This window comes from Panthera uncia, chromosome F1 (genome assembly GCF_023721935.1).
Source record: "Panthera uncia isolate 11264 chromosome F1, Puncia_PCG_1.0, whole genome shotgun sequence".
In the NCBI taxonomy this organism is placed as follows: domain Eukaryota; kingdom Metazoa; phylum Chordata; class Mammalia; order Carnivora; family Felidae; genus Panthera; species Panthera uncia.
Genome location: NC_064813.1, coordinates 42428530 through 42498543, shown reverse-complemented (window position 1 = coordinate 42498543; position 70014 = coordinate 42428530). Strand labels below are relative to the sequence as shown.

Sequence of the window (70014 nt, the reverse complement as noted above, 5' to 3'; positions counted from 1 at the left end):
TGATCGTTTTAAAGATGTCATTAGGCAGATGAAAAGCAAAGTGAAGCCTCCAAGTCTATAGTGAGGTAAAGATGTTATGTCTTTGAAAAAAAGTTTTTTTATTAGAGAGCAGCAGAATTTGTTTGGAAACGCTCATGTACAGGGATTGGATTGTTCACAGTAGTAGCGAAAAACGTAGGCCTTCATCTCTACGTTACCACATTTATAAAGTATTGTCATATGGTACTCAGCCCCAGGTGGAGACAGATTTGTGGATAGTCCAAGCTGAATTGATAACCAGCATCACAGTGGAATCTTTGGGAAGACTTGGCTCTTAAAGCCTAGGATTAGGTTATATGCCACGACCAGCACTACAACACTGCCCGTTAGGAACCTCATCTTTTAACCCTAGAAGTAGATCTGTAATGGAGTCCCAAACCAAATGGAATGAGGGAGTACGGTTTTGAGGGCTCCAAATGACACTGATAGGAACCAGCATCTTCCAGATGTAGAATGTTCACTTTAAATATGTTTCTGTACAGTGTGGAGAAGCTACAGTGTGAGACATGCCTGTTAGTTAGTAGTCAGGGAGGGACAACATTCAGGGAGCCGTCTTCACACCTGTCGTCTTGGGGACCCGTTCACTGGTTCGTCAGTGGCTGTCGGCTGAAAGGTGTGCTCCTGAGGTGCGCGACAGTTCTGGAGGCAATGTTCGGTAGCGATGGGGAGCGGACGGTGGACTTCTCTCCCACACGGAGTCGCTTCGTGGGCATGCTTCTTTGGAATCAGACCTCAGCAGCACTTTGGGATAGTTTTATTAGGTTCATGAATATTTTGTACATTAAATCTAAGTATTGATGGCTCGATTTAACTAGATATTTTAAATTTTGAAAGCACAAAAGTATTTTATCTTTTTGAATTAAAGGAGAAAAGCCATTGGTTGTTTTCATAGACAATATCTTTGATGACTAACTGTGTCAGCACAGGGGTGCCTGGGAATCAAGGGCACCATTAAAACTCAGTCAAAGCAGCTTCCTGGGAACCAGTGTTTGTGAGGCCTCTTGTCTATAAACCTACCCCGGAAGCCTCCGAGAGGTGTGGGCCTCAGGAGATGGATGATCTGCTTTCTCTTTGAGATCAACTGACGTGGAGAAGTGTGTGCATGTGCGTGCGTGTGCGTGTGTGTGCGTGTGTGTGTGTGTGTTTCCTTTTTCAAATGAAAGTTTACAACCTCAGCTCAAGTGTATGAGGCAGACCATTCTGTTAGTAAACTACCTCCTTCCTGGAAAACTCTCAGCTTCATGTTTTTTTGAGCATCCGGTGTTCTTAGCATCCAAAGGTGACATACCACTTAAGATCCATATTCACTGGGGAGACTTCTGTTGGGTATCTAGCTGGTATCCATCACAAGTCACTTTGCCAGGACGTTCGCTGGTGGGCAAAAGTAGCCTAAGTGAAGATAAGGGAGCAGGTTGAATGAGCTTTTGAGACATCTGTGGTTATCTTAGCTTTTCATCTGCTCTGGCCCGTATCTACTCATTTGTATGCTGGGAAATGTTTAACAACCAGGCTTTCTGAAGGGGAAAAAACAATCCTTCAATTGTAGCATTTGCTGATTCCCATGATTAAATTATTTCCCCTGTGGCTGATTTTAAGCTACTACCTTAGAGCTGAGAAGGGATGAACACAGTTGGCTCAAAGCCACACACACTGAGCCAGCAAAGCACCGCATTTATTCCATCCTAGGGTGGATTTTCACATAATTTCTAAAATGATTTTCTTCCTTGTTCATATGCTGATTTCTTAAAACACAAAATTAAAATCACATGGCTAGCTTCAGTAATCTTTTTTTTAATGGTTTGTCAATGCCTTTGTGAGGTTACATTCCTCATGGCGTATTTTGTGTTTTAACAAAGGTAGAAACTTCCATTGATTTTTAAAAATATGTACATGACGGAATAATCCAGAAACCCTCAAAAAAAGTCAATGTAAGCTATATAAGCAGAGATTTTTTTTTTTCTTCAGATTTTGATGGGGGAACTAAGCCCATGAGCCCATGTGTGTGTATATATACACACACATATATATACCTGTATACACACACATACATGTATGCATGTGTATATGTGTATATAATGAAAAAGGGTCCTGGATTTTTTTTTTTTTTTAAACTGGAAGAATTCTTTGATGATTTGCATACTGTATGAGAGATCAAAACAGGCATGACTGTTGAATCCAATCACCGGGCACAATTTCTAGTTTTCTCCATACTGTGCGACTCAGACGTGGAGGGGAAAGTAAATAAATAAAGAGGTGTGGGATTCTGTGGCTGTAACTGCAGGCTATTGGTAACATCACTCCAGTTCCATTCAAACCTGTTGTGTGAGTTTTAGCCTCATAACTTTGTTTCATCCTGGTCTCAGAACAGGTGATAGGATTCTGAATTTCTTTTTTTTTTTTTTTAATTTTTTTTTTAATGTTTTTATTTATTTTTGAGACAGAGAGAGGCAGAGCATGAGCAGGGGAGGGGCAGAGAGAGAGGGAGACACAGAATCTGAAGCAGGCTCCAGGCTCTGTGCTGTCAGCACAGAGCCCGACGCGGGGCTCGAACTCACGGACTGTGAGATCATGACCTGAGCCGAAGCCGGACGCTTAACCGACTGAGCCACCCAGGCGCCCCTAGGATTCTGAATTTCTAAAGGCAGTTTTGTATGTTTCTGGGGAATTTAAGCACTAGAAGCACTCATTGCCATTTCAGAAAAGCAGTCTGCAGCCTTTTCGAACACACCTTGATCAGTAAAAGTTTTAAACACCGTATTTCCTACTGCGAAATCATACGTGTATAAGTGGAGTCGTATGCCGCTGTAGGAAAGGCACATGTACGTTCTGAGATGTACACAAAAATAGGAATTAAGGATGGTCTGAACAGTAAATCTTGACTGGAAGTTGTACTGTTTTCTTCCCGCCCCAGTAGATGGTCTCACGCACCTTCTGGCAGCACGTGCTTTGCCTTAAAGACCACGGACTCGGGACACTGTTTCACTGCTTAATCTTGAAAATAAAACGTGGACACTTTTGTTGTGATATATGGAGAACTCCTTTACATATTTCATCTGATTTTCATGTAAAACCCCTAGAAGTTTGATTTGGAATTTTTCAGTAAAAGTTGTCTTCAGCTTCCTGAGATTTTATGTTAATTCTTTTTTGTAAATAACCCCATTACCAAATGTTTTCCAGAGCTTTGTGCATATTATTTTTGACAGCCTGTTGGCTCTTGTGTCTTCATACTAGATATGACTCTTTAATTTACTTTTATGTTACCAGCCTGCTTACAAACTTCTTCTGGCCTTATTAATACTGTATTTTACCAACAGATTTGGAATTATGTTAAGTTGCTTTATGCTAAAATAGATAATCACCCCCACTTTCTGGCTGCATTCATAGGCTTTGCTTTAAAATTTTTTTTTTAATGTTTTTATTTATTTTTTGAGAGAGACAGAGAGTGAGCTGGGGAGGGGCAGAGAGAGAGGGAGACACAGAATCTGAAGCAGGCTCCAGGCTCTGAGCTGTCAACACAGAGCCTGATGCGGAACTCGAACCCACGAACCGTGAGATCATGACCTGAGCCAAAGTCAGACGCTTAACCGACTGAGCCACCGAGGTGCCCCTGTAAGCTTTGATTTTTTTAATTTGTTGGAACATTTCAGCATCTCTTGAAGAAATACTTTCCTTAATGGGTCTGTGCTATTTATCACTTACTTGTATATATTTTAGTTGCCCATGCCAGAAATCTAGAATTGTGCTGAGGTGTGTAGACAAGGATGGAGACGGGTGCAGGTGTCTTTGTGCAGAAAGCTCCAAATGAATTCCCAAACCAATGGGAAAGTTAAAAAGACTACTCATGATGTATGTAGTCTGTTAGCTGAGGGCATGACAGAACATGTTCTTTCTAAAATGGAGCTGAGAAGTTAATTGTTTAAGCCATAGTAGGGAAGTGGAGGCCAACCATAATTACCTTTCTTTAGCAGGTAATCTGATCAGAGAATGGGTCCCATGGAAAATATTTCATTAATTATCTTCTTGCTTTGGGGTCAACAAATAGATGTTATTATTTTTAACGCTGCTAGCATTACCTGAAGCAGGGTGCCCTGTTATTCCTCTTAGGTCATCAGAATTCTGCTTACTGAAGTTTGAAGTTTTAATCTCAGAGTCTAGAATTCTTGTGGGTGGTAGTGTATTAAGCAAGAAAAAGGCGGTTTGATTTCATTTCTCGTACTTGGTAGAACCTGTTAGCACAAAAGTCATGTTTTGACCTGTAAACAGAACAGTCTGAAAGGTGAGTTGTTGATGCGGTTTAAATGTTCCATTTGAAGCTGCCAGTTTCTTCAGGCTTTTCTGGGGAAAAAAAAAAAAAAAAGTAAGTGCTAGATTGACAGCCTGACGGAAAATGGCAATTGCTAGGATGCCGCCATTCGCACTGAGCGCTTGTGAAAGATGGAAGTCCAGAGTGGTTTGTGTGAGAGGGGAGATGTTGGCTTTCAGGCTTTCTGCAGAAACCAAGAAATTCAAGCTGTCGTTAACATCATTTTAAATGAAACCTTTAACAAGAAAACTCATGAGGGATACGATTAAACATGGTAAGGCTCTTGAACTCTAGTTTTTTTAGTGTAATACGTATCAGAAAGTTTTATGAGGTTTAAAATTTTATTTTGAAATGTGTAATTGGGGGACTGGAGCATTTCTTTTCAAATTCATTCTGGTTTATCGGCTGAGTACCGTGTGTGTGTGTGTGTATGTGTGTGTGTGTGTGTAAACAAATCTGTCTTTCAGAGGGAACATATATTTTTCATCCTCTAGGATGGCTCCCAGGCTATTTTATACTAAAACTTAAAAAAAAAAAATTGGCTGCACTTTGCAGTTGCCACTTTTAAAAAATTAATGCCTTGCACATTTCAGTTTTTTTAAATTCTTAGACTCATAGGCCTTAAAGAGTAATTGCTTGCCAACATTTTTAGAAATAGGAGGCTGCATGTGACATGCGGTGAACAAAGCCACGTTAACCCACTCGCTTGTGCACGTATCACTGCTCAAATACAGATGCCCTTTCCTAACATTTCTACACTATCACTTTTGTTATGTTGGGGTCTGAGTTTCTCAGAGAGGGGGTTTATACTAAGAGTAGTATTTCTAAAATACAGATTTGACCGTGAATTGGTAAAACAGTGGACGAGTTGTGGCTTTGTCGTCTAATTTATCCTTTCAGACTGTACATAATAAGCATTAGCAGAAACCTCAGAGTATCCCGGGCTGAATGTTCTTCTCAGCTTGCTCTGTTTCCCATCTCCTGAGGGCCCATTCTGAGTCTTGTCCCTCCAAGGATTATGAGCCGCGCTAGGACAGGCCTGGGATCCGGACAGGGTGGGCATGCCCTGCGGCTAGGCCAGAGCCGTAGCCAACGGAATCGTCCAAATATGCCCAGAATAGAGTTCATACTGGTATTAAGTCACTTGGCACTTTTGGGGGCACCATTATTAGCACTGTTTTGTTATTAATAACTGGAAGCACAATGGTAATTTTGATTCATTTCATCTTAAGGGTATGGAGGGTCAGAGAAGTAATGTCGATTTCTCGTTTATGTTTTCTGGAATTAAGACTCTTTGGAGAAGAGGTAAATGGATTACCTGGTGAGCCATTCTTTAAGGCTCTGTAAGGTATGCTCTTTTGGCTAGGATGTTTTAAAATCATTTACAAGCTTTTAATACTCTGCTTTGTGGAAACGTATGACTTTTTAAATGATTTGCAATTGATGGAGTTCACTCAGCTTTGTAAACTATCCAATTACATGTTTCTTTCCTGTTTTATCGTTGTCGCTCATTGTCTGTTAGGCAGTGGGACGCAGTCCCTTCTAAGACATTTCATGGGTTTTGTTTTTGAGGGCAGTTTTACCAGGGCCTGCATTACAGTCAGTGCTTATGTAAGAAGTAGCAATATCTTATCAACTTCCCTGTTCACTGTTAGTGAAATTAACTAATATGCATATATGTAAAGATAGAAATTAACACAATTGAGTTTTGGTCACTCGTGGCCTATTTATTCGGTTTGGCCGTTTGATTTTCCTAATCACAGCCCTGTCGGTTTCTGCACTTTTGCCTTCTTGCAGTTTCACTGACCTCTGTGGGTAGGGAAGATTCAGTGTGAAACTCAGTCCAGTCATTTTGCCACTGATAGCTTTGGTTTGAGGTGAATACAATTTTTGACCTGAAACTAGTTTTTTAGAATTATACCCTTTTTTTGGCCAGATAATCAAGTTGGCTTTTTAAAAAAGTGTATAACCTTGCATTTTGAAGAACAAACTAAGAATTTTCTATGAGTCCTAACTGGATCTTCAGGTGTGGACGTCACTTGACAATGGAATGTTATTAGATAGTGAACATTCGATTTTCATCCACCCAGTGTATAATGCAGAGGAAAAACATGCCTGCTGTGGCGTTAACACCGGAGAGAAGTTTTTTTTTTGTTTTTTTTTGTTTTTTACATCAATGTCTTAATTCGGGCTGTGTGGTCATCAGAACTTGTTGGGGTGTTTCCCTCCAACCCAGATCCACTTGGCTGAGAAGACAGTTCTGTCACTGTTTGTTTCCCCCTTGTTTATTGAAATCTATCGCTCACGATACCTAATATCCACCGCTTCTGTATAAATGGACCGTTTCTATGTGATGCAGGTGCACACCTACCCAAAGGAATGAATGACGGTTAGAGCAGCACTAGTGACTTGTTATAATTTCAGTATGATTTACGTTAGGGAGATCTTCAAAGTATTAACATTGCTTTTTTCTTCTTTTTCCTACAACAGCAACGGAAATGATGGTAACTGCTAACATTTATTGAAATTATACTGGTTGTTGGGGCAGCTGGAGAGAAGCTGCCTTGTCTTCTAGCTCAGCAGTGGGACTTAGCCTGTTGGGAAACAAAGGGGTGTTGTTTTAAGGTTGATTAGAATGACGGGAGCCAGAGTCTCGGATTCTAATTCTTGTGGCAAAGAACCTTCCCACAGAGCGTAGGTAGGTGAGGAAGAGGATGCGCTAGCACTTTGAGGGCTTTACGATATGCTGCTTTGAAAAGAGAAAAGGACCGTTGATACTCAGTGCATCTCCAGACATAGCAAGGGGTTGCTCTGATAACCAATCAGGTGATCGCTTTTTCTCTCTCACTTCAAGTTTTATGCAAAAGTTTTGTTACATTCTGTAATGGTGATATGTGTCTTTTTAGAAAGATGATATGTTAAAAACAACTATTTTTATGCAGGAACTGACAGAGGAATTTGCTTTGTATAATGGCAAGCTAGCTTTAAGAAAGCACCGTAGCAAATTTACTGAAGTCTGAAACTACATAGATATGTTAATAGATATATGTGCAACTAGATACGGACGACAATTGTATTTTTTTAAATAAATATTTTTAACAAAATGATCCTCTGAATTGATTATTCCTGTCACACCCATTGAGATAGTCTCTGGATTCTGTTTTCATCCGTGCTAAATGTGGGTTAGAAAAAAGTTCGGTTTCCCAGTGGTTATTAAAACCTGGCCATCAACTATTTGATGTGTAGCTACATTAAAATATTTAAAGCCTGGGGCGCCTGGGTGGCTCAGTCGGTTGAGCGACCGACTTCAGCTCAGGTCATGGTCTCACAGTTTGTGAGTTCGAGCCCCACGTCGGGCTCTGTGCTGACAGCTCAGAGCCTGGAGCCTGCTTCTGATTCTGTGTCTCCCTCTCTCTCTGCCCCTCCCCTGCTCATGCTCTGTCTCTCTCGGTCTCAGAAATAAACATTAAACAAATTTAAAAAAAATAAAAATAAAAAAAATAAAATATTTAAAGCCTGAGTTGGGATATAGGTGCTGGAAACGGGAGATTGTAAAATGATTGTTGCCATAAAAAGGAATTGAAAACTGACGGGCTAGAAAAACTACTCCCCGTGTGAAAATTTCACTTCTGTTTTTTTTAACTTTAAGAAACTTAGATTCTTTCATTCTAGCCCTTGTGAGCACCATATTTTGCTTGTTTCTGCTCTAGGCATTGTTTCTTGACATAAGACACTGGAGACTTGAGTTCTTTAAGTTAATGAAATTGGGCCCTTTCCGAGCTGAGTTGATATAATACACATGGGGGAAAGTGGGGTTACTAGATGGCACAAATTACGTCACAGAGGGCTGTCTCTTGTCTCCAGGGGGACATAACGAGATGGAGTAAGAGTTCCGTGGGGGGCAATGAAGCTTCACTTCAGATGGCGGGTAAACCATGTTCAGCGTGTTTGGGTAGTAACCACTTAGGACGACAGCCGGATCCTCCTAAACCGCTGTCGTCAAAATAATATTACCTAAAACCGTTGTCCCGGGAGGTCGAATACGTTTGGGAAATGGGGTCACCACCTCTTGGAGATTCAAGATGCATATTAGAATATTAAAAGCTCTAAGAAATCCTTCAGTAAAAAAGCCTGTTCGATCCACCATTTTCTAACCTTTCTGGCTGTTGACACATTCTCTTGAGAGGCATAATGTCCATTTTGCAATCACTTTCTGTGTTTTATAGATGCATCTAGTGACAAACTAATGCCCGAACATTGAGTAATTTCCCAGGGCTTGCATTACCAGGTTGGAGATAATCATTAACAGTTGTAAGCTTTTGGGGCACCTGGGTGGCTCAGTCGGTTAAGCATCTGCCTTTGGCTCAGGACATGATCTCAGTTTGTGAGTTTGAGCCCCACGTCAGGCTCTCTGCTGTCAGGGTGGAGCCCATTTTGGATCCTCTGTCTCCCTCTCTCTCTGTCCCTCCCCTGCTCGTTCTCATTCTCTCTCTCTCTCTCTCATTCAAAAATAAATTAAAAAAAAAAAAAAAAAAGCTCTCACACTGATTTGTCACTATAAAGCACTGCACTTACTGGAATATGCCCTGTGGGTGCCTGGCTGGCTCAGTCAGAGGAGCATGACCCTTGATCTTGGGATTGTGAGTTTAAGCCCCACTTTGGGTTCAGAGATTAAATAAAACTTAAAAAAAAAGAGGAATATGCCCTGTCACTGGAGTTCATGAAGGTGACTTCCTTCGGGATAACTTCAAAAGGACAGTGTGTGATGAAAAATCAAACAGGAAAGATCATTTCTACCAGACGGAAAGCGTTGGTGTCGAGGAGGTTGTTGGAACGTCACAGTCGATGTTATGATTCCCATGTGCTTCTCAAAGCATCATTGACAGAAACCCAACTCTTGTCAAGGCCACCTTCCATGTTGCCCAGTCCAGTGGTCGATGTTCAGTCCTCATCAGAATTCATGGCAGCATTGGTTACTTCCTCCTCCTCGAGATACTTACTCTTCATGGTGCCTTCCAGGAAACCACAGTCTCTCCTGAACTTCCTCCTCCTTCCGTGGCTTCTCTCATTTGCTCTGCTGGACCATATATATATTTTTTAAACCACTACGTGTTGAAGAACCCCAGGGCTCAACCTTCTAGTCATATGTTCTCTCTCTAGGTGGTCGTCTTCAGTCCCACAGCTTTTAAGCTCTATAGGTATGTGACCATGAAATTTATATCTTTGGGCTTGACGTTGACGCTCTGTGCATTTATACTTACTAGCCTTCTTCACATGCGAGATACCATCATAAAATGAACATGTGCAAGACAATTGTGGAACACCTCCTTCATCCTCCAGTGTTCACTGGCCTCGTCATCTAGCCAGTAACTTGTCAATGCCCTGGGGTCATCCTAGATTCCTGTTTTTCTCACACCCATACATACCCACTCCAGCAGCAAATTCTATCCATTTGACTTTCGAAATAGAGCTTGAATCCAATCGCGTTCATTACTTCGGATGCTACCGACATCGTCGAAGCCACCAACGTCTCTTGCGTAGTTTAGGCAGTGGTGCCCTCGCCAGTGTCCCGGTTTCATTCCTGCCCCCCCGTTTCTTCTCACAACAAGCAGAGTATTACTTTTAGAAGCGTAAATGAGACCACGTGCCCTGCCTGCTCACAACTCCCAACGATTTCACATAAAAACAACAGAATCCGTGCTCCCGCCATGGCAAGTAGGATCTGGCCCCTCGCTGCCACTCCCGCCTGCTTCCTGCTCCTGTCACCACCTTGCTCACTGCATTTAAGCCTCACTGGCCAGCTTGCTGCCTCTCAGGCACGGCACACGAATGCTGGCCGATGCCTGTGCACTCACCCCTTCCCCTGCCTCCTACGAGCCTTCCCTGGGACTTGGAGTTACTGCTCCCGCCCGTCATCTAGTGCCAGCACAGACGGCACCTCCCTACGAAGGCTTCCAGGAGCATCTGTTGCCAATCCCTCTTCCCACTCCCCTGCTTTATGTTCCTCTGTGGCACTCAAGTATCCTTCATCTCCCGGCGTGGTCCTCTCCTGTCTTTCTGTCTTCAACTGCAGTGTAATCTGAGGCAGATGCTTCTATCTCATTCTCTGCACCTAATCAGTGCCTTGGACATAACAGGTGGCTCAATAAATCTTTTTTTTTTTTTTCCTAAAGATTTTATTCTTAATCTCTGCACCCAGCGTGGGGCTCAAACTTACAACCCGGAGATTAAGAGTCACATGTGCTTCCCGACTGAGCCAGCCGGGCAACCCCTAAATCTTTTGAAAACGAATAAATGAGTCAATCCTCTAAAAGACTGCTCGGTCAGTCTGTCTTCCTTTAGTGAATCTGGTGTACAGATGGATTAGATTCCTGCCTCCAAGCAGCAGACGGACATCTGGGAACAGGGTGATCCCATTGCACTCTGAAATGTCACACTCTTCAAAGGAGATCAGGTAAAAAGCCCCACTTGCTCTGGAACTGATTTTGAAGTGGGGTTTCAAAACCTCTGCCTTCCCTTATTCTGATTATACGAACGAGGGAAATAGTGATTCTCAGTCTAACAGTTTTGTTTCTTCTAAAATATCAGCCATGTGAACCTACAGTTTGAGAGAGACCTCTCTTTGGAAAATATTTGGTCATTTGTTTCTGAGCTGCATATAAAAGGCTCGATCGTCCACAATGGATAACACACTTGTTAAATTTAAAATATTTTATTTCAGGAAAGGTACACTTAGATTTGCTTCAATCTCATTTTCTATATTCTCAAATTAATCATGATCATCTTAGATAAAGCCATTGATCCTTCTTTGTAAATCTGTATAAAAAGGATGCGGGTTTTTTTGTTTGTTTGTTTTGAAAAACCACAAGAAAAATACAGCTACTTTCTTTTTGTCCAGGTCAGTCACTCCAGTTAGATTGCACATTGAAGTCCGGCAGCCATCAGCAATTTTTAAGTATTTACAGGCATTGTTAAAACTACACCCTTAGACCATCAGCCTTCAAAAAAATTTAGATCTGTTTGACTTAACAATAATTATGTACCAAACATACGAACAATTTCGAATCTGCTTATGAAGAGGTTTTAAAAATAAAAATTGCAAGCATTTATGAAGCAGTTTCTAGGTCAGGCATACAATAATTGCTTTAAACAAAGCCACTTCATTCTTTCAGAATTCCTTTGAGGTAGGGTAAGTTCTTTTAGAAATGTCACTTAGATTTAACAAGAACAAGCAAGGCTGGAAGACCATCAGTGAGGGACCCGCCCAGGGCCGCACAGCTAGAAAGCGAGGCCAGCGCCCGCTCTCTGGCCAGGGCCCCGTCACCACACAGGATATGCTGGCAGACGCGGCCGGCTGACATGACAAGGCCACCGATCTGGGGTACACTGCTCAGTGTGGGGCCTGCGGCTCAGGCTACGGAGAACCTCGATCCCCTTTTTACAGCCACGCATGCACGTTTGTACATAACGCAGAGAAGCTGCAGGTAAGCGCACGTACGGTCACCGTCACGGCCATTTTACTACTTACAGACGCCTCCGTGGTCTCACCCTTTCCAAGTGGCAGGCTCTGTGCCCTCTCGATCACTAGGGGATCTGCTCGGTCGGGAGAGCCCCCTCCTCCACACTGCTTCCGGCGTGCTGCTCCCCCCACATCGCTCGGCAGTCCCAGCTTTTTGTTAAGGAAACCCACCTGACGTGGTACAAAGAGCTGTTTTCCTTGACAAAAGATGTAAAGTTTAAATCAGGTATTTTTGAGAATTTCTCAGTGCTGTGCCTACACTTCGCGTAAGCGCGGTCAAGTAAAAGAAAACCAGAACCTTCATCCCATTCTCCCAGACGGCTCCTGAGCCCGTTAGCACTGATCGTTAGCAGTGGGGTACTTGCAGGTAGATGTTTAACAACTGGCTCTCCGGGGGGAAGAGAAAGGGGAGGATGTGCAGCCTCTGCCAGTTTCTATGGGGTGAATCCTCCCACGTGGCTGATCTCGAGCCACCAGACACGTTACCACTGACAGCGCATCTGGGAAGAGAAGGACAGAGCCACACCTCCGTATCCTATTTCCCCTGTACAGGTACAATACGCTTAGATACCTTCAAGGAAGGGATGAGTTTTGAGTGGTTCTTTCCCTTGTCTTTAACGGAATTGTTAACTTTCTATAAAATCTCATGTTTCATACTGGCCGAGTTTTAACAACTAGCTCTCAAAAGGAAATGCTAACAACCGGCTTTTATCAGCTAGTACGAGCCAGCCCAGCATACCACTGAATTAGTGTCCCAAAGATAGCAAGATTCGACTTTTCCTTTCGATGTTTTAGATTTTAAACGAACAACGGATATCAGCAACGGGAATTTGAGGGACTGTGGCTTACCAAAAAGTAAAAAGCACGTAAATCATTTGAGCATGCCGGGAACTAACTTGGGGTTTGTTTTGACTGATTTCAAATATATCTACAGCAAGCAGTGATCATCGAACTTTACAATTTCAACCTGTTCTTTCAAACTTCAACGAAAAGTGATATTCAAACCCAGGGGATGGTCCATGCAGGAGGTGGTTGGTGGCCAATGGAGTGAAGCATACGGCTGTCTTCTTCCTTCCCATCGGGGTATCCTGGACACCTCTTACCAAAGGTCCGAACCGGGGGAGAGGAAGGTAACTTGAATATCCATCCAGTAAACTGCTAATGATTTTCCCAGTCCGTTCAATTTCTTCTACCTAACCAAGTATTTGTGGAAAAGATCCGAGCCAAGGCGTGGAGAGATCACCTCCAGGGCGACCCCCAATTTCTTGAACACTTTGGTCTGTGCTGGTGCTCGAGAGGCCGGCCGTCTTCGCCTGCCCCCTTCCCCCAGTTTTACCTCTGGTAGCACTCTGGGCTTTCCATTCCCAGTGCTTTGTCCTGGGTAGGAACTACAACAGAAAAAACAGGTAGCATGCGTCAGCAGCTCTGATTAGCTGCGGCAATTATTCATTCCGAGAGCTTCCCCGGCCTTTTGCTTTTCCCATCCTACGGCTCCATAGGGAGAACAAGCAGAGAGTCAGACTTACTGGTTCTGGCAAACTGTTGGTGGAGGGAGTTCGTTGAGACTCGCGTCTGGGGCTCAGGGAATATAGGTTTCTTTTGGTCTCCCACCAACAGGGCACTCATTGGGTGTTACTCATTGGATATTCACCAAATAGTTCTCGAATGTGTGGCCTAAATGAAGGCTCCATGCTGAGCACTAGGCTAGACACCAGCTGGTACCGGCCACCTTGGAAGCGGGGCTACAGTTAGTGCTGACCGGGGTGTGGGGGGGGGGGCAGTGGCGGGATTGCTCTTCTGGGCTTTAAACTGAGTGGTCATCTGAGAGATCGGATTGCAGACACCCATTCCTTCAATTTTTTGGTGATCATGTTGCTTTTATGGAGAGGATGAGGGCTCCGCTTGGGCCCCTTCTCTTAAGAACTGGCTACGTGCACAGCTGATACACTGCCTGGGATTCTGAGATCTCTGGGCAGAAAGGCTGGGAGGCTCAGGGACATGAAAATAGCCTCGGGACACCCCCTGCCTTGGGTCTCCAGGAATGAGACTATTCTTAGGAGGTGTCTCTGCCCCAAAGGAGCTTTTCTTTGCCACTTGGCCCGAAGGACCTCTTTTTGAAAAAGAAATTGGGACTAGAGTCAAAATCCCAAACTGCAAAGAGATGGCCAATTAGGCCTCTGGGCCGTGTTCCAGCCAAGGAGGCAGACGCCGCCTTTCAGGGCCCCACACGGGCTGGAAAGGGAATCCTGGCCTGTGGTCCCACGGCATGGTGGGATGCAGGAAGCCAAGTTCACGATCCGTGCCCCTCTGCTGATGGAGAAACCATGAGTCAGCCTATCCCATTCCCTCCTGCCCTAAGAGTCCAGTGCGGACAATCGCATGGCAAAGCAGGAAGAGGGGAAAAGGAAGCTGCAGAAAAATAAACACTTCCTCGCATTTTACTTGGAACAGAACAGTATTGGTGGCGTGCTACGATCTACAGCATCTCCCACAGCCTCGCCTCACTTTGTTTTCCTCCTCTTGTGTAGCAACAGATTCTTTCCTTACCTGATGAGAGTCCAGAGTGCATCCTGTGGAAAAACAGGAGCAAGACATAGAAGGTAAAAGCCAAGCAACCAAAGATCACGCCACAGACCAGGAAGCTATAGCTGCCCTGGGCCTGGAAAATCTGCCAGAGGGGAAAACACAGAGACGCAGGCCGTCAGAGCCTCACAGGAAGGCGCACTGGAGGAAGCAGCTTTCCCCGACCCCCGGCGGGCTCCGCAGTCAGGTTGAGGCCCGTCACACCGACGGGCAGGGTGGTGAGTAGGAGGGACGTCTTGGCCTCGTTTCAAGGTTATGTGTCTGGAGGAGGCAGAAATCCTGCTCGTGACCCCTGCGGTCCCTTTTCGCTCTGTATCTGGAAGCTTCTGAAAATCTCTCCATCTTCCTTAAAACTCGGGTCAGACCGTTTCTATACCCACAGGGCCGAACCAGAACTCTGCAGAGGATGTGTACAGACCTATGTCTCTCTATCATGGAAAATTTAAAACACAGGCCAAAGGAGCTTACGGAGTTCCCCTGGGCCCGTCACCCGACTAGCAATTAGCACCCCCGTGCCCCTCCACTGTCCCCTGCACAAGATTACCCTGAAGCAAACCCCAGACCTCACGTCATTTCGATGCGGAGTGTTATTAGGAGGTGTAGCTCTCCTCCCGGCAGGGCACAAGATCAGGAAAGGAGGGTTGGGATTAGGGGCATCTGGGAGACCCAAAGACCTAGGTTTGAACATCCTGTCCCTTATTAGAAGTATGACTGACCGAGGGCAAGTTGCTCATTTATCTGAGTTTCAGTATCCTCCTTTGCAAAAGGGGGCGTAACAACAGCGCTAGAAGCTTCAAACGAAGGCAGATGCATTTTTTTCCTGGTGCACCCGGGAGGACGGGTACGTCTGAAGAGACGCGGGAGGGCTGGCCCTCGATGAGGGCAGGACTTGGGCAGGAAAGCTGGGCCCTGTGTAGGGTGGCCAGGGGCTAGGGGAGCTGGGGTGGGGACGGTAGGTTGAGAAGGGGTGGGAAAAGAGCTCCCGCCCGCCACTCAATCCCATCCCAGGCTCTGGGAGCTGAACGACATTCCCACAGGGCCCCGCTGGCCCCGCTCCCAGACATGACTTGTGTTTGCTTTGGACCGTACCGCACCTCCCTTCACATCTCCAGGTCTCACGTGCGGAAGCAGAAACAGGTAACAGAGGGGGGCCCTGCCTGCTGTGTGGGACCCCCAGGGGAGGGACAGCTTGGGTTCAGAAGGTGGCTGGCTACATCTTCCCACCTGCTTGGAGGGGGGGGGTCCCCAAACGCTGTCCCCTGCCCCTAGGGTCTCCCACATACCGAACCAACCAGCATCTGGAGAACCATCTCGCCAATTCCTGCCCCTGTCACCAGCACCGTGGTCGCACAGCCTAACCAAAAGAGAAGGATTTGGGTTAGTAAAAGCAAGTTAAGGAGACAAGTCAGCTGGTACAATCCCGGCTATTTCTGGGGAGACCCTGGAAAATGGCGTGACTGCCTAAGAGGACGAGTTCGAATTCCTAAGATTTCTCAGAACTCAGTCCTTAACTTTGCTTTGGGAATGCTTAGGTCCTGCTGTCATTATAGTTTCACTGTTCTAGAACCTTCAATCACTCAGGGTTGTCTTCAGGGTAAATTCCAAATTGCTTAGCCTGGCATTCAGGGTCCTTCCAAATCTGACTGCCCCCTACGTTTCCGGAAAGATTCCCTGATCTCCTCAGGCCAGCCCTCTCTTCCAGGCAGACCAGTGTCCTCACTGCCCTGGCATTGTACTGAGCGGCCACACCTCCGCTCACTCTGGCAACAGGGCACAGACCCCCTGAGCCCAAGCTTCAGAGTCAGACTCGGGTCCCAAGCCCGACTGTGTTACCTACCAGCCGTGTGACCTTAGGCAAGTTCTCCCCCTTCTCTAGGCCTTGGTTTCCTTTCTGTAAATGGGCATGGCAACACCTTCTCCGCAGGGTTGCTGTGTGGTGAATCTGATACACCACTTAGTAAGTGGTAAGTACTTAGCACAGTGCTGAACACAGTGAACTCCCGAACCCCTGCCAGTTCTCTGCTTAACCCCTTCAACGCTGCCTTCAGGATAAAATCCAAATGCTTTCATGTGGTTTGCAGGGCCTGGTCTCTGCTGAGAGCTCAGACTCCCATCACACCTGCTCACAATCCACCCTCCCGCCAGGAGGACGGTCTCGCTTCCTGCCCTGCACACTCGTGCTCACCGCCGGGTTCTGACGCTTGCGTTCCCTCCCTCCCTCCTGAGCGGTCCTCTTCCTCCTCCCCTTCGTGGGCCGAGCCCCTGTTCATCTTTGAAGTTTCTCCTTTAGACTTCCTCCGGGAAATCTCCCCCGTCCCTAACCCTGCGGTAGCTGCTCTTCGTGTCCCGCGGCCCTCCACCCTTCCCCCAGGTACCCCACTGTTTGCAGGGTAGCCTTCCCCTCTGCGCTGCGAGCCCACGAGAGAGGACTGTGCCCTGAATTGTATTCAGTGGCGTCCACTACTGCTTATTATTAGCCCAGTGACCAACATATGATAAATACTCAGTGTTGATTGATTGACTACTAAAACAGAGATTATCATTCCCTGCTTTAGGCTTCAAGTTCCTCTTTTGGTCTGGCTCACGTTTACATTAGTCTTTATGCTTTTGCTGTCACTTTGTTCACTGCCCCTGCCCCACTCTTCCTTGGAATGTCTTCCCTTTTTCCTTCTGCCTTTCCAAATCCTGGGCCAGCTCACGTCCCATCTCCTCCAGGAAGCTGTGTGTGGATTCAACACTGGTCACTCCCTTCTCTGAATCCCAGTAGCACCCACTGTCTGTTCCACTCATTCATTCAAAAACCCTCCAGTACTTTCTGGGCATCAGGTACCGAACTAAACACCGAGTAGGCAGATGAATAATTAGAGTTAACGTACGTTTTGAGCACCTGTGAGTCAGTTAAGCTGCTAAGTCAAGTGTTTTACATTTCGTCAAATGCACAAACAATCCTAAAGATAGGTATTTGTGCCCCCGTTTTGCAGATGAGAAAGCTGAGGCTCAGAAAGGGGAAGAAAATTGAGAAAATGGTCTCAAGGCCAGAAAGTGTGCAGGCAAGACTCACATCCAGGTCTGCCAATGACCTCAAAGCCTATGCTCTCGCCCTCCTTCCCTGCTGGTGCCCACAGGGAGCACATTGCTGAGGAGAGGGCACAGATAACATAGGTACAAAAGCCATGAGGGTCAAACAAGAGAGGCAGGTACAAAGGAGAGGGACACATCTTTCCAGGGGGAATCAGAGAAACTTCTGGAAGGGGTAGAGGAGGAGGGACTTGAGCAGGCAGGTAAAGGGGCCAGACGGAGTAGAGCGGGCACTCCAGGCAGAGCATAGCTTTTGTGCCATCAGGGACTAGCAAGTAATTCAGCATGGCCGGGACGCAGGCCCTGAGTACAAGAGGTGGGCAGGGGAGGCTGGTGAAAGGAGAAGAGCACCACCGGAATATACAAAGGCTGTGACTGTGTGTTTCACGGGGACCCCTCTGCAGCAGGTTGGAGACCTGCCGCTCAGTGGTCCCACCTTGGCTGCACTTCAGAGCCTCCCAGTGGCTCCGGGCCAATTACGCCAGGTGTCATGGAAACAAAGCCCAGGCCTCTGGTTGTGTTATACAGGCTCTGGGTGATTTTAATGTGGGATCAGCACTGAGAACCGCCACCGAGGGAGGCAAATCTGAAGGGCACAGGCCAAGACCTGCGGAGGCAGCGATGGAGGTGATCAGAGACTGGAAAAAACGGGGCACCGTGAAATATTCCAAGCAGGCACGTCATGGGAAAGGCCTGAACTGCGGTAGGGATGGTGGGAAATGAGAAGAGGGCAGATCTGAGTGACCACTTATTATTATTACTATTCTCCAACATTTGGCTTACTTAATGAACTTATTTTTAAGTAGGCTCCACACCCAATGTGGGGCTCGAACTCACGACCCCGATGTCAAGAGTCACATGCTCCGCGGACTGAGCCGGCCAGGCGCCCGTGTCGTCTAACATTTGTTGACCACTTAAAACTCTGGGATCCACGGCGTGATGTGTGATACCAACGTTAATTCACTGCTTTCGTCTACTCACTGGGGTTTGGAGATCATCCTTAGATCTCGCGGATCCAGGCCTGCCATCTCTTGTTACTGGGGATAACTGCGCTGGTTTGGGCTCTAACTGCTCCAGACCGTCCCCCCCCCCCCACCCCATACACCATTTCCTCACTCCTCCCTAAAGAAATCACTCCTCCTCAATGTTGGTTTTCCGACACCCCAGGGCACTCTAGCTACTTCTAAGGGTAATGTTAAATGTTCAAAACATAATTATTTTTAATTAACCCATTTAAAGAAAAAAAAAAAAGGATCATTGCTCATTGCTACACGCGGTGGGGAGGCTACAGCAGGGGAGGGAGATTACTGCAGGGAATTTGAGGTTTCCGGCATCCAAGAACCCCATCAGGACAACCCCCAATCAAGTGTGGAGCCGCTGTTCTAACTCTCCGTGCTTCCAAAAACAGCCGCAAGAACGGCAGAGCAAGGAGGTACTATTACTGATAAGTTATAAACCCCCTTCCTATGCCCTAACTTTTCCTGCGCAACTTTGCTGGTCTCTGAACTTGGGATTTCCAGCACACCCGTGTTCCACAAAATGCCAGCTGTGCCTCAGGAGGCACTGCCGTGGGAGAAAAGAAAACGGGAAAGAGAAGCTTACGGCTTCTCAGTGGCCTGAAATCACACGACACGGGCATACTGTCGAACGGGGAACTCCACGTGGGTCAGAACTTTGCCAACAAGTTCCCACCCCCGAGTCAGGAGGGCGGGGATCTGGCTGGAATACCACAGAAAAGATGGGGCGTCGGGGGAGGAAGCCGCACCCAGCCAAGGGGGGGCGCTCTTTGCTCTGCGCCCCAGCACACCCACCTTTGTACTGCAGAATGTCCTCAGTGTAGGCCAGCATGCTGGGGAAGGTGCTACTGAGGAACAGGCCCAGGCTGGCTGTCCCCACGAACAGGAAGACGACGTTGTAGGAGAAAACGAGAAGCACGAGGAACGTCACCACCACGCCCACCTTTTAACAGCAGAGAAGGAGGCTATTAGGAACTGGGAAAAGCTGGGCGTCCGACTCCTGACTTGGAAAGCTCCTCTCGGACCCCAGAGCAGCGCTGTGTGACCAGGGCGCCTCCCTGTGGACTGTGTGGGAACTGCACCTTCCCCAGCCGGGTCTCGGCCAAGGATGCCCTGGGGGATGAGCCTCCAAGACCGCTAGGCAGAGGGCGGGCCATACACACTTGAAAAGCGCTTGGTGAGGCTGTACTGCCTGTCCCTCAGGTCTTATCTTGGAGCACGGGGAATTCCAGCCACGCCACCAGATCTCTGCCCTCCACTCCTCATGAAGAGGAGCTGCTTTTCTGGCCCTAAAAGCCATGCGTTTGCAGGCAGCAGGAGGGGCTGGCTGGGGAGGGTGTGGGTGGCTGGGTCCCCACGCTCTGGGAATCCAGGCAAACCTCCCAGACGGAGGGTCCGTGACTGTGGCCCGGTTCCCCGGTTTCACCTCAGACTCCCATGAGCAAATTCCAGCCTGTGGTTAGAGACTCTTGTGATGGATTCGGGGACCAGAGATCTTCCTGGTTCAGTAAGGGTCTCTGTCACACGGGCATATTTTTGTTAAGTGTCGCTTTTTCTAAATCCCTTAAAAAGGTTTTTATGTCAATATTGAAAAATTTCTAGGCAAAATGCCTCTGGGAGGAAACTTAGGCAGCCCGGGTCTGGAGGCAAAAGACCAAGTCTGGGGCTTTGAAGTCCTTGATCTCTCTAGCCTCCTAGTCCACGAAATGGGTTACAAAAGCTACACGGAAGAGTGGTAGGAAAATGATGGCAACGCAGGGTCTCCTCAAGTGTGACTCTTGCGACAAATATCAGTCTTAGTGTTTGTGTGTGCGCCCTCCCTGATGTCTCCAGACACAAGGATCTTGCATGGAAAACCATGGTTTTCAGGTGAGCGTCTCCTGGGTGAGTACCTCTGTTTCCAGAAAAAAGGAAGATGAAATTACATAGCAGAGGGCTAGAAGGTGTGTAAGAAACCACATCCACCCCCACCCCCACCCCGGCCGCTTTACAGATGACCTGAGCGTGCCGAGGGAAGGGACGGTCACACTCACAGGCAGATCCCGGGGATCTGCTCCAGCTGGAAGAACCAAGCCAGTGATCGCAACCCGCGAGCCCCCTCCCTTTACGCTTCTCTACCAGCCCCTCCGTCTCTGCTGCAAGATCTCTTGGTCCGAGACCTGAGACCTAGCGAAAGACTTGCTGCCCTGGAGGGGGGTGTACCACAAATGGCGGCTGAGGGGAAGACACCCTCTTCACAATGGAGAAGCAGCGTGAAAGACTTCTTAACGCGAAAGAGGCGGACATATCCAAGGTTCCAAGTATAATGTATTTCTTTGGCACAGAAAATGGCCCCACAGCTTCACTGCTCTTTCTTCCTCCTCTGCTCAATCTTTAAATGTTGGCACGGCCCCAGACCCTTCTGGCTCTTTGTCTGTGTTCCCTGTTGGGCCGGCGCCATGGTTTCAAATATCTCTACGCCCAGCCGCTTAAATCCATCCCTCTGGCCATGACCTGTGTCCAGAACTCCACTGGATGACTGACAACCTGGTCCAGACAGAGCCCGGCCTTGCCTCCAGCAAACCCACTTCCCCGCATTGGTGAAGGGCATCCCCATCCGCCCCGTGGTCAGGCCCTGTCACGAAGGTATGTATGTCCTTGATCTTGTTTCTTCCTTCTTTCCACCTTCAGGCCAAGGGCAAGTCCTGTCAACTCCGCCCCCAAAACGCTGTGCATCCTTGTACCTCTCCACACCCATCCCGGACCACCCTCTTGTGCCTGGACTGCAGGAGTGGCTCTTCATTGTCTCCCTTCTAGATCTATCCACGCTCATACAGCACAGGACAGCGTGCTTCAAAGCAGATCTGTGCTCGCTTTGGCAGCACATATACTAAAATACAAAGCAGATCAGGGGCGCCTGGGTGGCTCAGTCGGTTAAGCAACCGACTTCAGCTCAGGTCATGATCTCACTGCTTGTGAGTTCGAGACCCACGTCGGGCTCTGTGCTGACAGCTGGGAGCCTGGAGCCTGCTTCAGATTCTTTGTTTCTCTCTGCCCCTCCCCTGCTCACACACTCTCTCTCTCTCTCAAATATAAACATAAAAAAAATTTAAAATAAAATACAGAGCAGATCATGTCCATTCCCCGCCTAACACCTTCTAAAGGCCTGCTTTTCTCCCACTTGGAATAAAACCCCAAACCTGGCTTATAAGACCTTCCAGGATCTAGCCCATGTCTGCTTCCCCAACCTGTTCACTCTCTGCTCCCCACCACAGACCCTGCCCCACCACGCTCTCACCCAGTTAGCTCCCCCCTTGGGCCTTGCAACCGGCAGTGCCATCAGCCAGGAACCCCGACTCCTCTGCCGTTCACACCGCTGGCACCTTCTCAGTAGTCAGCTCTCAACTTAGACGTCGGGGGCAGAGCCGGCGAAGATTCTGCTCTTGCTCCCCTCCTGCTGCCTTGGCGCCCCCTTTACACACCACATGCACCACATGTTTGCAGGCGGGCCTTGAAGAGCCACCCTGAAAATCTCTAGACTTGGGCGAGCTTTAAAAACACCTCTTATTTTAGCGGGGTGACCTAAGACGGAGCGTGCGTGCCCAAGGCGAACTAGCCCCTCCTCCCACTCCTCCCACTCCGTGCGGCTCCCCCCCCCCCCCCCCACCTGCTTCTCACCTGCCAACCACACGCCTGCGCCTGCTGACCGGCCCTGCAGGGCACGCCCCACTCCCCCTCTCCTCCCCTCCCCACCCCTCCCCTCCCCTGCCCCTCTTCTTCCCTAGCCCCCTAGCCAACCATAAGCTCCCCGAGGCAGAGCCCCGCCTTGTACAACTTGGTACCCCTGCACTTGCCCACAGGCCCTGCACAAAGTGCCTGTTCCTTCACCAGGAAGTGGTTGTCGAGACCCAGGAGAACAGAGAGCAGGGTGACTGTTAGTTTAAAACCGAGAGGAGTGAATCGGCAGCATGAGGGGAACTTGCTCACGGCTGTTTACCTGTAATCCTGCCAGGGTGCCCGCTAAAAGCACCTGAAAAGGTCTGAAAACAATCCAGGCGCCAAGGCCCCTCTCCACACCCCGAGTCACAGTCTCCGGGGGAGGGGCCCGGGAATCTGTATCTTCCCAAACCACCACTAATGTATTTGGGAGTCACTTGTTCTAGGACACTGGTTTCCCAAATCTGCTTGGTGACATGAACCCCCTGGGGTGTTGGTTAAATATACAGATCGCTAGGTACCTCCCCTGGACCTTCCAGTTCGTGAGGTCTGGTTTGGGCCCAGGAATCTGGGTTTCCTTTTAGAACCCAGCAGTCCAGGGGCGCCTGGGTGGCTCAGGCGGGTAAGCGGCCGACTTCTGCTCAGGTCATGATCTCACGGTTGGGGGGTTTGAGCCCTGCGTCCGGCTCTGTGCTGACAGCTGGGAGCCTGGAGCCTGCTTGGATTCTGTGTCTCTCTCTCTCTCTCTCTCTCTCTCTCTCTCTGTCCCTCCCCTGCCCGCACTCTGTGTCTCTCTCGTGCCCTCTCAAAAATAAAGAAACGTTAAAAAAATTCAAAAAGTAAAAAACAAAACCCAACGGTCCGGGTGAGTTTTTCTCATCCGCACCTGTCATGTGGGTGCTTCAGATGCTTTTCTTCCTACAAACTCAGAGTCCCACCCCACCCTCCTCTGTCTAAGCAGCTGCCGTCGGGTCCTGCAGGGGCCCCAGTAGTGCACGTACCCGGAGCCTTCTGCACCCCAGGACTCCTGCAGACTTGCTCCTTCCCGGCAGTATCATGTTGGCCCTCTTCTTCACTGAGATGACACTCCCTTCTCCACTGCTCTTCATCCCCTCTTCCCTTCAGGTGGGGGGGGGCCCTTCTCTCTGACAATGGGACCCCTCCCTCCAGGCTCCCTCCTTTTCTCCTCGGCCTCCAAACAGGCTCCTGTCAGACAAAACTCCCTCCAGCTCAGGACCATTTGCAACGGTCACACCTCCGCTTCCTGTCCGGCCCTCAACCTCTTGAGTTTGGCTTCCGCTCACACTGCCTCCCCTCTATGTCCAACAGAAATTTCTTTCAGGGGCATGGGTGGCTCTGTTGGTTGAGCATCCGACTTTGGCTCAGGTCACGAGCTCACTCTCTCTCTCTCTCTCTCTCTCAAAATAAATAAAGAAAAACTGAAAAAAAAAAAAAAGTAATTTCTTTCTTAAAAGTCATCAACCAGCACAAGGTCAGATATAAAGGCTTTTCTTGGGGCTCATGATCTTTGGTGTCTGTAGCCCCAACATTATTTCCGAACCCCCTTGCCGCTAGAAACTTGACTCAGGGAAGTACTTTCTGGCAGTGGATCGGGCTGCCTGGAAAGGTAGTGAGTTCCCAGTCACTGGAGGTTATTAAACAGACTGTGGACTCCCTGGAGGGGATGTTACAGAGGTGATTTGAGCCCTGGAGGGAGGCTGGGCCAGACGACCCTAATCTGTAATCTGGATGCTTTGTCATAGATTGTGACATGGACACACGTCAGGTCGAAAGTCTGACCCCATCGCTTGGGCCTGGAACCCCTGCCTTCCGGGCAGACCAGTTCCCTGACCAGCCTGGTACTTAAGAATCATCTGGCAGAGTTTCAAAACGCAGATTCCTAGGCTCCAGCCCAGACACGGTGATTTCTGAAGGCCAGGGGATGCCTGGCCTCTGCTGGCCATGGGGCTCTGACCAGCTGGGCGTCAAGGTCACACAGGAGGACCAAGGCCAGCACCCACTTCACTTGTACTCTTGGCAGACTGTCAGCTGAGATCTGCTCCACTCATGGCAGTAACCACCTCCTACAGCCCCTTTCTTTGATGGGTACAAAATCAGAGGCCCAGAGAGGGAAAGGGATTTTTCCAAGGTCACACAGATAGGCTCCACCTTCTGGATTCCCCCCTTCCTCACCGGCATCTCTCTCCCCCCCTGCTCTCCTCCCTCTACTCCTGCATTCCCTCCCTGTCCAGTCCCGAGCAAATGTCCTGGGGCCGTGGTAGGGCCAGGAGTGGATGGTCCTCCTGCCTCTCCAAGAAGTGAAAGGAGGCCACTTACCACATTGACGAACACCATGGTGGCTGGCTTCACTTTGGAGGAGATGGGAATGGAGATGAGCCGACCCAGGGTGATGAAGCCCCAGAAGAGGCTGGGGAGGTAACCAGCCACCTTGTGCCCCACAGACAGCGGCTTCTCCACTGCATAGCTGTACACAAAGGCTGAGTACTCCCCCTGTGGAGAGACGGGCCCTGCTGAGCACACCTGTGGCACAGCTGAGCCCTCAGAGAAGGAAGACCAGGTCGGGGCAGGTGTGCTGAGGGCTGAGGCAGGACTGGTCCTGCTTCTAGAAGCTCAAAGGTGGGCCTAGGGCCAACATCACACAACACTCGCGGCCCGAGCAGAGGACAGACCCTGGGGACACAGGGAGAGGGGTGTCTCCGGGTCTCCACAGGGGGTCTCGAGAGGTCTGGGCCGCTCCCCCCTCCCCACCAGAGCAGAGCACAACCACACGTCTCATTTATGAGGATTCCACAGACGGTTTCTGGTTGAAGGAAGGGCACCACAGCTGAAAACAAGGTGGGCACACGTGTCTCGTCTCCTTCTACGGAGGAGGGGGCGGAGCGAAGTGACTCGCCCAAGGTCACACTGAGAGTTGGGAGTCAACCAGTACTGTCACGAGTATTTCCCACTGGGTCACCTCTTTTAGGGCCTTCTCTTCGGAGAGGCCCCAGCATGGCAATCGGTTAATCAATCGGCCATTCAAAAGTATCCCGATCTAATCCTAAGAGATTTCTGGAAAAAGGCACTAAACAGTATTAACAGAGGTCACTAGTAGAATAAATAGCTGGGCCCAAATCTTGACTGTAGCTTGTTTACAACATGGCTTGAGAAGCTGAGGTTTGGAACGCGTTCCGGGAAGCAGCGTGCCCTCGCGTTTACACGGCATGACCTCTATCTGGAGGAACAGACCTCTACCTCTCAAGAAACGTGGGTAGCTTGCACTTGGTAACAAACCAGAGGGGCCCCTACCCACAGAGTTAAGGAGAATAAAAACAGCTGGCTGGGACAGAAGACCATAGTACCCAGGGGCTGAGAACGATTCTTCAGACAGTCCCCGCCCCCTAGGACTTTTATTTAGTTTAAATGTATGAGTTGACTGCACAACAGGTGAGCCCTCTAGGACACTTTGAAGCTCCCCTCTTTCTCCTGCCGCCCCTAGCTTGAGCGTCGGGGAGGCGGGCAGGCTCACCGTCATCCCGTCGGTCATGAACAGGACCAGGGCGGCTGTGATGTGGATGGCAAAGAAGGAGTAAGGGGCTCCTTTGAAGTTCTTCCTCTGCCAGCAGCCGAACAGGTCCTCGTGCCCTGGACAAGACATGAGAACAGGGCTGAGTCTCAGCTTCTGCTCCTTCCCCTCTGCAGGCCCGGGGTAAGCGGCTGCCAGATGGGCGAGCCTGGCAGGTTGGGGACCGGTCACTGCCGCCCACCTTCCCTAACTTCCAGCCAGCTGTCAGGGACAGCGCCTGTCCACCTCAGTCCTGGTGGAAGCGAGGCTCAGGGAGATCACGTCACTTGCCCAAGGTCACACAGGCAGGCTGAGGCAGAGTGCAGGCTGGAGCCAGAAGCCTGCCTGCCCCACTCCTGTGGCCAGGCTGGTCCGTGTCTTGCCAGACGGGACCATGGGTGCCCGGGGTTTGCTTCCAACCATCATCGCCTGTGATCTACGTTCACCCTCCGGGGGATGGGGTCACTAGGGACGCCTCGGTGTGGGGCCATGAGCGTGAAAGTTCATTAGAGCCCCCACCTGGGTGTGGCTGAAACTTTGGGGGCAGTGAGGAGGCGTCTTCCTTCTCGGGAGGCTGCGTCTCCAGGGCGAGCTCATCTGCGGACAGGAGCAGGGGCCTCCTCTGAGGGCAGCAGGCCAGCAGCCGCTCTTTGGATAGCAGAAACAGCACAGCCATGGGCACCGGGAGCTGGGGGGGGGGGGGGTGGGGCAGAGGGTCAGGAGAGCCCTGTTCCCATCAGGCTCTCCCCTTCCCGTGCCTCACCTGCACACACCACCACGGGGTCGACTGGCACGGGTCCGCACAGTCCTGAGAGAAGACGGTGCTTTTCTAAGGGTGTCCACCTAAAGGCCATCCCCAGCGAATGCTGCCAGGTGTATTGACTGTCCAACCTTAACCACATCCGTTTTTCTGAAGACAGCTCCTTGTCACATGCAAATCTTGGACTCACACCAGGCCTCCCCGCTGGTACAGGAGAGATGTCAGAGATAAAGTTGTTTCTAAGGTCCTTATTCTGAACGGTGCCGAAGCGGGACCCCTCCCCCCGCCACACTCCTTCATGCTGGGAGATCACATGCCACCTCACAAAGAAGGTCTGCTTTGGTTCGTTATCCCCATTTTCCAGATGGGGCGACCTGAGGCTCAAAACTGTCACTTAGTCATCACCCGTTACAACTGGAAGAGACCAGATCGGTAAGCGAGAGACCAGAGAGTGTTAGTGCCTGGTCACTGGCTGACGGGGGAAGGGAAGGGCGGAGCTGGACTGGAGCCCGGGGCACCCTGATTCTGTCTGGTCAGACCCCACCTCAGGGCTTGTGTGGGTGATGTTATACCCGAGGAGGTAGAGGGCCTGTCCCCAGAGGCTTGCTGTCTAAACAGGAAAACCGGGACACGGACTCCTTTGCTGGAAAGATGCACGGTCCGGGCAACACCCGCACCCACGAGCCCGGTGTTGTGTGCGTTGCTATTTTATATCAAGCCACTTGGGTTTAGCGAACTCCTCAGGGCGATGAGAAATAGCTCCTGCCCCTGCGGTTGCCTGGAGAAGCCTCCACCGCCTCCCTCAGGTGCCCTGCCTGCGTCTCACCGCCCTCACTGCCAGGAAGCTCCCCATCAAGTCTGCCCTCTGCCCTCCCTGCTGCAACATAAATCGAGTTCCTTTTGCTTAGGACAGAGAGGAAGCCCAGGGAGCTGTGCAAGTTGCCCAGAGCCTGCCGGGCATCTCTGCGCTGACAGAGATGGGAGGCAGCTGGGCTGGTGCTGCTCTGAGGCGGTCTCTCCCTCCCTGGAGGCAGGCTGGTGCCCCGGGGTGGGGGGTGGCATTTTCCCAGGGCTCCCGCCCCCCGAGGGCACCTTGGGAGCCTCCCTCCACACTCAAAGATAACAAGTCACACGCCCCACAAATCAGGCCTCAGTGGGAGGAGACAACCCCTGCCCTCGGGAGTCCCAGGTCTGACGGGGGAGAGTCAAACCCTCCCTCCAGTCTGATGGGGGAAACAGGAAACCCACACACAGAGGCCTGCGGTGGCAGAATGCCTGGGTGAAGGCCGAGGGGAAACAGCTGTGAAAGAGTCCGGTCACTCCAGCGGGGCTTTCCAGGGAGGTGGGCGGTGGGAAGGGCTTCACAGAGGATTGGCTGGGGTTGCCTGGTAAGAACACAGCCTGTCTTGATAAGAAGCCCATTCAGAGAAGGCAAAGGCTCCACCTGGAGAGTCCAAGAGTTCTGGGGAGGCTGCGTGTGTGTGTGTGTGTGTGTGTGCGTGCACCCACAAGCATGCACAGCCCCATTCTCTTCTGTGGTGGACTGTTTATCTTCAGAAACAAACCAACAAAAAAGTCCGGACATCCTGCCACAAACAAAGTGCCTCCAGGCTGCACCTCGTGCGGCGAGAGAAAACAGGGCTCGGGCTGACACTGGACCTTCCGGCTTCCTGGTCCTGGCGTCTCAGCTTTGACATGGTACTGATGGTGATGCTTCCCCTTACAGGTGCCCCCCCTGGAGGGCACAGGCCCGAAGCTGGGTTGTTTCCAAAGCAGTGACAGGCATGGGCAGAAAACGGAAAGGGCGAGAGAGGGGCGTGTGTTTTTCAGAGCCCCCGGTGAAGATTCTGGTACAAGGAAAGGAAAGTTACGAAGAAAGGAAAAACGAGCACTTGCTATGGGGCAGCAGGAAGGAGGCTGGTGCTGGCAGTCGGGGTGACAGCCTGGCCAGCGTCTTGCTAGCCACTCATCGGGCCCTTGTGCCAGGGAGGGCATGACGCCCCCTACTGTGCTGCTCAGGGGGACTGGATGATCTCGAAGACCCCTTTCAGTGCTACGTGCACGGCATCGCAGCTGGGCAGCCACTGCAGAGCGGTGACAAGTGGGCCCAGAGCAAACCGAGGCCCTTTGTCACGATGGGCCATACATTGCCTCCATCCTGCAGCCAGGCCAGGAATATTCCACACCCGCAGCCCAGGCCGGGCCGAGCCAGGGGGCCAGGGATGCTCCCGCTGTTCCTCGCGGTACTTCCCAAGCTGGAGAGAGGGTAGGGGCGTCTCCCCACCTGTCCCTCTGGCCCCAGCCTGGGCTACTGGCAGGGGATCTGTCTTGGGTTAAAGACCACCAGAGGCTTCCGGCCAGGGACAGAGTCGGTGCTGACAGGGAGGATGAGAGCCGGGGTGCAGAGGGGCCTCAGTACCTGACCCAGTACAGGCAGGTGGTCTCTCTACTCTGCTCCCACCATGGCAGCCATGGTGTGGTCATTTTGTTCATCCCCTGACCCCCACGGGAGCCCACCTCACAGCAGGACACAGGGGAATCCCACCAGCGATGAGGGAGCCCGGGGAAGAGCCCCATACAGCCTGGGGTGCTCTGTCCCAGAGCCCCTTCATCTGGCCTTGGAGGGAGAGAGCTGGTTTCCCATGGAGCCTCAGATGGCTTGAAAGTTGACCCTGATTCCGTTGTGCTCAACCTGCTCATGGCTTTACCTCCCTGGAGAATCGCAATCATGGATTGTGACAACTGAGGACCTTCAAGATGATCTCCTGCGACCCCGTTTGTATTCAGATGCATCCCTGGTGGGGGGGGGGTTAGTCTTCCCGCCCCCTTGCCTTCCTGAGGGCACGCTTGAGCCCAGCACACTGCCCGGAATCATAAGAATCTACACTGGGAGCTGCTATGGACTGACACGTGTGACGGTCCACTTGTCCCCACCCGGCCCTGCCCCGGTGGCACTCACATTGATCAGGGCCATGATCCAGAAGGCATACGACACGCGGGTCCCTGCCCGGTCCTGCGGAGGCAGCCCGGAGAGCGAGTGGTTGGACCAACGCCACGCTTCGGTGTGGTGCTGGCCTAGGACCCTGGAGGCGTGGAACAGGTGGCTGCCAGAGGTGGCATTGGCCGTGCCGTTGGCAGGCAAGCAGTTGGCCTCAGACAGGAAGGGGTCGGCAATGAGGGGGCTCAGCAGGGCGCCAAAGCCCACAAAGAAATGGAGAACCTGGAGCGGGGAGGAGAAGTGGTGTGGGTGGGGGAATGGCTCAGGCTTCATACCCTCCCCCCCCACTTTGTGTTCCATCTGGGGAGTGTCTGCCTGGCCCCAGAGTGGGGAGCGATGGGGACACAGGAGAGATGAGGACAGAAGTTCCTCTCAGTCACCTTCTTGGCCGGGGATAACTGGGTGACAGTGGCCAATTCCCTCCCTCCCGCTTCCTTCTTTCCCAGATCTTAACTCCAGCTGGGGGCTGTTCCCATGATAACACCTACCAGCTAACACCCCAAAGGGAAGGGAGCTTGATAAAGGGAAGGGCTGGATAGGAAGAGAAATACAGAGACGGGCAAGGAGCTGAGAGAACAGCAAGCCCTCCCATCACGGCACACTCCGATTCACAAAGAACCTCTTCTCTGGGGCACCTGGGTCCCTGGGACCACCCTGCACGCAGGGAGCATGACCCTACTTTAGAGCTGAGGAGGCCCGAGTCCAGAGATAGTGGCCCAGTGTGGCCCAGCGGGAGGTGGCCACATAAAACCAAGACCCCGGTGCTCTTTTCTCTTTTTGCATTACCACCTGGCCTCCGGTAGAAGACACCTCACCCCAGGGAGGGGGCTGGGAGAGGTGCACAGGTTCCCGGGAGCTCCCCGTGACCACCCAGCCCCGCGGCTGCGTGCGGGCTCACCTGGAGGAAGATGGCCGAGTCCTTCTGGTAGACCCTCACCAGCTGCATGTTGGCCACGGTGTCGATGCAGCCCATGGCTAGGCCCGCCAGCGCCATGACAGAGGCCAGCACCTTCACATCTCGACAGAAGGGGATGATGGCAAACACCAGGGAGATGGCCAGGGATGAGGTGAAGAGGGCCCATAACGACTGGGCCAGGCTACGGGAGCAGAGGGGTGAGGTCAGGGGAGGGGCCTGGGGCCTCCAAATAAAGAGCCCCCTCCTTGTCCCCCGCTCGCTGGGCAGCCTCAGGGGAAGCTTCTGGTAGAGGGGGGAGGGGGCTGCTGAAGAAGCTCTGTCACTTATTAGCTAGGGGTTCACAGGCGAGATGTTTCTTGTGCCCCAGTCTTCTCGGGTAACAACCCCTACCTCATAGGGCGGCCGTCAGAACTCAAGAAACGGTGTGAAGCGGCACGTGATGGCACTTAGCAAAGTGCACCTGCTATGATTTTACTTAGAAGCGAGTTTCAACTTCAAATTGTTTGCGGATAGGGGCGCCTGCCGGGCTCAGCCAGTGGAGCGTACGACTCTTGATCTCGGGGTTGTGGATTTGAGCCCCACGTTGAGATTACTTAAAAATAAAACCTTTAGGGCGCTTGAGTGGCTCAGCCGGTTGAGCAACCGACTTCAGCTCGGCTCAGGATCTGAGTTTGAGCCCCACATCTGGCTCGCTGCTATCAGCGCGGGGCCTGCTTCGGATCCTCTGTCCGCCCCCACCCCGCCCCGCCCCTGCCCCGCTTGTGCGCTCTCTGCCTCTCAGAAATAAACGTCTAAAGATAAATATTTTAAAAAGCTTATAAATAAATCAATGGCTTACTTAGAAAAGATTACATACAAAGATATTTCTGCTCCTCTCATGGATGTACAGGAGGAGCCTGCTTCGAGCGTCTCAGGGGTACTGTGCCCAACGCATGAAACTGGAGGCGGGACCCGGGGTGGGACCCGATTTCCAAAACATCCCCTCCCACCCCCCGGCGGGGCTGCAATGCGCTCTTCCCACACAGGAATGGCAAGACGGCCAGGCCCTTTGTAGACGCCAAGCTAAGCCACCTGAACCAAAGCCCACAGCCAAGGTCTTTGGGTAATTTGGTGCCTCCCCACCTTGGACAGAGATCTTGACTCTCCAAGTGTCTGGAAGGGAGGCCCAGTGGCTGTCCTCACTGAGAGGTGTCTGGGAGGTGACCTTGCCCCAGAGGAGCCCACAGCAGGCAGGCTGAGGGCCTGTCCCCCCATGAGCAGACTCTGAGCAAGGAAGGATGCCTTGTATTTTCTGGAACCATGCTGAAAGGCTAATGTGAGTGAAGGAGGTTGGGCAGCAAGAAGGTTCTGGGGACGCCTGGCCAGCTCAGTTGGCAGAAGATACTACTCTTGATCTCAGGGTTGGGAGTTCAAGCCCCATGTTGGGCATGGAACCTACTTAAAAAAAAAAAAAAAAGGTTCTGGAAGACAGAGGCTATAAAGGAAATTTCTCAGATTATGAACAGCTGTTCTGGCAGCTGGACCTGGAGAGGTGGGCGGGAGGAGGGGTGTGTGGCCAGAAGACATATGTGAGTTTCCAGCACATTAAGGAAAAGAAGGGGGCCCCCAGGAGAGCCCTCGGGCTGCGTCCTTCACCAGAAGTGCTTGCCTCTGACCCCCGGGGCCCTCAGCTTCTCCTTCTGGCCCATCTTTGATTAAATCCTTTATCAGAAGGGCTCTGCTGATAGCATCAGTTATTTTCTCTTTTCTTGTTTCCGGGCTGATCTGCTGGGCAGATAACTGATCACGATCCCTGCCTGATCCCAACCCTGCGTGAGCAGGGAGAGGGGACTCCCTTCACCTCGGCCACTAGGAGGAGGACAGGGAGGGCTGTGCTGTGGGGAGGCCTGTTGAGGTCTCTCCCGGGTTCCCTCCACCATCCTGTTCCCTCTGGCATCCTCCCCACCCTGCTCTGCAGGTCCCTGGTGCTGACAGCCTGGACTGCTCACTGAGGTTCATGCATTTCCGCCTCCTGCAATGTGGCCTCCGAATCTCCCTTTCCTCCCCGGTGCCCAGCACAGAGGCGATGCCCACTTCTCCACAGGTGATGAACACAGCAAGCTTCTCATTATAGCGCGCGCTCTCTCTCTCTCTTTCCCTTTCCTCTGCCTGCACAAGGATCTCAGGGTTGGGAGTTCAAGCCCCATGTTGGGCATGGAGCCAGCCTCATCCTGGCTGGCCTCACTTCAGGGATGGCAAGAGGGTCCCCTGTCTCCCCTTCAGATATTCTCCCCATTGAGCTGGCACACGGGATGGCTTGCCCTTTCCACCACCTCACTCACCACTTTACGGTAACGCATGGAGGTCCCACGTCAAGGGCACACACTCTCTTAAAGAATGAACACATTATCATTATTGCCCTGAGAAACCTAGACGAACGTGGTTAATGATCAGCCCTGTAGCAAAGTCCCAGGATCGGGAAACTGAGAGGGAAGGAAGGCTGCGAGACAAGAAAATGACAACTAACGTGCTTACGGTGCCCGAGACATTTGGTGCACACGACAGTGCCCGCGGGTAGGCTTTGCAGTTGTGCCTCTTTGACCCCCCAGTAAACTGAGGCAGAGAAAGACTGCAAAAGCCGCTGACAGTCTGGACTCAAACCCAGATCATCTTGATAACCCCTATGCCATGCTGCTTTTCCATGGAGGAGAGAGAAAGAGAGAGACAGCGGCAGAGACAGAGACAGAGCTTGCGCGTGTGTGTAAAAGGGCTGGTGCTGGGCCACAGACTCAGCAGGGCTGGGGAGAGGGGCGGCCAGAAGAGAGCAGGGGCCAGAGTCAGCAGAGCCTCGTTTGGCAGGCTTAGAGGCAATGGGGGAACGGCTGTTCACCGGAACATGAGCCCCCAGGGGTCCCTCTGCTGGTGTCATGGCAGCTCCAAACCCTTCGTGTTATAACCGCTGGCCCCACTGCCGGCCTCCCAAGGCATCCGCTGCAGCCGTTAGTGCAGAGGCCCCCATGCCTGGCACCTTGCTTGGCCCTGAGAAGGTGCGCCCTCCGGGGCTGCTGGATGTTGCTGGTCCAATGAGAAACGTGCTTGAGGAAGCTCGTCTTGTGACCCCACACAGGACGGCCTGGAGACTTGGGAGGCTGACGTGGGAGTTGTACGGGGTGACACTCAGACAGAGTCAGAGACAGAGACCGAGGGACAGAGGCAAGAGACGAAGACTCAAGTAGGGCCCGGATGCCAGTGGAGCAGCAGGAGGCTGGGGAGATGGGAGGGGGATGTGGAGGGCTGGGGTCATGGCGGGCTGCCCGTCTAGGCCTCTCCCCTCCCCTATTGTACCCTCTCACCTCGTCATTTCTGAGAAGGACACTTGATGCCCATGGCAGGGGTGGGGGGAGGGATTTTTGTTCCCAGGCCCAGCGACGGACAGGAAAGGATAAGGAGAAAACAGAAAGGAGAGGCTGGAGGAACACTGGCCGGGTGAGGCCCCTTCCTGCATCTGCTACCAGCCCCTGAGCCATGATCTGAACCTGCCGCCTACCAGCCGGGGCTGCAGAGGGCTAAGCCCATACCGGGCCTGCGGTTCCCGGGCACTGGGAAATGGAGACGTGTCCCCAGTAAGCGGAAGCAGCCGTAGCACAAGAAAGCCTGTGTTTCAATCCCGGGCTGCCTGCCCTCCCCAGTGTCTCCAGCAGGGCTGTGCCTGGACATTCCAAAACCCAGCCTGAACAAATTTCTTTAGATCGGAATATTGCTGCCAAGAGAAAAGAAGTCCCAGATACACCCCAGAGCCAGACTGAAATGTACTAATTGGCTTGGTCACTTAATGGTTTAGTCAAAGGCCCCTTCTAGGAATGTGGGTAATTTCAAAATTATGGAATAATAATGTCAAAACAGCTTTGGCAGCACGGATGTAGTGGGATTTGTAGTCAGACTGGTCCTCGTGTAGACAAATGTCAAATCGCTGTGTTGTACACTTAGAACCATATAATATGTATGTTAACTATACTTCAATAGAAAATTTTTAGGAAAGGGGGCACCTGGGTGGCTCAGTCGGTCGAACGTCCGACTCCGGATCAGGTCGTGATCTCACGGCTCTTGAGTTCGAGCCCCGCATGGGGCTCCGTGCTGACAGCTCAGAGCCTGGAGCCTGCCTCGGATTCTGTGTCCCCCTCTCTCTCTCTGCCCCTCCCCTGCTTGTACTCTGTCTCTCTCCCCTTCAAAACTAAACATTTTTAAAAGATTTTTAAAAAAGGAAAAGAAAATTGAAAAGAAGACGGGTCCTAGACCTCCCTCTGTCACTTCCCAGCAGGCGGCTCCGGACGAGGCACTGACACATCGCTCCTTAGAGCCTCGGTTTTCTCCATGATAAAATGGGGCCAGTAAGCTCTGTCTCCTGAGGCTGCCGTGCGGAGTCAGTGTGATGCTACAGTCCTTGGCTCACTCGCTGGGATTTGGCCCTGGCCACTGGCAGTCCCCCTCCTCGGTGCTCACCCCCCTCCCTGCCAGCAGCCAGGCCCAGGGAAGTCCGCTCGGCAGAGATGGGTGCCAGCTCCTGGATTCTCTGTTCCCACTGCAGTGCCCTCTGGGGTGACCCTGGGAGGCTGGTGCGGGAACTGCTGGAGCGGCAGCAAGGACCTAAGAATCCTACCCCTCACTGTATAGATCGGGAGCCAGGCCCAGACAGGGGAAGAGAGTCAGGATCCAGTTTTTGGACTCCCATTCCAGGCTAAAGCCAGCATCGTGTTATTGATCTTCCCTCCCCTGATCTCGAACTCAGAGGTTAATTCAGGCCAGTTAAAGCGGGGGGGGGGGCAATCCCCCAAGGCCTGGGGAGATGTAGGAACAGCTTAGACCGTCAAGGGAACCCTTCCCCAGGAAGCCTGAGAAATGTCCAAGTTACTCATTGACGGCTCCAAGTGGCAGGTGAAACGGGGGAGAGAGAGCAGGTCCTCCCCCAGCCTGGCGGTGGCTCTGCGGGAGGTGCCCACCCCACCAGTTTGCTGTGTGACCTTGAACACGCTGCTGACCCTGTCAGCCCAGGTGCTCTGCTTTACCCAGAGGGCACACGTGATCACCTTGACCTGGCGTTGCCAGGAGTGGCGGCTCTGGCCCTCCTGGTTCTGTGATAAGAGGAGGGGGTGCTGCCTGGCTCCAAACCAGAGGAAGGGCGTAAACAGTAAGATGCCAGCCAGCCCGTCCTGCCCTCCACGTCCCAGGGGTGGGTAAAAATGCTGCTGACGACCGCTCCATGCCACCTCCATGGGAGTGACTCCAGCATGGGCACTGACATTCTCACACTCTTGCCTCAGGGCGTCCCCCTGTCCACCCTGATAATCTTCCTGGAGGGACCAGGGAAGAGGAGAAGTGCCCAGAACCCAGGAAGCGGCAACGGCAGCCTGGGTCTCTCTCCAGCCCAAAAGGAGCCTCCAAGAGAGGAGTCGGGGTCTGGGACAAGAAACCAGGAGTCAAGGCCACACCCTGGGAGCTAGGGCAGGCTGGAGAACAGTTTGAGCCGGCCAAGAGGGAAGGGGCAACTTTTGCCTTCTCGTGGCTCCCCTCTAACTGGCCGCTCCCATACTGACACCCCAGCTTGGTCAGGGCCCTGTGTTAAGGCTGGGGACACCCAGAGGGAGGAACAAGAAAGACTGCCTTTGGGGAGATCCCAGCCCAAGGCAGGGCTCAGGCCCTATTAGACTCAGGTGGGGGGGTACACCGTGTGTGTGACGACCTGCCTGGTGCGCTGGGGTGCTGGCCTTGCAAGGATGGTCTAGCGGCTCTGTCCGCCTGGAACCCCTCCCCTGCAGCTCTTTGCACGCATGGCTCTCTCCTGTCATTGACATGTCAGCTCCACTGTCCCTTCCTCAGAGGAGCTTTCCCTGACCACCTGGTGAAAGTAACCCCCCCCCCCAACACTATTTACTCTCCATCCTCGTCCTGCTTTGTTTCCTTCATTTCACTACAACGGTCCTCCAGAGCACAAGCTCCTTGAGAGCAGGGACCTTGTCTATCGTATTCTCCCCTAAACCGGGGTTTGGCTCGAAAGATGCTTGTTGGACAAGTGAATGAAGGGGTGGGATGAGTTTTGAGATTTTGTTTTCATTTAAAAAATTGAGATAGGGGCAGTGGAGCGTGCGACTCTCGATCTCGGGGTTGTGGGTTCGGGCCCCACGTTGGGTATAGAGATTACTTAAAAAAATAAAAATCTTAAAAAAAATGAGGTATAATTTACATACCATAAAACTCATCTGTTCAAAGTGTATAATTCAGTGGTTTTTAGTATGTTCAGAGCTGGGAACCCGTCACCAGAACCTAAATTTAGAGCATCCCCCCCTCACCCCTATACCCAGAGAGAAACCCTATACCCATCGGCAGCCACTCCCCATTCCTCTCCGCATCCTAGAAACCTACTGCCCTACCTTCTGTATCTATAGGTTTTCCCATTCCGGACTCTCATGCAAATGGAACCATACAGCCTGTGGTCTTTTGTACCTGGCTCCTTGCACTTAGCATGACGTTTTCGAAGTTCCCCTATGTTGTAGCATCTATCAGGACCTCATTCCTTTTTCTGGCTGAATACTACTCCACCGTACGGGTGAACCACATTTCATTTGTCCATCCCTCCATCGATGAACATTTGGTTTGCTTCCACTTTTTGGCTATTATGAATAATGCTGCTTGGGGCGCCCGCGTGGCTCAGTCAAGTAAGCCTCTACCTTCAGCTCAAATCATGATCTCGCAATTCGTGGGTTCAAGCCCCGCGACGGGCTCTGTGCTGACAGCTCAGAGCCTGGAGCCTGCTTCAGATTCTGAGTCTCCTTCTCTCTCTGCCCCTTCCCAGCTGGCACTCTATTTCTCTCAAAAATAAATAAAATCTTTTTAAAAACTGGATAATGCTGCTATAAACATTCCCGTACAAGGTTTTGTGTTGACAGGTCTTAATATACCTAAGAGTGGCATTGCTGGGTCTTATGGTAATTCCCACACTGAGATGAGTTTTTAAAGCAAGAACGGTGTCTGGGGCCAGACCCCAAGTAGGCTTTCAGCCCAGGTTTTCTGCGTGCTGAAAGGGAGACAAACTGCTGGAGGGAGAGGCAGAGGCTTTTTAGACGGGAGACCGACCAGGGGCCCAGCTCAGGGGAAGACACTGGCTTTTGTACTGTGTTCCAGAAACTTCAGGGGGCCAGTATCTTGGGGAAGCAGGGCTGATGGTGGCCTGGGAAACCTTGCAGGAAAGACCAGGTTTCATGCAATGGGCAGGAGGGAGTCAGAGCTGGGTCTTGGGCAGGGCAGGACTTGCAGGTATTTGGGGAAAATGATAGGTAGAGAAGGAGGCAGTGAATAGGGTAGAGGGGAAGAGCCCAAGCCTTCAATTAAGAGGGTGCATGCAGGGCAGAGGCCAAGGTGAGGCTGGGAGAAGGCTGGGGAAGGTCTGAAAGCCATTTATCTACCCTGATGCCTTTGAGATAAAGGGGTCTCCCAAACTGCCCAGGGTGGTTAGACAGGTCCCCAAGAAACCAAGAAAACAAAAACCCTAACCTTTTATCTAAACACCCCTTTCTCCTTCCTGTCTGACAAAGCACATACCTATACACCCTGCCAACCAGGTGGCTTTGGAGTTTTCTCTTCTCTGAATGGTTCCCTGCTCTCGATATGCAAGATATTTCTAAGGAAGGTCTAGTCCAGATTCTTCTGACTCTAATTGTACCCGTCTCCCTCTTGGCCTGCACATGGTAGCTTCCCTCAAGATCTGTCTGTGCTAGAAGCTGGGGGTGGGGCCGGGGGTGGGGGTGGGGGGGCGGTAACTGATCCTGAGCAGGGAGCTCCTGTGCTGTCCTGTCCGGTCCCGCTCTAACGCCCGAGGCTGTCCACACGCAGACCCTCCAATGCATGCCCCCACGGAGGCATCCAGAAACCCTCTTCAGCCCTGGTCCTCAGTCTGGGCCCAGCAGCAGGCAGGACTTGGGCTGTCCCGAGCCCCTCACCTCTTCCGTGTGTCTGTCTGTACCGGCTGGCTCTTGCCATTTGTTAAACCAACCCCCATCCCCCTCACAAGTACCAGCCTGGCCACACTGCACTCACGGGTAATCACTTAAGCTGAAAAGCACTTGGCGTGGGGGTGGGGGGTGGGGGGGTATTAGCATTTGAATTTGTGGTCAGGCCCCAAGCAATCAAGCTTTAGTGGCCGCTTTTAGGGCTACTGGCGGTTCTGTTTTGAGAAATGGGGGACTGTGATGAGTCGTCCAGACCTAGCTAGGTTGTCACTTTCCTTTATACACAGGCCACCCCTGTGACAAATCCTGCATTCCTCCCGAAGTCCACTTCGCTCCTAGCCAAAGGAAAGGGTTCTTTATGACATTTTGTTTGGGGGCTGGGAGGACTGAGGTCCAGGACTTAAATGTGAGCCTGAACTGATAGGACTCAGGCCCTCCACCTGACCCTTCAGATCCCTCCTTCCCAGAGGTGTCAGCTCAGGAATACTCAGCCCCATGCCTTTGCCTGGTGAGGACAGGGTATAACTTGTACCCTACGCAGTTCGAGAGGACTACTCAGAAAGCAAGAGCCATTTCCCGGGTATCTGGTTCCAGAGACAAATGCCTGGGTTCAAAACCTGACTCAATAGCTGTATGATGCGACCTGGGGCAAGTTTCTTTTTTTTTTAATTTTTTAAAATGTTTATTTATTTATTTTGAGAGAGAGAGGAGGAGAGGAGGGGCAGAGAGAGAGGGAGACAGAATCCTAAGCAGGCTCTGCACAGTCAGCATGGAGCCCGATGCGGGGCTCAAGTCCATGAACCGGAGCGATCATGACCTGAGCCGAAATCCGGAGTGGGACGCTCAACCGACTGAGCCACCCAGGGGCCCTCGGGGCAAGTTTCTTAACCTCTCTGTGCCTCAGCTTCCTTAGGCACAAAATAGAAACAACAGTACTACTCTGTAGGGTTGTCGTGAAGTTTAAATGAGTTGCTACGAACGGTGAGGAGCTAAGAACAGTGCCTGGCATTGAGAAAGAGCTCTCCGAAGTTAGTTTTATTATTAGCATTATTTTTCTTCTCTGTGAGCCGGTTTCCTGCCCCACGACCCTTTCCACTGCCCGCTCAGAGCTCCTTGTTGAGTAAGGAGCCCCGAGGGAGGTGCACAGCAAGCAAGGAAGAGATGGCCCCTTTGGGTGTGTGTGTGTCTGTTTCTGTTGTTTTCACCGAACCTGGCCCGCCAACCTGCCCTTTCAAATTACTCCCATTCCCCTTCCTGTTCTTTGCGCTACACATGTTCCTAAAAAGTGCCAGGTAAGGGAGCTTTTGTAAGGCAAAAGACGCTTTTAAAGGAAGGAGAGAAAACAGAAAAACACCCTGATAGATTTCTAATTAAACCTCTAGGCAGAATCAAGAAGCGTCCTGAGCTTTCTCTTAAGATTTGCGGAATCCCCCATGCCCCCATGCATCCAACCTTGCACAAAGCCCAAAGAAAAACCAGTGTCCACGAGACTTGCCTCTCAAGAGAATTCTTCCGTTTACAAAAGAATTTGATAACGGGGATAATCACTCCCTAATTGGGAATGTTTTGTCAGTTGGGCGTCCTAAAGTGGGATCTGTCTGTATGACGCCTGTGTTCTCTCCATCAGCTCAGGGATACCTCTAGGAGCGAGCCCAGGGTGAGAGCACCTGGCTGGGCATGCCCCCTACCCCCGTTTCTCTGGGATAGCCCAACCCGGGGTTTTGTTCCTGGGCCTTCCGCTTGCTTGAGTCCATGCAGCCCAGAAAACCACCCAGCCAGGAACCAGAACCAGGGAAATCTCCAGCAGCCTCCGGTTTGCAAGCCATCTATCCCCTGCTTTTGGGTCTGTTTTCCCAGCTGCTCTAGGCGAGCAATCCTGCTGCCTTTCCGGAGGGCTCCGCGGGGGCGGCCCTGTCCAACGTAAGCCAGGGGGAGAAGGAGGCTTTGCGATGGTATCCAAAGGGGGCATCTTTCGCGGCCATGGCAGGCCGAGTCCCGAGCAGAGGCCAAGGAAGAGTAACATGGCGTGGGAGAAGTGGAGGGGGACCCTGGCCCCAGAGTTGGAGGGTCAACTTACCCAAGCTGTGCGTGGGACAGCCCACCCCTCCCCTACGTGGCCCTAGTAATTTGGTGCTGAGCGTCTCCCAGGCAGAAGGGCTTGGCCTCCGGGGGCCGATGCAGGAACCCTGACTCCCTCTGAAGCAGGGACACACAGGACCCAGCAGCCCCGCAGCCCCGGGGGGGGAAGGGACAGCGTGTGTCAGCTGAACCGGAGCTGATGGTCTGAGTGGAGCCCGCCCCAGGACGCTCTGTCAAGCCGCAGCCAGCCCTGGCACCTGGCACGGCCCCTGAGGTGACACTCCCACTCTCCTTCCACCTCACTTCCAATTCCGCCCCCGGCAGCAGGGGCTACTGACAAACCTGAGACCCGCGGTGCGGGAGGGAGACGCCGTCCCACCGCCCCCGGTTCCATCACCCCTCGGCCCGTGGCGCGTGGGTGGGGGAGCGGGTGAGGGCCGGGTTTAACCCCCTGGCGGGGGTGAGCGAAGGCAAATAAATAATCCAGAAGTCACCTTCAGTCTCTGGAGAGACTTTTCCGGGGAGAGCCAGGGTGGGGGAGGGAGGCAGTCCAGCTAAGGCGGGGCGCGGCTGGCGGCGCTGGGAGAGGTGGTCGCCGCGCTGCCAGAAGGCGAGGGCGCCCCGCGGCCCCAGCCCCGCGGGGGCAGGGACGCGGGCGGCGGGAAGGGAAGGGATGCAAGGGAAGGAGAGGAAGGAAGGGAAAGGAAGGGAAGGGAAGGGTCGGCGCGGCCGTGCGGAGGAGCGGCGGGGGCTGGGGGCTGGGGGCTGCGGGGCTCCCGCGCGGGCCCGGCACTCACGTCCTCTTGAAGACGCCCCCGAGGGCGCTGCCCAGCAGGAGGCAGAGCTGCTGCGAGAAGAAGACCCAGGAGATCTGGGGCAGCGAGCTGTGCGTCTGGCAGCGCAGGTCCAGCAGCGTGGGCCCCAGGAAGGCGATGCACAGGCCGAAGCTGAAGAAGACGCTCCAGTAGGTGAGCGTGGGCTGCAGGTTGCGGCGGAGCAGCCCCGACACGCGGCCGTCGCAGCCCATGGCCCCGGCTGGCGGGCTCGGCAGCTGCTGGCTCCGCGCGCCGGTGCCCGAGTGCCGCGCCGCCCGCGGGAGGGCCGGCCGGGCAGGAGAGGCCGGCGGCCGGGAGGGAGGGGCGGGGAGGGGCGGCCCGGCGAGGGGCCCCGCCCTCGGGCCCGGGGAGCAGCGGGGGCGCCTCTGCGGCCGCCTGGCACCGCGTCGGGGCCCGCGCCCTCCTCGCGCGCGGCCGGGCGCCGGCCTCCCCCTGCTTCCCGAACGCACGCTCACCCTCCCCGGCTGCAGGAGACCGACCGCCTGCAGCGCTTCGCCCCCACCCCCTCTCCAGCTGTCCGTCCCACCCGCGTCCGTGCACAGCCCCGCGGGGGCGGAGGGGCCCGCGCGCCCATTGCAGAGCTGGGCAAACTGAGCCCGAGAGACGTCCCGGACGCTCGGAGAGGCTGGAGAGCGGGACCTTCCAGCGCTTCGCCTAGGCTTGGGGAGCTACAATCCCCACCCCCACCCCGCACCCCCAACCTGGCCTGGGCTTTGCGGTGGAGGACACCCCCACCCCCACCCCCCGAGCACAGCGCCCCCCTACACCTAGGTGCTTCACAGATGCACTTCAAGGGTCTGACAGCGCCCCCATCGGCCCCCAGAAGATAAAATCTCCTACATACATTTTTTTTTTCCTTTGGGAGAGTATTCATGGCTTTCATTGGACCCTCGAGAGGATAAGCATTTTAGACAGAAAACCTTGGAACTATCCGATCTGCACCCTAAGCTCCGCCTGAGAGCTGGTCTTCCCCGGCCGCATCTCTGCGCGCTGGACAGGTGCAGGAAGGAGGAAGATGAAGGTGTTCTCTCCAAACTCCACTTCTCGCCTTCTTCCTAGTGGGGGGCGGGGGTGGGCAGCGATCTGGAGGAGTCCCAAGAGGAGTTGGGAAGTAATCCTCCAGGGGTAAAAAGGGTCCTGGGGGAGAATTCCTTTTTTTGCTGGAAAAAAACGGATGGGGGAGTGGGGTGAGAGGTGTCACCCTCCAGACCAGTAGTCCTTGGAGGCGCCTGCGGCTGGGCTGACACAGGCTGTCCCTCCCCCCAGGTGGCTATAGAACTGGCGAGTCCTGTGTGGTCCTGCTTCTGAGGGAGCCAGGGTTCCTGCACTGGCCCCCGGAGGAGGAGCAGTAAGGTCCAGAGTGTCACCTCTGCTGGTAGTGGCAGGAACCAGGACATCATGCCCACTTGGCCCTCCAGGGGGACCAGAGCTGTAAGGTCTGAGGAGGTTGGGAGGGGGGCGGGGAGGGAGTGCTCTCCTGACAACCTGGCATGAAGAGGGGGCAATCCACTTTTCTTGCAGGGCTGGCTTCATCTCACAGAGGCACCATCCCTCCTCTCCTCTGAACACATGGGAGCAGAGCCCCAGGGCCTCTCTGGCTCAGTGGGTTGGTAGGTAGTAAGAGTTATTTATTCAGTAGTGATAATGGAGGGTCTACACAGTATTTGTGGTTCAGTAAAAAGTTCTCCTCTAGGAAAAAAAAAAAAATGAATCATAACCACAAGCATTTGGTTGGGTCCTCTCTGCCATTTTTACAGAATTCCAGAACCACAGAAGCTCCCAGTTGGAAAGAACAATCTCCAAATTGAGTCCCCCATCCTCTCCCCATAGTTGCTGCTAAATGCTCGTCAGTCCTGTTCTTGGCTGATACCTCTTACTGTTGAGGACCTTACCTATCATCTCCTGTGGGTCTGCTTCCAACGTGGGTCAGCTCCAGTTAGGAAGGGTTTCATGCCGAACTGAAATGCCCCTCCCGGTGACTCCCCACCGCCACCCACAGGACAAGTCTAATTGCTCTGCGCATGTTAGCCCTTCACACACACACCACCTCGTCCCAGCACTTGGCTTCTCCAGCCCAAACACCTAAAATTCTTTCATAATTTCTATAGATGGTACTCCCCAGATCTATCACCCTACTGGGGCAGCTCCTCTAGCCACAGTAGCCGTGACCCTGGTACAGTGTGCCGTGAGGCAGCCCATAGTGTCTGGGGTGCTAGAGGCATTCTATAGCTTGATCCGGGTGGTGGTTACACAGCTATAAACATATGTAAATATTCATTCTTGTACAAACATACGCATGCTTATGATTTGTGTCTTTTACCGTAAGTTACAGTTGGACAAAATAGTGGGAAGTAAAAATAAGTAAACAAAAACAAAGTGAGGCACTTTACTGTGAATACCCAACCCCCCTTAGAGTCGAGCCTTCCTTCCTTCCTTTATTTCGCCCTTTCTTTCTTTTTTTTTTTAATTTTTTAAAGTTTATTATTTATTTGGAGGGAGAGAGAGAGCGAGCACACAGGGGAGAAGCAGATAGAGAGGAAGAGAGGGAATCCCAAGCAGGCTCTGTGCCAACTTGGGGCTCAGCATCATCCCACAAAATGCACTGTGAGATCATGACCTGAGCTGAAACCAAGAATCTGACCTTCACCGGCTGAGCCATCCGGGCGTCCCTCTCTTTCTTTCTTGCGGGCAGAGCCCTGGAGCTGGGACTAGCAGGCAGGGAAACAGGTGAAGCAACGGGGCTCTGTAATGGGGATGCTTCGAGAGCCTGGGGCAGTATCCCATTTTGCCCGGGGAGGGCTTCATTACTGAACTAAATGTGGAAGGATGGGTGTGTGAAAAGATTTTTCTTCTTCTCTCTTCTTTTTCTTCTCTGTCTCCTGTTTTCCAGTATCATCACGCTGTCCACCTCCTTCAGGAACCTTTTCTGGACAAATTCTATCCAACCCCTAAATTCTAGCCAGCCCCTGATTGACTTCTTGCCCCTACAATCTTCACAGCTGTATCCATGGATTGCTAGGTTCCTCTTCCTGTCACCCTGCCTCCCTTGCAGCCAGTGAAACGGTGAGTTCTTAAGGGCCTGGGACATATTTACCTATATTTTTTACTCTCCCCACCTCCGCCCAGGTGCCTCACTGAATGCCTTTCAGATAGCGAGTCCTGGATAAACAGCTGGGGAACTGAGTTATTTGCACGTTGCCTTTAACAATTATTTTTGGCTTTTCATTTACATATCTTATCTCCCAGCGATAACAAGTTCCCCAAGGGCAGAGGCTGTCCTATATTTCCCGTGTTGAGTATTCAAGTATCTAACCCTAGCTGGGCACCCTGTGGTCACTCTTAAATTTTACAGAAAAACCTTGGATGGTCCCTTAGCCACTGTCTGATTTCCCTCCTTGTAAATTGGAAGGAAATTATCCCTGTTCCTCACTAGCTCTGGAAAGCAGTTTGAGACGCTAAAGAACGGAAAAACTGACTGCATTGGCAGAAAAGATCTGTAGGAGTGAAGGGTCCTCAGGCTCTTGCTGACTGAAATCTATTTCTTTGCCTCAAGGGTCGCCTCCTCTGGAAAGCTTTCCCTGACCTTCCTAGGGCCCCAAACTACATCATTGCTGATCACCTGTCTACCGCCTCTCCTCCAAGGCAAGGGCCACGGGGTTTGTTCGTCACTGAGTTGCCAGGACTGGCTCTGTGGTGAGAGATGTTTGCCCTACAGTGACTCCCACTTAGTCCTTGAAGTTGATAAACAATAAATCAATTGTATATTTTGGACCATCAACAGTGATCTACATCCGGGAAACATTCAGGGAGAAAGCAAACAAGATGATATAACAGAGAGCGAAATAAAAGCCACGTACTCTCACTACCTTCCTTTCACGTACGCGGGAGCTGCCCAAATTCCTTAGTGCACAGAATCGCGATTGTATTTTGTCTTTGTTACTGTTTCTGTTAGGATTGAAAACCTTAGGGGCGCCTGGGTGCCTCGGTTGGTTAAGTGTGCGACTCTTGATCTCGGCTCAGGTCATGATCTCATGTTTGTGGGATCAAGCCCCGAACTGGACTCTGCTCTGGCAGTGTGCAGCCAGCCTGCTTGGGATTCTCTCTCTCTCTCTCTCTCTCTCTCTCTCTCTCTCTCTCCCTCTCTCTGCTCCACTCACGTGCTCTCTCTCTCTCTCTCTCTCTCCCAAAATAAATAAGTAAACATTTTTTAAAAAGAATTGAAAACCTTGAATATTAAAACATGTGCAAAGAGAAAAGTTTTGATTATCACAGCCTAGAGGAGGTCACTTAGACTTGGGCCTGATTTCATGTTGGGCAGAATCCGCTAAGTGACCGTGGGCCTGCTCTCGTTCCCCAGGACCCTCTGGTCTCTGCTTCCTAGACCCTGAGGAGGCAAGGCGGGTGCAGTAGAGTGAAGTCTCTGGTTCAAGGGCATTAAGCACATCTGCAGTTCCTTTGGCCATTCTAGGGAATGAGGCCGCCCCTCCCCCACGTCCGGATTTTATCCTCACAGCCCTGGCGTCATTGCTTTGCCGGTCACAGTGTGGAGAGCGGATTGCCAAGCTCTGTCTGGGGTTGGCATGGGGTGGGTGACAGACAACTTGGTGCCAAGGACTGTACCCAGATGCCCCAGCCCCCCTACCCCACATAAATGCTGACGGCAGAGATGGGTATGTGTACAAAAAGCCTCCTTTGCCAAATACCTGGGTGAACCGAGTTCTCAGCCTGCGTGGAGAAGTGGGGGGGTGGTGACTGCAGGTTCCAAGAAGGATAGAAGAGGTGGGAGCCGGTAAGATGGCCCAGAGGCATCTTAAGAGTTAGACCGGTGGCCGCATGCATCCTGGAGAGAATATAGCATAGCAGTTAGCTGCTGCTGAATGCTTGTTAGTGCTTAAAAGGGCTCGTTAAAGCCAGTCTAGCTTTGAGGGTTGGAAGGACCTCTGAAATTATCCTTCCACTCAGAAATGGAATTCTATTCATGGCATTGCTCAGCCTAAGCTTTAGCACGTCCAGGCTTGGGGTCGAGTGTGAGATGTGTGTGAAAACTGAGCCTTGGTTTCCTCTTCTCTAAAATGGGGAGAACAGGGGCGCCCGGCTTGCTCGGCCGGTAGAGCATGGGACTCTTGACCTCAGAGCTGTACGTTCAAGCCCCATGTTGGGTGTAGAGATTACTAAAAAAAAAAAAAATAAATAATAAATAAAGCAGGAAGAATCATGTCTCCCTTACTGTGAGAAAATGTACACAGAGTGCAACACAGGAGGTGTAGATATTAAGAATCTGGTATACCAGATTCTCAATAAGTTCTCCTCCTCCTCCTTCCTCACTGCAACAGCACAAACTGCTCTATGGTTTTTTACACGAATACAGTGGTTAGCAAAATATGACCAGCAGCATCAGTATGTCCTGGGAAGCTGCTAGACGCGAAGATTCTCTAGGGGCGCCTGGCTGACCCAGTTGGCAGAGCGTGTGACTCTTGATCTCGGGGTTGTAAGTTTGAGCTCCCCGTTGGGGTGCGAGATTACTTAAGAGCAAAATCTTAAAGAAACGGAAAGGCAGATTCTCACTCCTGCTCCAGACTGGATCAGAAAGTCTGGGGGTGCGGCTCAGTCATCTGTTTTAATAACTCCCCCCCCCCCCCGCCCCAGGGTATTCACATGTGGCTACAGTCTGAGAATTAGTGCTCTCGAGTCACAGAGGAAGAGTCTAATTCCCATTCTACAGCGAGCCATTCACTATTGAAGACATCCTTCACGTTCTTCGTAAGTTTCACTGTCCCCAGCAACATCATCTCAACTTCCTTCAGCCATCGGTCGTTGGCCATGTATTCCAGACCCCTCGCCAGGCTTCTCTCCCATCATGCCATGCTCTGTTAGTGACCCTCATAAACATGGGGGCTTGTTCCACTACACTCAGGGCTCCCGCGTGGTCACAGCGCAACGGGTTTGCCGCCTCCTCTTCTCTAGAAACTTTGACAGCAATATATTGACTGCCCACTCTGTGCCAGGCACGTGACATATAATAACTTCTTGTTTACTCTTTTTAAAGTAGGCTCTAGCAGGGCGCCTGGGTGGCTCAGTCGGTTAAGCGTCCGACCTCAGCTCAGGTCACGATCTCGCGGTCTGTGAGTTCGAGCCCCGCGTCGGGCTCTGGGCTGATGGCTCAGAGCCTGGAGCCTGGTTCCGATTCTGTGTCTCCCTCTCTCTCTGCCCCTCCCCCGTTCATGCTCTGTCTCTCTCTGTCTCAAAAATAAATAAAATGTTAAAAAAAAATTAAAAAAAAAAATAAAGTAGGCTCTAGGCCCAAAGTGGGGCTCAAACTCCTGGCTCTGAGATCAGAGTCCCATGCTCTACCCACTGAGCCAGCCAGGCACCCCTTGTTTACTTTTTTTTTGTTGTTGAGGTTAAACTTACGTACATTAAAATGCACAAGTCTTTTTTTTTTTTTAAGTTTATTTATCTTGAGGGAGGAGAGGGGCCGAGAGAGAGAGAGGGAGAGAGAGAGAGAATCCCAAGCAGTCTCCGTGCTGTCAGCTCAGACGTGAGATCGTGTGATCAGACATGAGATCAACTGTGAGATCGTGACCAGAGCCAAAATCAAGAGTCACAGGCTTAACTGACTGAGTCACCCAGGCACCCCTAAAATGCACAAGCCTTAAGTGAACAGAGTGAATTTTTATATGTGTACATACTTTGGTGACCACTACCCAGATCGAGATATAGAATATTTCCGGCACTCACCCCAGAAACAATAGCGTGCTTGCTCAATATTGTGTCTGTGAGAGCCTAAGTTCATTATTGTTCTTTCTTTAAAAAAAAATTTTTTTTAATGTTTATTTTTGAGAGAGAGTGTGAGCAGGGGAGGGGGGCAGACAAAGAGAGAGGGAGACAGAATCCAAAGCAGGCTCCAGGCCCTGAGCTGGCAGCACAGAGCCTGACGCGGGGCTCAAAACCACGGGCTACGAGATCATGACCTGAGCCGAAGTCAGACGCTTAACTGACTGAGCCCCCCAGGCACCCCTATGTGCGGCTGGTTTACTGAAGTCCTATACAGTACAGGACACATGGAATAACGGGAACGTGGGAGCAGGACAGACCTGCGCTGGGTTCTGGCCCTGCCCTCGACGGGGTCGGCTCAGGGCTCGACATTATAAGCCTGATTGTCTTCAACTGTAACATATCACGTTCTTGCTGGGTTGTGGCGGAACGACATGAGAACACATTGGGGCCTCTGGTAGATCACCGAGGCCGGCGCTGTCTACACCTCCCGGTTGCCTTCCTCTACCCTGAGTCTCATTTGCTTGCAGTGTGGGTTCCTCTTCCCTGCGGGCACACTTTGGGTCCCAACTCAGTCATTCAGCGGAAGGGCAATCCCTCCAGCTGTTCCGGGGTAAGGATGACACCTCACATTCATTCATAAAGTGTGGTTACTAATTGTCATCCAAACCACTGAGAGACATACTGAACGCTGACCGCCCCCCCCCCCCCGCCCCGCTAATTCACCTTTCGTTTCGGAGCTCAGGCGAGCTGCTTATCCCGCGGGGAGCTTCCCACCCACCCACCCACTGCTACCCCGGGGACCTGTGTTCTCTCCGTCTCCACTTACCACCCTTCCTGTGATCACCAGCTGGGGTGTCCTTAACGCGGATCGACTGTCAGCTCCCCGAGGATGGAGGCTGGGTCACGCATGAACCCTTCCGTTCTCAGGGGCACAGCACAGCACCTGCCTGGTACACAGCAGACATTCAGAAAATGCCAGTACACGAATTTAAAGTTTACGATAAGCTTGACTTTATGAATAAACTCTGAGGCAAGCGATCACGTTCCTGGGGGATTTCATGAGGGATGTACCATTCATCTACTTAATTAGCAATTCTCAGACTTGTCTATATACTGGAATCACCTGGAAGCTGAAGAAAGTCGGACTCTCTTGCGGGCGGAGTCCCGGGTTGGTATTTTGCAAAAGCTCCCCAGGGCCTGCTAAGGTGTAGCCAAGGTCGGAAACCACTGCTCTCCGGAGAATCTACATTTTACCACCAAAGGCTTGTCTGCGTATCCTGGCACACCTTTTAGGCCCCTCATTAAAGTGGCCTCATTGAATTGTGTTTGGGCTTTATGCCTCGCTTGAGGGCCCTCAGGATATGTTAACGGAGTTATGTTTGGTAGGGATGTTGTTGCCCACGGAGCCCTAGATGAAGATGCACAGGAGAGAGTTCTGCTGGGCGTCAGCACCAAGAAAAGCTGTGATTCACCCGAACATTCAGTTCTTTTTTATCGTACGGATGCTGGGAGTCATTTAATTAACACTTGTTCTAAGCTGGTAGTAGTGGCTGGAAAGCTCTTGGCCAAGGGCATGGTCCACCTCTGTCACCTATCCAGAATTTTATAGTATATGTATTGCGTACTGACCTGGTTCCTTCCTTTTTTTTTTTTTTTTTTTATTTATTTATTTATTTTTGGGACAGAGAGAGACAGAGCATGAACCGGGGAGGGGCAGAGAGAGAGGGAGACACAGAATCGGAAACAGGCTCCAGGCTCCGAGCTGTCAGCACAGAGCCCGAGGCGGGGCTCGAACTCACGGACCGCGAGATCGTGACCTGGCTGAAGTCGGACGCTTAACCGACTGCGCCACCCAGGCGCCCCTGACCTGGTTCCTTTTTATTGTCCGTCCTTTTATTCTCCTTTCCCCATTTTTTCCATGTTTTTTTTTTTAGTTGAGATATAATTCCCATACCATAAAATTCACTCTTAAAGCGTACGAGTCAGTGGTTTTTAGTATATTCACAAGACTGTGTGACCTACACCACTACCTAATTCCAGAATGTTTTCATTATCTCAGAGAGAAACTCTATCCCTGTTAGCAGTCACTCTCCCTTCCCCCTGTTCTCAGCCTTTGGCAACCACTGTCTACCTTCTTTCCTTATAGACTTACTGCTTCTGGACAATTCGTATAAACGAAATCATACAACGTGTGGCCTTTATGTCTAGCTTCATTCATTTAGCGTGTGTTCCAGGCTCTTCCATGGCTGTGACGTGCCTCAGTACCCAGCCCTTTTTGTGGCTGAACAGTATCCCATTGTACGGATACACCACATTTTGCTTTTCCGTTCATCAGTTGATGGACATTTGGGTTTCCACGTTTGGGGTATCATGGATAATGCCTCTACGAACATTCAGGTAGAAGTTTCTATGTGATCCTACCTTGGTTCTCTCGGGCGTCTACCTACCAGTGCATTTGCTGGGCTTACATAGCAACACTCTGGTTAACTACTTGAGAATCTTTTCTCACATAATTTTTTTTTTTAATCTTGTTGTACTGTATACGTCTCTGTAAGCCTCTACAAATCCTCCCTTTTGGAACGAGGCAGAGTACAAATAAATAAATAAATCCCAAAGCACTCCCAAGCCATCTGTTTAATAATCTGTGCTAGAATTCTGCCAGGATTCTATACTGAGCCGTTTGGTCTATGGTTTCCAGAAATACCTTCTGGCTCTTTGTGCAAATCAGAACGCTTTCTCATCTCCAACGTCGTCGACGTTTATCCTGGTCATTTTTCAGTCCTACCTGCAAGGTACTTCATGACGCAGGCGTCTAATTCCCTTGAATCTGGCCTCCAGCACTCGTGTACTGGCACACAAGCTCTCAGTGCCTGCCTTCTCATTTATCCCGTGATGCAATTAAATTTTTATATCCAAGTACTTCATGCGTAGGGTTGAAAACACAGTTGAACAGAGGAGCCTACGGTGCACAGCCCTACCTCATCCCTCCGCCCCCCTAACTTCGCCCCCCAGAGGCGACCACTTCTACCTCTGCTGTTCTGGGAGTGATTTCCATGTCTGTAAATAATACGCCTATGCTGCTGTTTCTGGATTTCTCCATTTGAGATATCCTCTATTGATTTGTAACTAGGAAGGATAGGGAGGTAGTTCCCCTCAAAATAAATAAACTCAGACCCTCTTCCCTGCCTCCTCCCAACATGGCTAGACAGCTGTTTTTAGTCTGTCGACTATCTTTGCTGCTTCAAGTAACACATTTATTTCTCATGCCGTCGGCTATTGCCAGTTTGGACTCACTATTTTGTGGGATACGGATACCGTCTCTCCTATGTTTCCCCTGTGGCTCTCCTTCCCACCTTCTGTCTTCTGAGCATTTACTTGAAATGCTCAAATGTTGCTGACAGGATATTCTAACTTTCTAGCCACAATCAGGTCTTCCTGCTCTGCCTATAGGTTGGTTTTAATGGTTTGAATCCAGTCAATGATGTGTGCATTTGTGACCATGTAAATATTGCCCGTGGCAAGGGCCAGCAATGCCTTGTAATTGCATTTTCCTTTATTTGTTTTAGTTTATCCTAGAGTCTCATATTGACTTCCTTCTTCTTCTCATTGCCCTTCTCTTCTTCTCTTCACTCAACAATATCATTTTCTTGAGTTTGTTTTACAACTCTGAGATCATGAGTCATTTGCTCTTCTAAAGAGACAGCCAAGCGCCCCTGGGTGAATTGCTTCTCCGTCACACAGCTGTCTGTCTCTTCCCTGGGACTCCTTCCCTTCACTGATGCCCTGGCCTGGTCCCACTGGCTTCCCCTCCCTTCCACCTTCCCTCTCTTGCCTCCTCTTCTCTCTTTCTCCCTTCCTCCTTCCCTCCTTCTCTTTTTTTCTTGTTTACACTATCATTTTCCCATACCCCATCTTCAAGTCAGTTCTTTTTTTTTTTTTTGTATTTTTTTTAATTTTTTTTTTAACGTTTATTTATTTTGGAGACAGAGAGAGACAGAGCATGAACGGGGGAGGGTCAGAGAGAGAGGGAGACACAGAATCCGAAACAGGCTCCAGGCTCTGAGCTGTCAGCCCAGAGCCCGACGCGGGGCTCGAACTCACGGACCGCGAGATCATGACCTGAGCCGAAGTCCGCCGCTTAACCGACTGAGCCACCCAGGTGCCCCTTCAAGTCAGTTAAGAAGGGGTGATTTTCTGAGTCCCTCATTTCTACAAGTGGCATGGCTCCGCCCTCACACTTGAATGGTAATCTGGATTGATATAGACTTCTGCATTAAGAATTGCTTTTTTTCAGGCACCTGAGTGGCTCAGTCGGTTGAGTGCCAGACTCTGGGTTTTGACTCAGGTCATGATCTCACTGTTCATGGGATCAAGCCCTTAGATGGGACTCTGTGCTGACAGTGAAGAACCTGCGTGGGAGTCTCTCACTTCCTCTCTCTGCCTCCCCTCAAAATAAACTCAAAAAAAAAAAAAAAAGAATTGTTTTTTCACACGATGTTGAGTGCATTGTTGTAGCCTTAGTTAATGGGAATCCTGAAGCTAGTCTGATTCTTTTTTGTCAACATTTATTTTTAAGGGCTGCTTGGGTGGCTCAGTCAAACATCTGACTTTGGCTTAGGTCGTGGCTCGTGAGTTCGAGTCCCGTGTCTGCCCCTGTTCTGACAGCTCAGAGCCTGGAGCCTGCCTCGGATTCTGTATCTCCCTCTCTCTGTCCTCCCCTACTCACACACTGTCTCTCTCTCTCTCTCTCAAAAATAAATAAATATTTTAAAAAATAGATTTATTTTTAAGTACTTTCTATACCCAATGTGAGGCTCGAACTTACAACCCCGAGATCAAGAGTCACATGCTCTACCTATGAGCCAGCCAGGCACCCTTAATTCTTGTATTTTTAGAGACAAACTTTTTCCCCCTCTAGGGAAACTTTTAGGATCTTGTGTTTGTCGTTGCTATTTTAAAATTTCACCATAACAGATATGTGGATCTCTTATTCATTTGTGATTCTTGGTGTCCCCTTTACATTTGAAAATTCTTTGGTTTTGGGGAATTACTTTGTTTTTTTTTCTTTTTTTTTTTCTAAGTAGTCTCCTTGCCCAATGTGGGGCTTGAACTCATGACCCTGAGATCAAGAGTTAGATACTCTAGGGGTGCCTGGGTGGCTCAGTTGGTTAAGTGTCCGATTTGGCTCAGATCATGATCTCACAGTTCGTGGGTTTGAGCCCTACGTTGGGCTCTGTGCTGACAGCTCGGAGCCTGGAGCCTGCTTCAGATTCCGTGTCTCTTGCTGTTTCTACCCCCACCCCCCCCACTAATGCTCTGTCTCTCTCTGTCCCAAAAAACAAATAAACATTAAATAAAAAGTTGGATACTCTACCGACTGAGCCAACCAAGCGCCCTGTTTTGTTTTCTTATTTGAGCATTTTTTTCCTTTCCATCTTCTTTGTACTTTTTTTCTGGATAGACTTTTATCCAGATATAAGAGTAATTCTCTAATTTTCTACCTTCCAACACCTTTTACTGAAATATTTATTTCCATGATCCTATTTTTATTTTTTTAATGTTTATTTCTTTATTTTGAGGGGGAGGGGAGAACGTGAGCAGGGTAGGGGCAGAGAGAGAGGGAGAGAGAGAATCCCAAGCAGGCTCCTCACTGTCAGAGCAAAGCCCGATGAGGGGCTCAAACTCACGAACCTCAAGATCATGACCTGAGCTGAAGTCAGAAGTCAGATGCTTAACCGACTGAGCCCCCCAGACACCCCTCCATAATCCTATCTTTAATTTCTAGTAGCTCACGTTTATTTTCTGGTTGCTTCTTTCATAGCATCTTGTCCTTGTTTAGGGACGCAACAGGTCCTCAAATCCACTTGAAAATACCTGTCAGTTATTGAAAGCTTTCTTGTGTTTCTGTTTCCCAAGTTACTTCTCTTTCTTATGGAGCATCCTCCCTGCCCCTAATTATTTACTTTTGTTTCCTTTTCATATCTGAGCCTTTTGTCAAATGTCTGATGATCTTTGTCTTTCTGTATTTAAGAGTGAGGCTCAGCTGGCCAGTTGGCAGGTTTCCTTTCCTTTGGGAAGGGAGCCTGTGTCACACGGGGGGACTCCAAGTAGCAGAAGTGAAAGGCCCTCCTTTGCGGTCACTGAACCTTCCAGTTGGGGATGGAACCCTGCTGCCCTATGTGTTGCTTAGGAATCGGGTCTTCCTAGACTGTTGGCCAATCCTTCTCTTTTCAGCCATGGCTGGGTCTCCTGCCTCCGCTGGGCCGTCCAACCCCGCGGCCTCTCTGAGGCCTGAACTCCCCTGTCGTCCTGCTGGGACGATGTGGGGCCTTCTCAGCCGCCTCCCACTCTGGGCTCCCTTCCTCGCCTTCATCAGCAACCACTCTTCTCCCGGTCCGCTCCCATACACCCGCTGAGAATGTTCACCTGTGCTGGCCTTCCTCCTGTTCTCTTCCTCATTAGGAGAATGTGCTTTTCGTCACTGCTTTATTGTCATTTTGGTGGGGGGGGGGGGTGTCACAGGAAGGACAACACATATGTGTGGCCAGTAGTCTGTCTTTAAACAGAAATCTTCAATTCCCTCTTTTTCCCTTTTTGCTTATTTATTTTTTAAAAGTAAACTCCTACCCCCAATGTGGGGCTTGAACTCATGACCCTGAGATCAAGAGTCACATGCTCCACCACCTGAGCCAGCCAGGTGCCCTTTTTATTCTCTCTTAATGTGTCTGTTTTATGGTTTTCAGGCCGAGGGTCACTCTCTGTTTTAAAAAAAATTTTTTTTTAATGTTTATTTATTCTTGAGAGAGAGAGAGAGACAGAGAACGAGTGGTGGAGGTGCAGAGAGAGAGAGAGAGAGAGAGAGAGAGAGAGGAAGACACAGAATCTGAAGCAGATTCCAGTTTCCAAGCTGTCAGCACAGAGCCCGACGCAGGGCTCCAGCTCACGAACCTCGAGATCGTGACCTGAGCCAAAGTCAGATACTTAACCGATTGAGCCACCAGGTGCCCCTAGAGAGGTGTTCTTATGCAAAATGACATATGTGCAAAGTTATTTATCGCAGCACCGTTTACTTAGGCAAAACATGGTGGAAAGCCCAAATGACTGAGTAGAGACATAAATTAGAGACAGCCATATAATGGAATATCATGTAGTCACAAACATGAGAACACTTTATGTATTGATAGGAAATGGTATCTAAGATATATTTAGTAAAAACTGGGGGATGCAGAATAAGTGGCTAACACTCTTGTGACATTTGTGTAAAGGGGAAAAAATAAGATGTGTTTGTGTTGTCTATGAATAAAGTCCCTTGAGGTTTACAGCAACAATCACATCTCCAAGGAGGGGAACTAGCTGCTGTGAGATGGGGTGAAAGGGACACTTTCTTTTTAAAATTTTTATTATTATTATTATTAATGCGTATTTATTTTTGAGAGACAGAGCATGAGTGAGGGAGGGGCAGAGAGGGAGGCAAACACAGAATCTGACACAGGGCTCGAACCCATGAACCGTGAGATCATGACCTGAGCTGAAGTCGGACTCACTCAGCCGACTGAGACGCCCAGGCTCCCCAAGGGACACTTTCACTATAAATGCTCTTGGACCTTTTAAATTATGGAGCACACAGATGTGTTGTCTATTAAATATAAATAAATTAAATTTAAAACTCCCCTTTGTACCATCTCAATTTAGTTTTTTAAAAAGCACACATACTAAATTATTATAAAATAATTGTTTGTTAATCTATATTCTCTGAATTCAGATTATGTTCTAATGTAACATAACCCTTTAATATGAAATATGTATTTTGCTATATAATATGCCTGTATATTACATATTGTACTTATCATACTTATCCTCTTTTTAAAGTTCTCTTTATAAAAGAAGAATCTGAAGGGAAAACATCAAAATGTTAACAGTGGTTATTTCTGGGTAGTTGGCAGATGAGTGATTTTAATTTTCTTCTCTCTTCTTTTTCTGTTTCTCCCCTCACTTATTTTAAATTTTTAAAAATTTATTTATTTTGAGGGGTGCCTGGGTGACTCAGTCGGTTGAGCATCCGACTTCGGCTCAGGTCATGATCTCCCAGCTCGTGGGTTCGAGCCCCGCGTCGGGATCTGTGCTGACGGCTCAGAGCCTGGATCCTGCTTTGGATTCTGTGTCTCCCTCTCTCTCTCCCCTTAACCCACTTGTATTCTGTCTCTGTCTCTCTCAAAAATAAACATAAAAAAATTTTTTTAAATTTATTTATTTTTGAGAGAGACGGAGACAGCAAGAGTGGGGGAGGGGCAGAGAGAGAGAGAGAGAGAGAGAGAGAGAGAATCCCAAGCAGGCTCTGTGCTGCCAGTGCTGAGCCCGACGCGGGGCTCAATCTCAAGAACCTTGAGATCATGACCTGCGCTGAAACCAAGAATCGGGCACTTAACTGAGCCACCCAGGAACCCCTCCCCCAATTTTTAATGATAAAGATATATTGCTTCTAATGATCAGGAAAAAGCCATGTATGTTCTCCCTCCCCACTGTTTGCAGGAATCCCTTCAATGTGCACGTCGAGGCCCCTGTTGCATTTGCATCCTCCTCTGTGGTTCCCCGTCCCTCCCCCCGACCCCGCACCCCTGGGAGGGTTTATGACCCGTGAACACAGCCCCTTGGCTATTCTCCCCTGTCCTGCAGTAATGCGACCCAGTCTGTCCAGCTCAAATATCCCCCCTCCCAGATAGAATCAGGGGCGCCCTCCTTTGTGGCCGGGTAACGCACCATCCCCCTCTGCACCGGATTCCTCATGTGTGTGGCCCTTGTCTTATGAGTCACCGTGCTTCCTGGTGCAGCGCAGGCCCTGACTCACTCCGAGTGCCAGGAAAGTGTGGGCCTAACGGCTGTTCCCTCATGGCTTCTTCCACCTTCTGCAAGATGGAGGTACTGAGAGAATTACTATTGGCCACAGTCTCTGCTTCGGTGTCTCCTTTCCGCGTGTCAGAGTTTCTAGGGTGTGAACTTGGTGTTCTGCCTGACCTGGCCGCAGTCCTTGTCCCCCCCCTCGCGGGGCCCCCTACCTAAGTGGCATTCTTCAAACGGGGATGCATCTTCCAAACCAACAAGGGGTGCTGGACCCACTCCCAGTGGTCCGGTGTGAGGAGACAGGGCTCTCCCGGGGCGGTTCTTCTGAGGAAGTAGAGGAGTCCCCTTCTTCATGTCCCTGGAGAACACGGGGCTGGGAGACGAGGTGGCATTTGTGGCAGAGACTTGTCCACGGACCCCCCCCCCCCCCCGCCCTCCAGGAGCCTTCCAGTCTTCCTGCCCGCCCCTATCTGGAGGGATGCTGGCCAGAAGGGACAGGGTGGGAGCCGGAGGGGTGACTGGAGCAGGGCCCTGCTGCCCGTCTCCCTGCCTGGAGGACCTGAATTTTCTTTCCGTTTTGCAGAAGAAAGTTGCTGCCAGAGAATTCCATTCCTTCCCGGTTTCCCAGAGTCCATAGACCCAGTGGTTCATAAACTGCGCCCCCGCCCCTGTGCCCCCCCTCTCTCACCAAGCCCTGCCCCCAGTTCACAGGGGAGCTGAACCTAAAGGAAATGACAGCGGAGAAGATGTCAAGTTCCTCTCCCGTCCATTTTTGCCCTGGCTTCAGGGATGCTATTTGAGACCTTGCCCCTAATCTGGCCACTGTTGTTCTCATCCTTCTTCCCCAGATTTCCCAAAAGGCTGAGTCTCGGCCTGAGAGTCTGGACACTGGCTCCCTTTGCAGCATCGCCCTCGGATGAGAGCGCCACGAAGGCTGGAGGCGGGGCGCACATGGCCCTGGGAGGACACGGGCAGTTACTGATGGAGCCCAGACCATTAACGGTCTCCCGTGTCCGAAACCCTTCCATTAATAAGCGCTAATGGCTGATATTTACCGAGGACCTGGTACGTCCCAGACAGGTTCTGAGTGCTCTCCTGCGTTAAGGAAATGGATTCGTTGACCACATCTGTTTTGCACACAAGGAAACTGAGGCACAGAGAGGTAAAGCAGGTGACCCAAGGTGAATGGTCTAGCCGGGATCTGAACCCTTTAGCTCCAGAGCCTGTGCCCTTAACTGCAAGGCCAAGCTGCCAGGGGAGAGGCCGTCTGCCAGCCCTGCTCTGCCTCCTTCCTGCAGCTTCTTGTGAAGCGCACACGTTCCCGGCGAGGGCCCAGGTACGCCTTGTCCACCTCCTGAGTGTGAATTAGTTTAACAGGTCCTTCCCCCCCGGAAGGAGTTGGCTGCGGGCCTAAGGGTAACCCTGGGCTTCTCGCGGGGTGGGTGGGGAATGGAGCCTCAAAAGAGGGCATGTGGGTCAAGGAAGAGCGGGCAGCGTCCTCAGAGCCGCTGAGGGTGGCGGAGAGGGGGAACGGTTAGGTCCCCCAGCTCGGTAGGGACAACAGCAGGGAGACAAGAGGAGGAACAGTGAGGGTAGAGTGAGGAAAGGCCTGAGCTGGCCTCTCAGAGCCAATGCGTTTAGTGTGACCTCCTGGAGAGGAGCAAAGGGGCTTGGAAGCGGATGGACAGGGGAGTGGACAGACAGGGCAGTGGAGGGGTGGCAACAGCCCTCGAGGCCTGATCTGGGTGTCAGGGTCCTGCGGGCCATAGCCTGAGCCCTGACCCTCCAAGGATGCCCCGGGCCACTCCATCAGAGTCCAGAGTCATGATTCTGAATTTGAACCCCCCACACCCAGCCCAGCTCTTGGCTCCCCAGGGGCATGAAGTGTGTCTGTGCCAGCTGGAGGCCAGATGCGGCCAGGATCCTTCTGTTGGAATTGCCTAAAAACCTAGAATAAACTCGTGCCACCACACCCGTGCCGTGGACCATTCAGGGCCTACAGCATGCCCCCTGGTCTTCACGGTGATGCGGGGAGGTGGCCCAGACTATCCTCATCTAGCCCGTGAGCACTTGCGCTCAGGGAGGTTGCCACTCGCTCGGGATTCAAACCCAGAATTACACACACCGAGCGTGACGCCCCTTCCACTAACCCACAGCTGCCCCCCGGGGCTCCCAGCCAATGCTGTAGCTGTGGGGCCTTCCTGGGATCCCCGCAGGAGTTCCTTGCCTTCCAGACCCTTTGCGCACTGCTTCCCAAACCTCTGTTTGCTTCAGAATCGCCCGGGGAGGGTATTTAAGATGCAGATTTCCAGAGTTCACCCGGCCCCGAGATTCTGACTGTGGAGTCTGGGTTGGGGCCCAGGGTTCTGAATTCGCAGCACACAGCAAATAATTCTAAAGCAGGAGGTTCCTGGAGGCACCCAGCTCTGAGAAACCTGTACTATTTGTCAGCTCAGGATCTCAGCTGTCTGTCCCAAACCCTTCCCCATGGCAAAGGTCCATAAACATCCAAGGGATGAACGAGGACCCCTTTATCCCTGATTTTGTCACTCAGGTTTCTCTTGTGGGCTTAACATGTTGTAAAGGGCGACGGGAGACTTTTCTAGGCTGCAGATTGTCGTCCTCATAGGCTCCAGGCTGCTTCTCCTGGGTTTCACTCCTCAGGCAAGGGACATGTGCGTGAGGTGAGGCCACCATGAGGTCGTGGCAGGGGCATCGGGCTGCACCCACATTTTCAGACCAGGTTGGTGCTCTCTTTGGCGAAAGTCACAGAAGGCAATCCAGACCCCAAGGCAGTGTTTCTCTGATTGTGCCCCAGCAACTTCAGAGTCACCTGTGTTGTCTGGCAAAAAAATGCAGATTCCAGTCACCTAACCTTGTTCTGTTGAGAGGTGGGGTGGGGGACGGGGCCCAGAACTCTGCATTCTTAGCTAACACCCCAACCAATTCTTATGCACGCGAACGGTTGAGAAATCCTGCTGTAGAATGTGGATTTTGCAGCGTCACGGACCTGGGTTCAAAGCTCAGCTCTGCCACGAAATAGCTGTGTGTGTGTGGTCTGGAACTAATTCCTTAACCTTTGTGAGACGGTTTCCTCATCTCTAAGAAGCGGGTTACTATGCCGGCCTCTTGAGGATTAAATCAAACTGTGGGAAAATCGATACACAACACTCGGCATCGGGGAACCTCTCCGGGGGCACACCCAGCCACGTGGTAAAGGGGGGGGTGCACAAATTAAATGCCTTCCCCGGGAGGGAAGAGCTGGGCGTACACCCAGCATTACTCATCCATGGCAAACGCCGAACTGTTTTAACACATTTCTGACCCGCGTTTCCTGTAGGATGAGCTCCATGAGCTTTCCAAGGTGACCAGATCCGGTTCCCGTCCTCAGGTGTGAGCAATCCCAAGTTGGAGTCAGGTGATGTAAACAGAATAACCGTTCAATTTGGCCCCTCGTAGGCAAGTCCTCCACCCCCCCCTCGCCCCCAACCCCTTTCCCCTCCACTTTACATTCCCAAACCCCTCTCTCTGTGGGACTAGGCCCTCTCGGCAAATCACAGGTCAGCCAAGGTCCCTGGGACCTTTAGTCTGGTAGCCGGCTGCCAGGAGTGGGGAGTCTGGGAGTCTTCCTTGCCTTGGCTCCCCGAGTCTGGCCCATCCAAAGAAATGCCAACACTTGTGAGAAGCTTCCATCATTCATAACGGGTCAGTTCCCTCCGGAAATGTTCCCCAGCTCTGCTGAAAGCCTGCCAGGCGACTCGGTGACGTCCAGCTCTCAGCCCACACAATGGGCACGGGCAGAACAATGTGGAGTCAGAAAAACATCCCGCCTGTCCTTAGGCTCACATCCTCCTGGGAGCCCACCCCACGCCCATCCCAAGGCTCCCAGAGCTAGTGGGAAAGGGTGGGGGGAGAAGGAGGGGTGCAGAGAGGGGCCCGGAGCAGCTGTGGAAGAGGCAAGGTGGAAGAGTGGCTGTCTTCCGAACCAGCTGGGCGAGTCAGATTAGAAGTCAAATCTGCTTATTCTGGCTCCCCTGCCAGCTCTAAGGGGCCAAGGGCTCAACAGCTCCATACTGGAACGGATTAAAATCGGAGCTGGCAAAAAACTAGTTCAATGAGGCAAATAGGTGTACCTGATGGGAGACCTTGCTTTGTCACTTAACTAACCGTGTGCAAGGCGTTAAACCTCCCAGGGCCTCAGTTTCCACATCCGTGAAATGGGGTCATCGCGCCTGCCCTGTCTACCCCACAGGATGTTTTCAGAGCAAAATGGGCTACTGTGCTTGAGAGTGCCTCAGTCATTGCAAACAAATTCACCAACTGGTGTTGTTCGCCTAACAAAGCAGTTAGGGTTGGGGTGGCAGTGAAGACCGCCCAGACAGTTTACAATCTGAACCCTAGGAAGACACTGGAAACCCGAGTACAGAACGCAGGCTGTTAGAATTTCTAGATAGTGAGGCTTGGGGGTACGACTGGTTGGAGGTGGAGGGTGTTGGATGACTTACCTCGAGGTCACATTACCATATCAAGCTCTGGTTTTACTCAGGTTGTGTGTATTTGGGTGACGTTTGGGTGATGGGGGTTATGAGAGGCTGAGACCCCCTGAAGCCCTAGTGTCAGCACTTTGGTGCCGGCAGAGCTGAGCACACAGAAAATATTCATGGGGTGGATCACGGAAGACTTCCTGGAGGAGGGGAGTTTGAGACATGCTTGAAAGGAGGAGGGAGGGAAATGATTCATACAAAACACTGAAGTGGAAACAGGTTGGTGTAAAATCTGGAGCAGAGGGGACACTCTAGGGCATCTGGGGCCCCCCTTCACTCTAGGGACAGGGGCGCTGAACTCCCAGCAAGGGGAAGCACCTGTCCAAGGCCCAGTGAGTCTGACTGAGCCGGAGCTGCTGAGGGAGGTGGAAGGAGAAGTCCAGGCAGAGGGAACACGGACAGATGGGCTCTGGAGGTGCAGAGCCTTGAGAGAGGAAGCCCCTTCCGGGAAGGGCGGGTCCTTGGCCCAGCAGCACGAGTGTAGATGGTCACACTACAGAGTGGATGGTCAGACACAGGTGGAGAAAGAGGCTCAGAGGCTGGGGAACACAGGGCTTGGGAACCTTGCGAAGATGCCGGTAGGACCATCGACGGGAAGATTCCTGATGGATCAGACGTTTCATTTTTATATTAATTCATGTTTCTTCACGACCCTGACCCGAACCTAGAGTGTAAAGGTGCAACTCACTTTATGAGGCTTGTAACACTCACAGGTACTGTGGGGGCTGAGGAAGGGGAGGGGAGGGAGGCTCACGGCGGGCAGGCCGCTCCCACCCTCTGGGATTATCACCCGGGCATCTGTGAGGAGCAGATAAACGAAGCCCACTTCGAAGCCATTATTATTATTCCTGCAATTGGCTTATCTCTCCCTGACCAGACGTGAGTTCCTTGAGGAGAGAGCACTGTTTACTTATTTCTAAATCTTTAGTGCTTCACAGGGTTGCTTGGGCCAAGGAGATGTTTAATAAATGTCTGCTGAAGTAAACAAAGGACATTTTTTTAAATTTGTCAATTTGTTAAATTCACAGCACTCTGCCTGGAACATAGATGTGTTAGGATAAGGGACGTCGGAATTCTCCAGCTCTGATGGCAGTTCGGGAGGAAGAGTGGCTCCCTTCGGACAGAAGGGGTTTTATTCATCCCTGGGCTCCCCCCCCCCCCCCCCCCCCCCCCCAGCACTTCCTCCCTCTAGTGCTCCCTCATGGCACTCACTGGGAAAACAGAGGGTGAGTGATGTCTGCTTCTATGCTGGGAGACAGGTAACAACGCTAACACTCCATGTGGTGCTTTCTATGTGGCCAATAAATTCTGAGTGCTTTCTGTGTATGAACTCGTTAAATTTTTTTTTGATGTTTATTCATTGCCGAGAGAGAGAGAGAGAGAGAGAGAGAGAGCACAAGTGGAGGAGGGGCAGAGAGAGAGAGAGAGGGAGACACAGAATCCGAAGCAGGCTCAGGCTCCGAGGTGTCCGCACAGAGCCCGACGTGGGGCTCGAACTTGGGAACGGCGAGGTAATGACCTAGGCCAAAGTCGGATGCTTAACCAACTGAGCCACCCAGGCGCCCCTATGTATTAACTCGTTTAATCTCCACATTAATCCTACACTCACCCTATTTTACGGATGGGGAAACTGAGGCACGGAGAAGCCATGTTATGTGGTCCCACAGCCAGGAAGTGATGTAACAGGATTCAAGTCGAGGCAGCCAGGCACTAGAGAGAGCTCTGCTCTTGACCTCTGCCCTGCTTGTGAATCCTGACCTTCCCTGCTACCTTATATGGTGAAGCTGGGCCGTCCTTTCCATTACCAGGTGGAACTCTTGGCCAGAGGCATACAGTCACAGGTGGCTGAGGATCACCTCTCTAACCCCTGGCCCCATCCCCTCTTCCCCAAGGCAGCCTTCCCACCCTCAACAGCTCCAGCTTCTGGAACCCCAGGTATGTTCATTCCCACACCCCAGAGTCAGTCCCAGCTCTTGAAAAGCCAAAGTAGTCTGGTCTTAAAGCGAGTGACCTGATTGGGAGGGTGGCCCAAGCCTCCTGGAGTCCAGGGGGAAGGAGGTTTGCAACCCACAGCCACGGTTTACTACATTTTTCTCGGCCACTCTGAGCAATGCTTCTCACCTGTGGGCCAGACCTTGCTCCCCCGCTTGGCAAAGTAGAGACCCAGAGTAGTGTCAGACCAGGTACGGATCCGGCCGACCCAGATGGCCCCTTCCTCTGCAAGCCGGTAGGACTTAGGCGAGGCAGTGCACGCCCCCAGAGCTCCCAACAGGTGCTCCCCCAGCCCCTGCCACAGTGCTTCTAGGGACAGAGCACTGGCTACTTCGGAAGGCAGCTGACCCACTTTGAGTGACACCTTGACCCAATGCTTTTATTGTAAACTTTTCCATGCTTCCTTCCCCAGCTCTGTGGAGACAATACTCTGGGCTGAGGTCATCTTAAAGTTTTGCAAAATCTTTGAGATGGAAGGTGCCTAATACATTGTTGAAAATAACAGATCTTATCAAGGGTGAAGAAAGCAAGAAACGAAAAAGCGGCCAATTCTAATGTCAGGATTGGGATCCTGGGGGGAAGGAGGGGGCTGGAATCCCTGCTGCTGGGGACCAGGGTGGGCATGCGCAGCGTACCCATGCCACCGTTTACCGAGCACTGGGTGCCAGCCCCAGGGTTCTCATGAACCCTCACAATCCTGTGAAAAAGGGTGATGCCGCAGAGAAGGAAACTGAGGCACAGAGGGGTGTAACATGCCCAAGGTGACCCAGCTTGCAAGCAGCAGAGATGGGATTTGAATCCAGGCCTGTGTATTTTGGAGCCCTGGATGTGTAAGACTCCGTCTCAGGAACCCAGGACCCAGCTGACCCCTCCTCCAGGGAAAACCTGGATGGCATAAAAAGGTTTTGTTGTGTTTGAAATGTTAAAGAAGAAAAGAACAAAAAGAAAAGAAAGGAAAAGAAAAGAAAAGAAAACAAAAAGAAAAGAAACAAAAAGAAAAGAAAGAAAAGAAAAGAAAAGAAAGAAAAGAAAAGAAAGAAAAGAAAAGGAAAGAAAGAAAAGAAAAGAAAAAAAGAAAAGAAAAGGAAAAAAGAAAAGAAAAGAACTTGGTAAATTTTAAAAGACAACTCTCCTTCCCTCAAGTAACTGAGATCTCATGAGAGGAAGCCAAGACCACATCCTAACTGACTCCGACTCTGAGCTCCCCCAAGTAGGGTCTAAGTCAGGGTCAAGTTTGTATCCGGGTGGTACTGGAAACAGAGCCTGGCACATTGTCAGGAGCCCTCAGATGAATAATGAATGAGGGAAGGAGGCAGGGAGGGAGGAGGGAGAGGGGAAGGAGGAGACAGAGGGGAGAGGGGAGGGGGGGAGGGGTCAGGAAATAGGAACAGGGCAGAAGCTCCAAGCAGGGAGGAGTGCTGCCTGCATCCAGGAGGACAAGGCCACGCGCCTGCCACGCTCTGGCTGCACCCCCCCATGGCCGCACAGCCACTGCCACAGCGCCCCATGCCCCCTGCTTGTGTCAACGTCACTAGAAAAGGGATGAGGGTGAAAGAAAGGGAAGCTTGGCCTCAAGAGAGCTTCTCAGGGATTCGGGGCTTGGGGAGGCCGCAAGATCTTCTTCCTCAGGGAGAAGGCCAGGTCAGCTGATGGCTCCCCAGGGTTAAGTGTTCCCCCCCAAAGAGGAAGGGGGAGGGGCAGAAAGAGGGCGTGGCAGAGGGGAAAAGGGAGCGAGAGCCAGGAAGAAGGAGGGAAGGAGGGAGAGGAGAAGAGGCTGATGGGCGGGGGAGGCGCCGGCAGGCAGCGTACCCTCTGCCCCGTCCTGTCCTGTCTCGGGCGGTGGCACACCCTCACCGGAGCTGAGCACCGACCTTCAGAAAGGCCGCCAGGCACAGCGGCCTCCGGCCTCCATGTCCTATGCTGCCCTTCCCATTGGTGGATGGTGGGAGGTCCAGAGGGTCCAGAGGAGGAGCTGGCTGGTGGCAGGGGGCGTGTGGTGGGGTGGGGGCGCAGTGACTGCTGGCTAACCCTCTGGTGCCTATGGTGACCTTTGCTTGTAGGTGACCGGAGGGCGAGGGTGCTGCTCCCAGTCCTCAGGACCCCAGCTGTGCATCCTCTGTGCTGGCCGCCGGCCGCCCACATCTCCCCAGGAGGCCGGTGGTGCTGCTCAGGCGGGCGGGCCTGGGTTCAAGTTCTGACAAACCTGCTCACTTGCACACGTTCCATTAGGGTCATCTAAGGAGCTTTTGAAAAACTACTGATGCCTGTCCCCGCTGCCAGGTCTGAGCGAACCGATCTGAGCTGGAGCCAGGCATTGGCATGTCCTACGTGCTCCCCGGCGGCCTCACCAGCCTGCCCGGCCACTGTGCTCCAGCCTGCCTCCTCCTTGCTCATTCTCAAGTACGCTCCCTTCGGGGCCTTTGCTGGAATGCTCTGTCCTTGGGGGTCCACCTTCCCCGCCCCCCCTCAAGTCACGGCTGCCCCTGATCTTGTCAGAGAGCCCCCACCCCCGGCCGTCACATCTGTCCTGACCCTGCTCAATTTTGTCCTGTCACACTTCTGACCCCTGGATGTACCATGTGTGTATCTGGGTGACATCCTTCTAAGCTCTTTGACAGCAGGGACATGGCGGTTCTTTCACTGCCCCATCCTCAGGGCCCAACATAGCGCCTGGCACTCAATGAGCACTTGACAAGAAGGTGTATGGAGATACCTTCTCCGCCAGCAGGCCTGAGCCCCTGGAAGGTGAGGGCAACCCATGCACCTCGGCGTCCTGGGCCCAGCGACCGATTCATGGTGTGAGGGTTTGCTCTGGAGACAGAAGGGCTCATGAGTGCTGGGAGGCCTCAAGATGGAAGCAGGGGTCCAAAGGGATGGAGGTGGAAAGACGGGCCACAGGGGTGCTGATTCAAGGAAGACAAGGAGGTCTGGTGACAGCGCTGACCCTCAGCGGGTCCAAGCAGCCGAGCAGGGCGAAGGGAGTGGCGGCCTGGGGGACTGGACCAGACTGGAGGGGCAGGGCGACTGGGAGCCCACAGGAAGGGAAGGGTGGGGCTGCGGAGAGCCAGCCCCAGGTCCCACCCCACCCCTGCAGCCATCCACAACTAGGACCTTTTGTCAGGCAGCTGCAAACTACAAACGCCCGGCAGAGCGGGCATGGTGAAGGGAGAGGTCAGTCGAGACCCCGGGATCCCTGACCTACTCCAGGAGCAGATGGGGCAGTGGTACCAAGGGGGATATGACTCGCTAAGGGATGCTTTTGCCCAGGGCTCCAGTGAAACGGGCAGGCTCCTGAGCCCTAAGGTATAAGGACATGATGGCAGGGGTGTCCAGGAAACACGTGCCTGTGTTGTTTAGCCTGGTCGCTAGACAGCCAGGTGATGGCGCCTGACGCCCTCCGCCCCTACAGCTCATAACCAGACTCACCGGGCCCTCCAGCTGCCTTCTCCGGAAGCACTTCTGCACTGAAAGGTTTGGAGCGCTAACTACATACGAAGCCTGGTGTGAACCTGTCGCTGGGGGCCCCAGGCTTTCTTGGGCAGCTCAGAGTGCCTTGATGCCCCCCCCCCCCATAGACCTCCAACATACCCCCCCACCCATGTGAGCCTCCACAACAGACGGAACAGCTGTCCCCCCCAGGAACTCTTAAAGGGGCAGGCCCCTCTGTGAACTGGTGGCCATCGCTGTCTGCCCACAACGGTGGTCTCGCGAGGTGCTCCAGCAAAGCAGCGGCAGCCTGGAGTCGTGCCTTGTGTTGGCTCCCCTGGCTCCGAGGGCCCCGCACTGTCCACACCTCCTTCTCTCTGCTCCTTTCCCTCCTTGAAGACCAATGGCTGGTATGGCCGACAGACCTGGGATTCTTATTTGCTTGATGACTCTGGGGAAGACAGTTAACTTCACTGTCCTCACCTGCAGAGCAGGGAGAGCGACGGGGCTGTTGTGAGGGGTCAGTGAGATGCTTCCGCACGTGCTTGGCACGTAGTAGGGAGTCTCATCAATATCAGGTCTGTCTGGGTTCTTTCCAAACTCAGCTTGTTTTGTTTTGTTTGTGTGTGTGTGTGTGTGTGTGTGTGTGTTTGAGAGAGAGAGAGCTCACTGAAGGGGCAGAGAGAGAGAGAGAGAGGGAGAGAGTGAATCCCAAGCAGCCTCCGTGCTGTGAGTACAGAGCCCAATTCAGGGCTAGATCTCACAACAGTGAGACCATGACCTGAGCGGAAACTAAGAGTCGGACCCTTAACCGACTGAGCCACCCGGGTGACCCCCCACTCAACTTAGCTTAAAAAGTCTGACCTGGGGGGCACCGGGATGGCTCAGTCAGTTGAATGTCCGACTCTTGATTTCAGCTCAGGTCATGATCCCAGGGTCGTGGGATCAAGTCCTCTGTTGCTTAGCATGGAGCCTGCTTAAGAGTCTCTCTCTCTCCCCCTCTGCCCCTCTCCCTGGCTCACGGTCTCTCTCATATTCATATATATCCCTGATTCCCACCACTACGTCTCCCAACAAGCACTAACTGTCCTATAGTTTGGTGACCGGCTGCCTGAAAAGGGTGAGGAAGTCCAGGGGGCAGAAGTGGTGCTGGGCTGAGAGCCAAGCCCTGGTCCGCCCCTTACTTTCATGACCTTGGAAGACATCACCCAACCTCAGCATTAGCCTCCTTCTCTGAAAGCAGCCACGCCAAGGATGTCAGCGGATTGGAAAGTGGTTATGGCTGGCTATGAGGCCACTGGACAGGGAAAGTCAGGAGGTGCGGTTTGGGGCCGGCCTTCTCCGCGTGCTCTTGGGAGAACAGGCCTGGACGCTGACTTGGAAGACAGAGCAGGATGCTGGGAACTTTGGAAGATGTGTGTGCAAGAAGGTTGTGTGTACCCGAGGGGAGAGGCGGTCTGGGCAGCACAAGGTGGATTCAGGGTTTGTGGACACTGCTGCTGGGCTGGAGGACAGAGGTGCTCACCCTCGTTCTGTGCCCTGGCCTTGGCCATTCCCCATGTCAACCCTCTCTTAAACCTCCCTCCTTCCCTCCCCATTAGTCAGGAAGCTGTTCAGTTGGGGGAGCAGGAGGGTCAGCTACAGCAGCCGGCACCCCTCCCCGGGCCTCCCTCTCTGGCTGGCCCCACCCCTCCAGCCACCACCCTGGGCAGAGGCCTCCTCCACTCCACCCCACAACACCCAGAGCTGACTTCCGGCCCTGGAGGCGGCAGCATCCGGAATCCAGCAGGAAGGGTGCAGGGAACCCCGCCCAAGCCCAGGGTGGGCTCAGAGATCCACACAAACCAAACTCTCTGTCCACTTTATATATATATACATCTACAAGCACGCCCCAGCCGCACTCACGAGGCCTGGAGAAGGGCCTTCGGTCGTCCGTCTTTGGGATCAATCTGTCAAAATCAGCTTTTCGGTACAGACTGCTCGCTCCTTTCTGTACAACATGAATTAAATATATTATCTGTCTTTGTGCTGAGTCACAGGACATTCACAGTACAGTGGGGGAGGAAGGGAGGGACTTGTGGGGAGGCCAAGACCCTCCAGGGCTGCCCCTCAGGCTGAGGGGTCGGGCTGGGCAGGGGTCTTGTGTAGCAAGGCCGGGCCTGGCCTCCTCTTGGCCTTGCCATTCGAGATTCAGCCAAGTGTTGAGGAGACCTTGGGGATACAACAGGCGTGCTCTGAAGGGGTGGTGAGGGTGCCTTCTTTGGGGCTGCGGCCCCTCATACTCCCAGCCTCTCAGGATCAAAGCCTGTGCGTTCTATCCCGCCTTCGTCCACCTCAGACCGTGGCATTTACACCCTACCCTCTGGGGAGAGGGGTGGGCAGAGGTATGGGGAGGCTGGTGCCAGGATTGGGTGGAGCATGGATAGGGACACAGGGGTGGGAAGGAGGGAACGGGGTGGGGGGGGGGCAGGGGCTGTGCTAGCCCCAAGGAGCCGAGGCCGGCCTGGCACCAGTGTCAGGGTGACCTTGCATATCTGCGTGTCACCCCCAGGACCCTGGCCCAGGGCCGGCTGATCGGCGCCCGGGCTCGATAAGCAGGAACCGCTCTCGGGAAAGGGTGGACAGGCAGGAGCTTGGGTCAGAGCTCCAAGGGCAGTGAGTGCTCTACCACCTGCCAATTTAAGGCAATCCCGTTCAGGCCAGGAAGAGGGGTGGGAGCCAGCTGAGGTGACAGAGTGAAGCTGGTGGTACCAGGCCACCTCTGGACTCAGCTGGACTCCAGCAGCATATGGGGCCTCTGGCCAGGAGAGGGGATGGGAACATGATGAGGGTGTGGAGAAGGGGGGTGGGCTGCTATTCTCTCTGTTGCTCCCGGGACACCCTCCCTTCGAGTGGGGGTGGGGGGTGGGCTTTGGCACACACATTGGCACGCAGGACTCCAGGGTCCTAGACGAGGTGCCGTGCCGCTTCCTGCTCTCAGAGGGGAAGAGGGTGAGTGAAGTGTGGGCAGGGGTGGGGGGGCACGGTGCTGCCCATGTCCTGGGCACGGTGCTCAGTCTGGCCCCTGGAG

General features: G+C 52.0%; 2 protein-coding genes across 3 annotated transcripts in view; one reads left to right on the top strand and one right to left on the bottom strand.

The window, feature by feature from the left end:
* Nucleotides 1–7449, top strand: part of ELK4 (ETS transcription factor ELK4) — a 20338-nt gene extending 12889 nt beyond the window's left edge. The window contains exon 5 of the mRNA XM_049634498.1: nt 1–7449. This exon is cut by the window's left edge and continues 1166 nt beyond it. The gene's annotated coding sequence lies outside the window, so the exon portion shown is untranslated.
* Nucleotides 7450–13104: 5655 nt separating this feature from the next.
* MFSD4A (major facilitator superfamily domain containing 4A) lies at nt 13105–41623 on the bottom strand. Of its 2 annotated transcripts, XM_049634496.1 has the most exons (10): nt 41329–41623; nt 30456–30654; nt 29519–29779; nt 26319–26487; nt 25764–25879; nt 24572–24745; nt 19334–19481; nt 15728–15798; nt 14409–14529; nt 13105–13249 (listed from the first exon to the last, which is right to left on the bottom strand). In XM_049634496.1, exons 1-10 carry the CDS (start codon nt 41556–41558, stop codon nt 13194–13196), a joined length of 1545 nt encoding a protein of 514 aa, XP_049490453.1. In that variant the 5' UTR covers nt 41559–41623; the 3' UTR covers nt 13105–13193. The 2 variants fall into 2 exon arrangements, with proteins under 2 accessions (XP_049490453.1, XP_049490452.1); XM_049634495.1 differs by lacking the exon at nt 13105–13249 and having other exon boundaries at nt 14159–14529.
* Nucleotides 41624–70014: the final 28391 nt, after the last annotated feature.

Excerpts from the sequence above, each read along its gene's own strand:
- MFSD4A (XM_049634495.1), bottom strand. The coding sequence starts at position 41,558 with ATGGGCTGCGACGGCCGCGTGTCGGGGCTGCTCCGCCGCAACCTGCAG. Across the intron at positions 25,880-26,318 it reads AAAGTTTCAGCCACACCCAG|GGCACGAGGACCTGTTCGGC; the intron begins GTGGGGGCTCTA and ends TGTCTTGTCCAG. Across the intron at positions 19,482-24,571 it reads CCATGGTGTTCGTCAATGTG|GTGGGCGTGGTGGTGACGTT; the intron begins GTAAGTGGCCTC and ends TGCTGTTAAAAG.